Genomic DNA, 72,089 nt, shown 5'->3' on the forward strand with positions numbered 1-72,089 from the left:
TTCTTTCAGAGACTTAATCTAGAGAAGAATATTCCAGTCTACGATATTGGATAAAGAAATAGAAATCTGTGATAATTACACAAATAATGAGATGACATATATAAATGGTAGCATAATGTATCAGTTAGCTTTTGCTGTATAACAAACCATCCTAAAATTTGGTGGCTTCAAATAAGAATACTTTACTTTTTCTCAAGATTCTGTGGGTTAACTGGGCAGTTATTTTGATCTGGACCTATTGGTTGCTCAGCTAGGATTGGCTGGTCTAGGACGGCCTTACTCACATATCTGATTGTTGACTTGAAGTCACCTGGAGTGATGGAGATGTGCAGTCTATCTAGACTCATTCACATATTGATGGCCTCAGGCTTCCCAAGGGCAGCCAGAGAAGGACAAGTACCAACAATGAGCAAGTGTTTTTCAAGCCTTTGCTTATGTCATTTGTTAATGTCCCATTGGCCAAAGCAAGTTACAAGACCAAGTTTACCCAGAGTCAACGTGGGATGGTACAACCAAAGAGACAGTGGGAGAGGACTAATGTGTGGCCATTTTTGCAATCTTTAACACATAAGTTTAGAGGAGAATTAGTATGAATGTTTTTGTATTTGTTCATTTGAATGCCCGAGGAAAATTGCACAAAGCCAAAAGAAACATAAAGCAAAAAATTAAGTGGAGATGTAAAGTAAGTTTAGTTGGTACTTAAAGTGGGTCTGCACAAATGTGGTAGTTTATTTTTCAAGTGTAGGCAAGTTCTTGTGACCTATGAAAATAACTTACATTTCGATTATTTTCTCGCTGAATGTGTTTTATTCATTAACACATTTGATGTGTTTCTCTCTGGCCTTAGGAAAATAACGTAGCACTTGGGAGCAAAGATGCAGCCTAATAGCCCCACACTGGAGGCCAAGATAGAGCAGACATCCATGGCCACCATGACCTTGCCCTTGGTGCTGTGGTAGATGGGGAGGAAGGTGACCCAGACACTGCAGAACACCAGCATGCTGAACGTCAGGAACTTGGCTTCATTAAAGGTGTCAGGCAGGTTCCGTGCCAGGAAAGCCACAATGAAGCTGCCCAGGGCCAAGGAGCCCAGGTATCCCAGGACACAGTAGAAAGCAGTGACCGAGCCCTTGTTGCACACGATGAAGATGTGGCCGTGTTGAGAGTGTGCATCTGTGTCAATGAAGGGAGGAGAGGTTCCCAGCCAGATTCCACAGAGACTCAGCTGGATAAAGGAGCAGATGGGAAAGATGAAGTTAGGTTCCTCTGACACCAACCACTGCCTCATCCTTCTCCTTGGTGCAGTGACCTTGAAGGACACAGCCACAGTCATAGTTTTGGCCAAGACACTGAAAACTGCCACAGTAAATACAACTCCAAATGTGATTTGTTGAAGACTGCAGGTGGCTGTGTTGGGACGACCAATGAAGTGTAAGGAGCAGAGGAAGCAGAGGGTGAGGGAGATGAGCAAGATGTAGCTGAGAGTCTGATTATTGGCCTTGACTATGGGAGTGTCTTGGTGCTTCACAAAGACCCCCAGCACCACAGCTGTGAGGAGAGAAAAGCACAGAGCTGTGCACCAGGGCCATCCCTAAGGAGTCCTCCTAAGCCAGAAAAGTCACAGCTTTTTTTGAGGCAGCAATCTCACCCTCTGTTGGCATACTGATGATCTGGACACTTCACACACTGATCCATGTCTGGGGAGAGATGCAAAGTGTCCTCAGCCCAGGTTCAGTCATTCTCTCTCATTCGCATGCCCCCAAAGAAGGCATGGAGTAAGCTTAGCCAATTGTCTTCCTTTGTTGCTCCAGGCACCAAATAACAGAATGCTCTGCAGAGAACCATTCCCAGTTAATACTGCCCATCTTATTTATGGTTAAGTAAAGCTATTATCCATCTCAGTATTTATCTTGCATATTCATGAAAGCACATTTTTCTCAGCAGAAAACCAAACGTCCTCCCTGTCTCTCTGAGCTATACCCCTGTAAACTATGGCCTAGATTTACTCATTCAATGAGCAAGCAGTTATTGGAAAACCTCCATGAGGCAGATAATATGCTACATACTAGGGAAACAGAGATGACCAAGTCATAGACCTCACTCCTCGGGAGTTTCAAAATGAGACCATTTCTACCATCTAAAATGATCTACAAAACATTTCATCTTAATTTCACTTCCACCACTTCTGTTAAGATTTTAGTCACTTCTCTCCTACGTTATCATAAGATCCTTTTACTCTGGTTCCCTGCCCTTGTCCTGCATCACAAGTGATACGTCTACATGTAAGTGGGATCATGTTTATCCTCCATTAAAAAATCCGACAAAATCGTAGGAAGACCAAAAAGACTGTATAACCTTGGTCATGCCTACCTCTACTACCTCTGCTCTGATTTTTAAGATTCCCAAATCTTCATGTGGTTCTGAAAGTGTTCCGTGCCCACTCATCCCTGCAGGTATGAATACATGCTTTTTCCTTCTACAGGGGCATTGCTCCTTCCTCTTTACGTCCTCTTAAATTCTCTCACTTTTCACGTTTAGAAGTACAATCTGCCTGATAACGTTTTCTGTGGATGGTGTGAGTTAGGGTTGGTGAGTCATTGCCTTCTCCATGAAGACAGCCAATTTACCCAACATGGTTTATTGAAAAGGCTTTCATTTTCCCACTCCTCTTCAGTGTTTCCTTGTAAATCAGACGTCTATACGTGAGTCCCTATATGAGCAGCTTTTATCTGAACTCACCATTTGGTTCCGTTGATTTTCTTGTTTATCCTCTTGATGAACCTCCTCTATTGTGATGCTATAATACTTTATGTCAGGTAGAGTAAGTCCTCCCACTCTATTCATTGTTTGCAAGATTTTCTGAGCTAAGTTTTTCCTTTATCATTTCCATAAGAATTGTATCAATTGTAATTTCCACAGAACAGGTCAGCATTTTAGCTGCAATTTTGTGGAAGCTGTAGATTAATTTGGAGAGTTTTGATATCTGTAGAATTTTGAGTCTGTTCAGTCACGAATTTGATTTATCCCTCCAGTTCTTTCAGTTTTCCTCCATTTATCTAAATGCTGTTCTATAAATTAATGGACAGAAATCTTTTGAAAGTCTCATTAAAGTTATTTCTAGGTACTTCATACTTTAAGATGTTGTAAATGTCATTTTTTTAAATTTAAATTTTGAATGCTTATGACGGGTAGATGGAAGCAAAACTTTCTATATTAACCTTGTATTCAGCCACCAATAAACTCAGTTAATACCTTAATTTATATGGATTTTACATTTATACCATAATATCATCTGAAGATAACATCAATTTTACTTCTTCCTTTGAAGTAAATTATTCCTTTTATTTCTTTTCCTGCCAATATTTTATCAAGCAAGACCTCCAGCATAACGGCTTATAGAGGCAGTGATGTTGAACATTCTTCTCTTATCCTTGCTTTCATCAGTGTAAGATAAAGTTCCATTCTGTGAATACTGTGTATGGGAGTAAGAGAGTTTCGTTCTGTTCCTGATTTGGTAAGTGTTTTTTCTGTTGTTGTTGTTTGTTTTAAAATATGAATAGGTGTTTAATTTTACTAGTTTTTCTTACAGTTATTGAGATTATTATTTCTCTTTTTTCAGAGATTAGTGTACTGAATTACATTGCATGAACCTAACTTGGTCATGATATGTTCTTCTTATAAAATATAGCTAGATTTGGAACCTTGATTTGATTTGATTTTTTTTTTTAGGATAAATGAATTTAACCCAACAAAGAAGGTGGCCTGTAATTTCCTTTCCTGCAATGATTTTGTTAGATTTTGGTACCAATGTTAATCTAGTCTCTCAAAGTGAGTCAAAAAGTTTTCAGTTTTTCCTATTCTCTGGAAGAGTTTGAGTAGATGTATATTATTTTTTTCTTGAATATTTTGGCAGATTCATCAGCTTTGTACCAAATAAATAGCTTACAATAAAATTTTGTAGAAATGTTTTAAAGGATGGTCTCAATTTCTGTAATAGGTCTGGCAATATTCAGATTTTTCATTTTTTCTTGAGGCAGTTTGGTAACTTTTATTTGCCAGAAATTCGTGAATTTCCTCTAAATTTTCATTGTATCAACATGATGTTATGTTTTCTTCATGTTAAATATTTTCCATGTGATCTGCACAGATTACTCCCTTTTCAACCTTGGTATTATTTTGTTGCAATTTTTCTTTTTTTGAACACTAGTACTAGGATTTTATTGAGCATATTTGTCATTTATTAGAATCTAATTAGTTTTATTTATCCTTTTGATGTTTGTCTTTTATTTTGTTAACACTTCCTCTAATATTTATCACTTTGTGTTTTCTCTTTTCCTTGTGTTTACATTTCTGCTCTTTTTCTAGTTTGTGATGAATGCTTAGAACTTAGAAATTCAACCTTTCTTTATTTAAATATACACAATAATATATAAATATATATAATCTAGGATTATACATTTCTCTTTAAGGATAGATTTAACTCCACCCCATAAGATTTGATGAATAATATTTTTAATTGGAAATACATTCTAATTTCCATCATAGTTTACTCATTAATCATCGGTTGTTTACAAGTGTATTTATTAATATCCAAGCATGTAGGAATTGAAGCTAGTGGACGTAGTGTTCTTTAGATGTGCATATGGAACATATACCCAAACTCACCACATGCCAAATGTGCACGTGGAAGCTTTATCCAAATTGACGATATGCCAGACTATGTCATCAATCTCAGTACATTTCAAATAAATTGAAATTATACAAAAGATGTTGTGAAATTAAGCTTCATATCAATCACAAAAATAAAATTAGATAATGCCACCATTGAGGTTATTTCAACATTGCACCGTTTAATATCATAAATCTGAGTAATTCCAAGATGTTAATTATTGTATGAAAAATCTTCAGTGTTGGTTTTCTGTCCCTCTTCTATTTCATGACCCAGCTCCCAAACCCACATTATCTGTGTTCTAGTCATGTTGAACCTTTTCTCAGCTCCCTAGAATATTAAATGCAGGGCTAATTTGCCAGTTTCTGCCATTTCTAAGAATTCCACCAAGAATTTAATCTGCTTACATTAGTCTGATATAATACTAATGCTACTGCCTCTATGAAAAAGTCCATGACACTTCCCTCCCCACAAACATATATGCTATCACTTATTTCATCCCATGGGTCTCTGCATACCTATATTGCAGCCCTATGTCACCACCTTGAATTTGCATCACTGCATACTGTCTCCCCTACTCACCTGTGAACTCGAGGAGATCAGAAACCAAGCAGTTCCATAAGCTCATTGTACACCATAGAAATACTTACTTCTTAAATCAAACACAACCTTCTGAGCTCCTGTTCTGTGCCAAGAACAGCACCAGACACTGGAAAAATAAGGATTTCTTCAATGTGATCTAAATGTAGCTTTAAAGATGATGAAAAGTAAGGACTTACAATACCATGTGTTAGATTCCATGAGAGAGATTTAAGTTAGTTACTGTGGAGTGGTCATAAAGGGTTTCCTTGAGATCATAATGCCTGCAATGATGCTAAAATGAGACAAGTAAGCTAGTTCAAGGTAGAGAGAGAGGGTATCATTTTGGGAGGAAATATTATTGGCTATAAAAGTTAAATTACTAAATGGAGGAAGGCAACATTTTGACCCTGCAGTCCTCATCAGAGTTTTTCCATTTCTTTGGGAGAACGGTGCATACAAAAGAGAGGTGGAGAGCCAGCCCTGATAGCCTAGTGGTGAAAGTTCAGTGCTCACCACTTCGGTGGCCCATGTTGGTTTCCTGGTCATGGATCCACACCATCTCTCTGTGAATTGCCATGCTGTGGTGGTGGCTCACATAGAAGAACCAGAGTGATTTACAACTAGGATATAAAACTATGTACTACAGTTTTGGGGACAATAATAAAAGAGCAAGATTGGCAACAGATATTAGATAGCTCAGGACAAATATTTCCCTTCAAAAAAAAAATAGAAGTGGAGAATGTCGCTGCAAGGCATATACTCACCTATTTCATTGGAAATCACATTCTCTGGGCTGGGAATGCAAGCAAAACAACAGGCAGCCTTGCTCTCTTGAGGGCTCTTCCTGAATCCCGGACTGCAACTCTCACTGCATACAGAATGTGGAGTCTGGAGAAAATCAGATAACACTTGGTAACAGCTGTGACTTTTACCTAATTTTCAAGTAGCTAGAGTGTTTAGAGTATTGGGCCTTAACAAACTTAATCTTGAAATATCTAAATCCAATTCATTGGTTGGACGCCATGCTTATTGTATGATATAAAACACTGGTACACCTCAGAAATACTGTGGGTTTGTTTCCAGAGCACCGCAATAAATCAAATATTGCAATAAAGTGAGTCACACCAATTTTTTGATTTCCTAGTGTATAAAGAAGTTATGTTTACACTATACTGTAGTGTACTAAGTGTGCAATAACATTATCTCTAAAAATCATGTACATAACTTAATTTTTTTTTAAAAATTATTCCTGAAAATTACTAACCACCTTCTGAACCTTCAGCAACTTGCAATCTTTTGCTTATGAAGGTCTTGCTTCCATCTTGGATTGTTGGTAAATGAAAAAATTACTTCCCTTGGAAGTGAATTGTTAAATTCCCATATGTGGCCCTTTATGAAGCTCTGAGGGGGCACAAAACCCAACAAGATTTTGGTTATTCATGTGTAGTGTAAGTAATTGTGATTGGGTTCAACCCACCTCAGTAATTCCCGTGTCCCACTCAATCACCTCCTCAGATAAAGACAATTCTTGACCACGTGGAGCATGTTGGGAATATTCTCCTACTTTCACCTTAAGTCCAAGACCTTCGGGAAAATTCCAAAAGTTGAGAATGGTTTACTCTGAATCTGATTTTCCTTCATCAGCCAAATTCACTGAGTCACCAGCAGGATTGTTAAATTCTATGTTCCTCAGAAAAGGGTGCAGCTAAAAGAGACACATCATCCTGAGGTGAAGTGGGCCCGGGTGTTAAAGAGAAAAACCCTGAATTGGGGACAGCCTTTCATTGTCTGTAATCTTTGCTTCATAGTGTACCTTTATTACAAGTATCCAATGAAGTAAAGCAAATGAAATCATATGGAGAACTAAAATATCATAATGTTTCTAAAATATCAGTTAGTTTCGAGAGAAAATGACTAAAGACAAGAATATCAAGATGATCAGTGGTGATAGGATTCAGACAAATCTCGAGTACAAGGTACAATCTAGCCATCCTCATGCACTCTCTGAATTTTCCCAGACCATCAATCTGCAAAATGATGTTAGCAATACCTAAAGTTGTTACAGAATTAAATGAGATCATTTATGTAAAGTATTCACTATGATGTTCAGCACCAGATAGGCACATAAAGGACAAGTTCTCTTCTTGTCATTGAGGAGCTTCATGGGAGAAGACAGGATATTCCCTATTGAAACGTTAGGCAGGCAGGATGTTGGGATCCTTTGTAACACAAAGCATTGATATTGACTCATAGCTCACTTCCTCGTTGCCACTAGAACCTTCTTGTAGATGACTTACTACTCAGGACTAGATATACCTCCTAGAGAGTGAAACAAGTATAGAAACTCTTGTGCTTTTCTTGGAGAAAGAGTCCTAACTGCTTGGTTTGAGCACCTGTGGAACCATAAGAAAGTCACTTTTGCGAGTATACATTCTGTTAAGTCGAAGAGACTTTACCTGCCAGGGACAAAACACCAGACCTTCCCACTTCGCATTGGCTGCATTTCTGCATGTTGAAGAAGCAGCTTGTGAAGGTTCCAGGCCACAGCATACACAACATTTTACATACTGTAACTCCATTCAGTCGTGCTTGTGTCAAACATCTGCCAAGGCAGCCATCCTAAGGAGGCATTAGGTGGACAATTCTCCAGTGTTTTACAGTAAGACTCAGAAATCGTGAAAGGAATAAAGGGAAACCACAACATAGTGAAGTAAATGTCTTCTGGATATTTGGAAGGGTTAACTATCTGGATAAAATTTTCAAAGCCAGGGACCTCACTATGGTGGTGTGAAAAAATGAGAGTCCCATGGAATGAGTCAAGGATGAAATCTCTCTCACTGTGGATAAAATCCCACTCTGATGTCGTGACCCAGACTTTCCATATCACTAAATACTCCCAAGTAGAAAAGCTCAAGCTTATGAGAGAGTTGGCATCACCAGAAATGATAACCACATTCCCTTCTGTTTCCTCTACTTGCAAATCATATGGCCATGTCCTTGAGTAATATGACCTTTCAGTCACAGGAATCTTTTCCACACAGGCTGCACAGATTCCATTCCTGTCCATCTCTCCTCTCAAGTCTGAGAGAAACACAACACCTTTCTTGTCTTCTGAGATGACCAGCCCCACTCAGCTCCAACTCAAATGAAGCAGCAAAGAGTCCATGCCAATGGCTAGAGATGTGTCCCTGGGGGCCATCTAATAGAGAGATGGAAACTGCTTATCATCATTCAGGGTAAGATCAAAAGGACCATAGGTAAGCTAAAAGGAAAAGACAACTGGAAGTAATATTAGGAAGGGGATTGGCAAAAATCACACTCTCAGTCCTGAAGGCTGTTCAGCAACACCTGGAGTGGTAGAAGAGGACAATTGCTCATTTCATTTTCTAATCATTTTGCACTCCCTGAAAGCTTTCTATAAAATAAGATCAGCCAGAGTTTCAGGAAACTGCTTTGTCTCCTTCCCCCTCAAACTTCTCTCTACTCCAAAGAAAGGAAATGTCATTCTCCATCGAGGTCCTGTACACGGATCCTTTGAGATCATATCCTTTGAGAGATGCACAAACCCAGTCTCCTCCTCTCTTCCTTTTTAGGCCCCTGAGAATGGCACCAAAGGAGACGTGGTTTCATCTCTCCCCATCCCATGCAGTCTTACCTGTGGAAATTTGTACAGTTCTAGCAGTGTTCCAATCTGGGCAGAAATTGCCCAGGTGGTTCCTGTAAGGACCGCTAGAGACTTACTCTCTCTCCTGCAGTCGTAATTAGGGATGTCCTTTCCCAACCCTGAGAGCCAAATCAGGGAACTCTCCAATGTCCTCCTTTCACTGGGTAGGGCATTATAGAGAGCAAATCCCAGAGACATGTTGGGCAATATATGAGGGTCCCTGTTGATTTCCTCAATGGCAAAAACCAAGGACAGAACATACTAGTAGTTCTTGTACTGAAACCTGCATAGAGGGATAAGGATCCTTAGGGAAAATACTCAAAATGATTTCCTTCAAATGCAATACAATGACTTTATTAAAATGAATTTGCTATTGACTCGAATGTCTGTGGCAACAGATGACACTCTTGAAGCCTTAGAATTTATAACTAAAGAAAATAACATGACTCCAGCTGTGGAACGTCCTTACTGAATTCCACACTCATGAAAGAAACTGGTTAAATACACAGAAGAAAGTACAATGAATGGAAAAACAGATCACATTCAGAGTAGACTTGTAAATGGCTCTTTGGTTCAGGATCCAAAATGCTTGTTTATATGAGCACACCATTAAATCCTTCCTAGAAGAGCAACAATATTAGCATGAGATTGGAGAAAGCCCTGGGGAGGAAGAGTAATTGCAACTGGAAGATACGTGACAAGCATAGACGCATGACATGTGCACGTTGAGAATGGTGCAACAGAAGGCTGTCAATCAAATTGCCTAAACCTCTGTCCCCTCAAACCTGTGCGTCTGCCACCATCAAAACCAGGAAACTAAGGTGAACTTCAGAGATCCAATGAAGGAGGAATTATCAACAGGCAGGAACAATTGAAAGAATCAAGAAGGACTGAAGGGACTAGAAACACTTAGGAATCTAAGAGAGAAAGCATTGTAAAGTTTAAAAAGCTTCTCATCCATTTCTTATTTTAAAAATATAAAATTAAAATTAATCATTAACATCTTTAACGGTATCTATTCCTGATAGCCCATATTGTCTTCATCTTTCCTACAGACTTTCTGCACACAAATAACACCTAAGCCAAAGAAAATTCTCTGCATTTCTATTGCCTGGGATTTGTAATAGCATCAAGAATAAAATAGAGCAGTCTCTTATACTTATTTCAAGTGTTCTATTATTTGAGGATTGATTAGTACCCTAGTTCATGCTCACTGCTTATTAATGTTCCCCATGTCCCTGTGAAGAATAGGTGTTCTTCACTTGTTGGGTATAGGGTTCGATGTGTATCCATTAAATCAAACTTGCTAATTTGTTTTTCAAATACTCTATTATTAGATATGTTATTCTTTGTCTCAGAGGAAAGTTGAAATTCTTCACTATGATGATATATTATGTCTACCTCTCCTCTTCCTCTGCCTCCTTCTCTTGTACTTCCTCCTCCTCCTCCTCCGACTTTTTCTTCTTGTCTTCTCCTTCTTCTCCTTCTCCTCCACTTCCTTCTCCTCCTTCCTTTCCTAGTTGAGGCTATATTATCTTCACAGGACATCGTGTGTAGTATAACAACTATATCTTCATGATAAGTTGAACTTATATACCATTGGGGATTAACCACTTAATTCCTAATGATGCTTTGTTCCGCATCTGTTTTATCTCATATTATTATAGCTACCCTGGGTTGATTTTTGATTGATTTTGTCCTAGCATACCTTTATATCTTCTCTTCTGTTTTGAATTTCTAGTTTTCCATGTTTTTTAGTTTTCACAAGTCTTGTAAACAAGATATAGCTAAATTTATCATTGTCGCATCAAATTTAACAATCTGTATTTAACTGGAGAATTTATTGCATTTACATTTGTTTTATTTATATCCTTCTTTTGCTCCCACTATCTATATGTTTTCCTTCTATTTTTTCCACAAGTTTTATTATGTTATTTCCCTTTAAAATTTATTGATTTATACTTGTTTTCCATATTCTATTGTATCTCCTCTATTTGGGTGAGAGTTATAGTCTCTACTTCTATTTTACCACCAGCCCACATTGCCTGAAGTGGATATAGTTTCTCATCTCCTGAGAAATTTATAGACCCTTTAACTTTCAGTTTTACCCTCATGACTCACTTGTTTTTGTTGTACAGTACTTTATTTCTCTTTGTCTTTACTCTCTCTCATCATCTCCATATCTAAATTATCTTTCATGGTTTTTAGTTCCTTGTCTTTCTATGCTGCATTCTATTTCCTTCAGAATTCAAATTTGGTTTTCTATTCTCTCTTCTGTTGTAGAACCCATCTATGAAGTTTTAAAACTCAACAGTTATGTATTTTTCATCTCTTAAAGTTCTATAAGGCCCTTTGCCAAATATGTCATATCATTTCTAGAGTCTCCTGCTTGATTTTGTTATTCCATTTTTTGTCGTTCCATTTTTTATACACAGTTATTTTATATCTTGAAGTTGGTAAGTCTAATAGTGAAGGTTTTGGTGTTTAAATCTATTGCTTTATTTTTAATTTTCTTATGTCTTATGACTCTTATCGACAATGGCATGTATTCCTTATTTGTTTGGAGAACTTTGATTATGAGCTCATATTTGTCTGATTTTAATGTGTACAGAATGTAAGGCTTTAGTTTAGATTCTTTCCTCCAGAGAAGAATGTCACTGGTTTCTGCTCACAGTCATGTGGCATGACACCAAGCTAAGTGCCTTTTTTGTGTGACTCACAACTAATCTGTGAGTCCCAGATTCATTCCCTCAAATCACTGGTGACTCAAAGACAAATCCTTTCATTAGAGGATCATACTGGCCTTTGACCACTGGGTGAATCCAAATTTGTCTAGTGCTTACAATTTCCTTCTTCTGTCCTTTGAGACTTGGCTTACATCTTGTGAACTCAAGAATGCAATAACATTATATTTTATGGAAGATAGCGTTATGTGGAGGGAAACTCCTTTGAGGTATCTAGTCCTCCATACTCCTAGTATTTCATTCTTTTGGATACTTCTTTGCATTTCTTTCTTTTAATAAAAATTCTTTCTTTAACTTGAAAAGAAAATAAATTTTAAAATCAAATGTGTGAGCTTGGGAGTATAGAAATAATTTACACGCTATTCAACAAAATAAGTTTAAGATATAGATAATTTTCCAGTAATGTATGTATGGATTAGGTACATTTAAGTGACACTAAGAACCTCTATTTAGAACATATTTAATCAAGTTTTAGGAGAAGAATCATTGAGATGCACACTCCAGGAACATTCTGTTTCTGTGAGGTGCACACATACTACACATATACCTGATCGTCATGTGACAAGCCATGATATGGCCAACTTTAGTTCAACTTAGTTCAGGTGTGATGTGATCAATTAAACTTGAAGAAGGGAGAGTGTCCAGAATGTCCAGAAGCCCCATGTGTTTCCAATGTTAGAGCATTAAATACTGAGAACAAGGAAGAATGGTGCAGGTGTTGTATAAATAAATTACAATGTCTAAAGAACAGAGAACAGCATCCACATTAAACTTATTGCTGATTGTGCCACATTTCTGAAAATAAAGCACACCTTTCAGAGGAAAAATGAAGAACGTTTTTGTGTCAGTTGGGGCCTCAAAATGCTGAGGTGGAGTTAGGAGTACAAGAAGATTATTGTGGCATAACACCTGTGAAGAATCAAAGGCTTGGGTAGGAACAGCCCGCACACTCAGATACGGATTTTACTCCCTCTGAAATGAAAAAAAATAAGGAATGTTAGGCAGAGGAGCTTTGAATCACAATGTGGAGATGCTAGTCTCCACCCGAGACCTACTGAATCAGAATGTTTGGGGTGGGGTACAGCAAACCTTCTGTGTTTTAACAAGCCTTCCAGATAATTCAGATCCATAATCAAGTTTGAGGTTGACTGGTTTCAAAAAAAAGCACCATACCAAAGAAGTGAACACTGAAAAATTAAAACAATTGTCTCAGTACTTTGTGTTAATGTGATTTTTAAAAAATGCAAAACACAAACTACTTTAAAGAATGTGCATAAAATTTAAAACCATCCTGAACCAAGAGCTTAATCTATACCTAGAGACACTGGATTTGGAGAAAAAGAAAAGAAGTAGAATACTAATTAATTTTTCACCTAACATTGAGGAGGCAGTGAGGCAAGACTTCAGATTCTGGGTTCTTCTTATTTCTCAAATTAAAAATATTGTAAAATAGGGGCCAGCCTGGTGGCATAGTGGTTAAGTTTGCACGCTCTGCTTTGGTGGTCTAGGGTGCGTGGGTTCGGATCCCGGGTGCGGACCTCTGCACCACTCATCAAGCCATGCTGTGGTGGTGTCGCATATAAAGTAGAGGAAGATGGTCATGGATGTTAGCCCAGGGCCAGTTTTCCTCAGCAGAAAAAATAATTCTAAAATAGAATGTGAAAAAGATGTATATATCCAACATGGTGAAGAAAAGTTTAATAAGGAAAATTACTTTAAATGGTGCAAAACAAGGAAAAAAGAAAAAAAGCAAAGTACAAAATTTAAAAATAAAACCACAGAGATAATGCTACATATAGCAGTTATACTATACTGAAGTTACTTAAATCACTTTTTCAATATTGAATGTTACTCTACATTCCACAAAGACATAGGAAACTAACATTGAACATAGATGCTGAAAGAAAGGGGATTGTCAGTGATATTCCATACACGTGCTCACAAAAGTAAAGCCACAACTAATATGAAACTTTTATATATGAATGTGTATAATGGTACACATATCTGAAGGCAAAATATTTAGGGGCTAAAAGGTGGTTAGCAGTCAAAATGTATATGTTCAATTATAGTATCATATATTTAAAAAAGGATTTAATAATAGGAAGTAAAGTGAACCTAACTACAACCAAAGTAAGAGTATTCAATTAACTTCTCAGTATTTGTCCAAAAAAAGTCAATATAGCAATCATATATATTGTTAATCTTGATTTATCATTAAATATGTTTGGAGCATACACACACACGTGCCTGCATATAAATATCAAACATCCTACCTCAAAACAAAGAAAGCATATTATTATAAAATTAGGTCTATCCTTGTCCAGCAAGCAATTTCGACATAGCAATCAATTCCTGAAGCCGCCAGAAGAGAGATACATGGCTAACCATAGATATTCTGACTCAGTAGCTCATCAGAGGAACGGGCAGAATTGAAATCCAGTTCCTTAACCAACTTGCAGGCAAAAATGCTCATTAACTGCCAACATATCTTAAACAAATCAGACAATTTATAAGCCAATAAACACTCTCATGCATAACTGTTTGGTCAAACAGGAAATCAAACCAATGATTAGAAAGGAGTGGTGATGGTTTGCAATTGGTATTTGAGTGGTGAACACGATGTAATCTATGCAGAAATAGAAGCATAATGATATAAACCTAAAATTTATACAGTGTTATAAACCAATGTTACTGCAATAAACAAAAATTAAAAATAAATAAATAAATAAATGAAGGAGTAGCAAGGAGCCCTGGAGAGAGAGGAGAGAGAAAGGAAGAAGAAAAGAAAACTGTCTGTTCTGAGAGAAAATATCTCAGCAAGGGAGGGGGAGAGGGGAATCACCTCCCCCAAACCTGGAGGAGGAGAGAGAGGGGGAGGAAAGGGAGAGAGAGAATCCCCCTCTGACCGTTCCCTGCAGGATCTTAGGGCTGGCCAAATCCTTAACAAGACAGGTTGGCTGGAGAAAATCAGACCCAGCTGAAGAACATGTGTCCATGGGAGAAACCTGGGAAACTGAGTTTCTCCACACAGGGCAGAGATTCTCATCTTGCATCCTCTCCTGAGCTAATGACAAAGGTGTATGTCTTGGGTGGGCCTGGGGGATGGGAGAGGGGGAGAAGGCCATTGTCATGCAGAGGGACATGGAAAGGCTTGTCTGAACCCTTTCCCCTGCACTGGGGTCAGGTCCAGAAGGGCCAGCACGGAGGTGACCAGGAACAGGCCTGTCTGTGGTGTGGCTGGCCCCAGGGCAGGCATGGGGGTGGTGGGTGGAAGTGGGATGGCGTGTGAGTTGGCTCCAGCCAGCGGTGGAGGCAGCGACTCAGAGGTCAGGGGTCTCTCTCTCTCTCCCTCTCTCTCTCTCTCCCCGCCTCGGGGACCTGAGGAGAGTAAGGTGCTGCGCCCTGCCCACCTCGCCTACCTCTCCCATGGGCCCTTCTTTCTCTGACCGCTCCAGGAGCCCTGCGGGCTTGGGTTCAACCCTCCACACCCCCGTACAGGCCAAGGGCGTGTGCGCGATCGGCGGGGCCTAGGGCTGGCCTCGGGGGTCCTCAGTGAAGGCCCCGCCCACCCGCCAGGCTCTGACCGGCTGGCGCCACCCAGCTGCAGCGGTTTCATCGCCGCCCTTCTGGACTTGGCTTCAGCTGCTGTCTCCCTCCCCTGCCCCACTCCCACTCAGCTTGAAGGCCGCTTCCCTGCCTTGAAAGCATTGCTCTGGCTCTGATGGCCAGAGGCGTACCGGGCTTCAAGCTCAAGGCTCTGCCTGGCCAGCTGCTTCGTCCCCTGGCTCATTTCTTCCTGGAAAGACAAAGCTATTGCTTCACCCCACACCTCCACTTTGCGACTGCAGCCAGGCCAGGTGTAGGAAAGGCTCTTGAAGTCAGAAGTGCCGAGACAGGCGTATGGCACTGCAGGGCTAGGGAGCCAGGGCCCTACTGGCCCTACTGGCCCTACTGGGCAATCCCTTCCCACAACAGCTCCCAGCCTCCTCTCTGGAGTCGGGAAGGTCTGGCCTTCCTAGTCCTTGGCCATGGCTCTAGGGAGAAATCCTTGCCAGAGTGTGGCATGAGGCCCTCTGACTAAGGGTGCATGTGCCACACCCAGGGCGACATGAAGGCTGGCGCAGATCGCGTGCTCTTTCCAAAGGAGGCTTGCCTATTGGCTCATCCACCTGCGCCGGGCCCCTTTCCTTGTGGGATCATGTCCGGTGGAAAGAGCCTTGGTGCCTGCTGCCAATTTTTTGGGGTGTGTTCTTGCCCCCTTCTGCGAAGGGAACCACTTGACAACTGCTGTGCCACACCTCGGGTCTTTTAGCCTCCCTCAGCTGTATCCCCGCCATGCCCATTCCTACCTCCATGGAGGGACTACTAAGGTCTTGGCACTTGCCAAGTGGAAATAGTCATTAGAGACTTAACTTGGTGTTGTAGTAAAAGAGCATAACATAACAGCATTGAGCTTGGGCTCTGCCATTTATGAGCTGTGTAACCTGGATGAGTTTTCTAGCAACTGCACCCAGTCTCTTCATCTATATAATTGTGAAAAGACCAACATCTACTACGTCGGGATATTTTGAGGATTATGTGTGTTAATGTATCTTCAAGCACAGAATTAACATTCAGAGTGTAGTGCCTGGCTCAGTAGAAGTGTTTGCTGCTGTTATTATAATTATCATTATTTCATGTCCTTCACTTCCTCGTGAGTTCCCTGTCAAACCAACCATGGTCCATGGTGTCAACAGTTTTATTCCAGGCTCCTGCTTAATGGCCTGCAGAGGGATCCTCCCGCTCATAACCTCTTATTTTTATCCCAGTCTCTGGAACTCTTTCTTCTTGGCACTGAGGCACTGAATGGGGTCCCACACCCAACCCTGCATGTACTCCTTTTAATATCCCATGCTTTTGAAATACTGTTTAGTGTTTACTTGGTGGAATATACTCCCTGAAATGAACAACACACGGGAGATAGGATTTAGGAAACATTGTTCCATGTAGGGCTCTGATTTTATCATAACACAGAGTACAGATGATCAAGGGCCAAGGTAGAGTTCCTTATTGCAAAAATCTTCAGAGATGAGGGTGTTCTAATGTGACACCACCTGAAAATAAAGCCAGCACATAAAAGCAGTTGTAGTTTTAAAAGGAAAAGCACACAACTGAAAGAATTGATCCCATTAAATACACTATTCTATTTGTTTATGTATCAAATTACTGATAGGTAATAAGCAGGTGTACAGATAGTAGAATTATCAATTTCACAGAGAATTCTTTTAACAGTTGTTCATATCTTGTGTTTTACATCATTTATTAAGGTAATATTTTCATCTTTACTTTTCCTTGTGTCTCTATCTTTCTCAACTTTTCCAAGAGATATATTTATATTATCTTCTCAAATTTTAGGGAAAGTTAAAAAAAGTTATGAAACATTTGAAGTTGTTGATTTTGTATATTGGAGGAGGACTAGATTGCAAGTGAATTAGTGATAATTAGAGTTTTAGTTTGGTAAAAGATGGTAGCTGGAATTGATACCAGGATGTTTGTAAGCTAATTTTTACTTCATTATTTGATATAGTTTCTAAAATGCCAGAACCGGTAATTTTAAATTTAACAACTTGTCTCATTTTAAAATATGTGTTCTTGGAGAGGGTGACTGAGGTAAGTAGACAATAATTTACTGTAGTGACTTGTTTTTCTCCTATTAATCTGTTATAAACCCAACAGGCATATAGCATTCTTTTGTCCAAATGACCTGATGGCACTTTCTTAACTTTTCTTGCTGTGATTCTAGCAATCTAGGGTCACACCACCTTCTCTCTCCTAGTCATGATTTCAGTTGTAAGAGTCACATTGTCAATAATATGGTGACAAATTTGCACACAGTCTACAATTTACTAAAATATATATATCAATTGCAAGCTTTGATAACATGATTGTTAAGGAATGAACAATTTGCAGTGCACTTAACAGCTGATTGCTACACATTATTGTGTAAGGACATCATGGTTAAAACCATTATTTGCAACATGGGGCCCCTTTCAATTTTATTTTAATGGAAAGTGTTCAATGACATTTTTCTTTTGAAGAAGAAAGACTTGCATTTCCATCTTAGAAAATTATGAACTTGTTTTTAGCCCTTTTTCTTGTCTTCAGCTCTTCTTTATATTGATTACTAATTCACATGTCCAGTTACTTCAGATTCATGGTGCTATCTCCTCTGCCTTTTTCATGGCTCTCACATTAATTTTTCCATAATCCATTCTGTGAAAGAGGTTTATCTCCACCTTCATATATTGAGGAAGGAACCGACCCTCCTTTATGTGAACTTGGAAAGAAAGGCCAAGGTGATGCCACGGTGTCCTTCCCCACCATTGAGCTGCAGAATGGCTGCAGAGTCCTGTGAATCTTTTGCTCACCTCCTGGCTCCCTACATACTTGGCATTGTCTGCGCGGAGAACCCCAGCTTGTTACAAGTGAATTTTTGAAGTCTTTAGAAGCTGGCTGAAGGATAAGACTGGCTAGAAAGGACATCAGCAAGCAGTGTACTCCAAAAGTTGGTGGCAGAAACATTAAGAAGAAGAAAACCTTTCCGTTTATCTTGTTTTCTCTTTATCTTCTCTCTTTTCATTTTCCTTTACTTATATGGTATAAACCCTATCCACCACCCATGGTGGTTTTTTTTTTTTTTCCCTCAAAACCCCAGTACATTGCTATATATCTTAGTTGTAGGTCAACCCATGGAGGTTCTTTTTCTTGGAGTCCCATGGCATTTTATTCATATCTCTTTCTATCAAATTATTTCCATAGCGTAATTTATCTGTTTATACATATCTGTCTTCCTTGCAGACCCCCAACATTTCAAGACCTTTGGGCACATAATATATACATAAGTATTTGAGTGAATCAATGAAGATCTTTTGTTGAATAAGATCTAAATAAATACAATACCTACTCAGCACATGAATGCAAGCATTTGAGAGAGAGTTTTGTGTCTGCTGAAGCAAGCTGTGGACCAGTTTAGGGGCTCAGTGCCAAGGTTACTCAATAGATTGAGACAAAATGAAATAGATAATTAACTTTAGTTTTAAAATTCATGGAGAACAGGAGCAGGATATCTAGGTGTGAATCAGCACTTGATCATTCATGTTGCATGTTTGGAAAATCCAGTCCTTTATTTTTCTATGAAAATGTGACAGGCTAAGAGAGTGAACAGAGGACTGGTTTTTAGAAAGGCAATTTTGTTGCAGGAAATCGTGGAGGAAAATATATGGAAGGAGAGCTGGTAGAAACATGGCAGAAACTTTTTGTGTAGAAATCCTAAAAATTGAGTTTACATGCTGGCTGAAAGATTTGTAACTCAACATTTCTCCAATATAGGTTAGAGCAAATTTTAAATATCTAGGTATACAAAAGGAATACAAAGGAACATAGATCAAACTGAAAGCAGTTGAGGATAGAACAAAGAAATGAAGCTAAGGTAAACCAGCACACTAAAATGTGTTTCAGAAGGACCTGCAGTTTTTAAAGGTAGTTGGAAATTTATCACTCAGGTTTAAAGTAGAAAGGGAAATGGGAACAATTCTCTATCATTTCATGTCCATGAGATTAAAAGCTACAGTCTGTCAGAGAAGCAAAACTTGTATGCCCTCTAATGTCCAAAAAAGTGTTTTGAATCATGCCTAATGAAAGATAGTCTGTGTGATGTAATGCAAATACAGTATCATCAACTCATTTCCAAGTTTATTACAAACACTTTAGCATAAGTTTAATTGAGGTAATGCAGAATTCTATAAGGGGCCAAGGAAGAGGCTGATAGCATTCTCTCTTTCAGCTTCTCACTTGACCAAGGGAGAAAATGTTCTTGAACAGATTGACCACGTCTCCTAAAGACAGTGCTCATTTTCAATTTTTCTTTTTATAAACTCATCCTGCATTTCCCCTTACATATGCAAGCAAAAGCGTGTGTGTAGACATCCTTCATTGGCAATGAGGAGCAGATCCATACTATTAAATAATCAAATAAGCAGAACATACGGTTGGTGCCTTTTAGGAAACCTACAAGTTTAAGCCCACCCTCATTGGTGGAAGAACATGGTATACCCGAATTAAAATATCTACCATTTATTATGCAGCTAATCATGTCATGCTATTTAAATGAAACTTAATGAATTCTTCTTCTATAAAATTAATTTTATTTTAGTCAAACTGATGTATAATTTTATATAAGTGCATTTTTACTTAAAATGTAAAACTCTTTAGAGTCTGCTTCTTTCAGTTTTAGAGGCATATTTTGTATATATATTTTTTTAAGATTTTATTTATTTATTTTTTCCCCCAAAGCCCCAGCAGATAGTTGTATGTCATAGCTGCACATCCTTCTAGTTGCTGTATGTGGGACGCGGCCTCAGCATGGCCGGAGAAGCGGTGCGTCGGTGCACGCCCGGGATCTGAACCCGGGCCGCCAGCAGCGGAAAGCGTGCACTTAACCGCTAAGCCACAGGGCCGGCCCATATTTTGTATATTTTGGTGTGATTTTATTTATTATCCTTCATAGCAGAGAGGCACATCCTACTCTTTTTCTTGCTGTCCTCTCTCTACAAGTTAAAACTCATCCAAGTTTATTTTGCTTTATAAGGCATAGGCTTACTTTGTGATGAAAAAGAGATCATTTCTGAAACATGTTTGGAACTGTAGGGAGCCCAGAATTTTAGACTATGCTCAGAATTTTGTGAGGTAACTTCAAAAAAGATGGAACATTTAACGTTTGCCAGGAGAGTTTTCTGCTACTTTGCTTAACAGTAGGGTTTTTTTTTTTTTTGGTTTCTTAATTCTTTGAAAGGATGAGTGAAGGAGTTGGCAGGTTTAAATTTACCCTTGATAGAGCTCCCTCTGGGTTACTCTTTCAAAACAACCATCCCAGTTGATGAATATTTAATGGGGATTCTGTCAGTCCCAGAGCTGAGAGAGGCAGTTCTCAAAGCTCCAGCAGGTCCTGGGAGAGGAGAGCGCTGGTAGCCAGTGTTGTTTGAGTTTGGATGAGGCATGGTCTTTCTCAGGATGTTAGAACTGAGTGGAGTTCTCAGATGCAGCCCAGTGACTCTAGAACTGAGCCCTGCTCAGAAACCAGTTGACTTTTCATTCGCTCTGAGCCTGGTGTCTGCCCTCTGCTCGTGCCCCTTTCTGCCATTTCTCATGCTTCTCCTGACTCTCTCTCTTTCCTACACCTTCTTTCTTCTTTTTTCTCTTTTTCTTACTTTTACTCTCTATTATATTCCTTCTCCTTATCATTTTTCTCAGTCTCTTATTGTTCTCATTCATTTTCTTTTTATTTTGTAGTACAGTTACTCTGTACATCACATTCACCTTAAAATCTTGATCCTCTACAACTCCTATACTTCAGCTAGCTATGTTTTTTAAAGATTTTATCTATTTTTTATTTTTCCCCCCCAAAGCCCCAGTAGATAGTTGTATATCACAGCTGCACATCCTTCCAGTTGCTGCACGTGGGACGCGGCCCCAGCATGACCAGTGAAGCAGTGCGTTGGTGCGCGCCCGGGATCCGAACCCAGGCCAACAGCAGCGGAGCACGCGCACTTAACCGCTAAGCCACGGGGCCGGCCCTCAGCTCGCTATTTTGAAGAGAGTATTTTGATAAATTTCTCTTAGATGTTATAACATGCTGATTCAAGGAAATAAAAACTATCACAAATGGGATGGGGATGAAGAGTGAATTCAGTTCAGGTAGCCATGGAATTAGACAGAGGGAAACTGAGAGCTTAAGTGTAGGTGTTCAAAATATTTCCTGATACATCTTCGTAGTTCATTGTTGTGGTAAACTGCACAGAGTCTTATTTACTGCTGGAGCCCAGATGTTTGCTCCTTGGGGCAGCTCATCAGACCTTGGCCTATAGAAAAGAAGCTAGGAAACATTACATGCATTTCTAATGTGAAGAACTGTTAGTGTTCCACCAGGAGACACCTTGGGATCTTCCCTGCACTATCTGAATAGAAAAAGAGGAAGAGAAGCTTTTCTCCATCTGCACAAAACCAAGACCTTATCTTGAGTTTGAGAGGATTGGAGGTGACTGAAAACAAAAGTTTTCCCGAGTTTGGATTTGCTTTAACAAGAACTATTTGCTGGCTTTGATGTTAAAGGTCTTTATTCAAAATTGACTACCTCTAATGCTAAGTTCAGAGTGGAGATGTGTCAGTATAAGAGAGAAGAATCGCTTTTTGATTATATCACTGAAATACAGTATTTGGGAGAATGGTTATATTTGAAGGTCACTTGTTCATATTCTGTTGCCACAGTGACATCTGTTGGTAAGTGACTACTTCATGCTATTCTCAATGATTTCTGTTTGAAAGACATACTGAGCTTGATAAATAAATGGCAAGCAATAGGATATAATGGAACACATGAGGAAGCCATTTGGGGTAAAGCTAATTCAGTCTGAATTTGTTTTTCCAAAAGGGTCTGTCGCCTGCACTGTGTATCTGCTTTGCCATGTCCCAAAGAGAAGAGTAAATGCCCTTAAGATAAGAATGTAACTTCCCCCTCATTGGCATTTCCTTAAGGATAAGCATTTCTCCCTAGGCTAGGATTTGATTGTTGCAGTCATCCTGTGATCACCCAGCTCCAGACAACAGACGTGACACCAGCCATGCCCATTGAGACAACAGATCTGCTCCCCGCTGTGTCCATCAATAGCTGTTCTGGCAGGGCAATCTGGCAGGGCTGATCTCGTGGCTATTGTAAAAGGGACATTGCAATCACTTGCAATACATGCTCTTTGATGGTATATAACCGCTCTGTACACCCCACTTCTTCGGTGACCTTCCTTCCTTAGGGAAGGAAGGCCACAGGTCATGGTCCTCAAAAGTTGGCTCATAATAAACTCACCCCAATTTTGATTTATAGATTGATTATGGATTATTTACGTCGACAAGCTGAGGTGTAGGAAGCAGTAAAGGCACAGTGGTACTCGTGTTGCCCGATATAAAATCTTTCCTCCCTCTTTCCCTTCCCAGGATACCCACTCTTCATGGTGGCACCGACTTCCATGGTGTGATCATTCTTCTGATCACTACTTTCATTCCCTCTTACAATTACTCAACAAATATTTAAACACCTACTGTATGCCAGGCTTGGGATACACTAAGGAAAAATTTTTCTACAAAATCTCTGTCTTCACAGAACTTGTTTTTGTTGGCTAAGTGAGATAATGGATAAGTAGGCAGACAAGTGAATTACATAGTCTATCGTGTGATGATCTGTGTCAAGAAGAAAGTAAGCGACAGGCAATGGGGAGAGCTAGAGAGTGAGTGGGTTGCTACTTTAATTAGAGAGCACAGGGAGGCTGGAGCAAGGCCCAGAGGGAAGGGACAGAGCAGGAGGACATGCATATATCCCAGGGCTGCAGAGATGCTGTGGAGGAATTGTGACTCGGATGTTGTTGGGCAGCAAGAAGCCAGTGTGGCTGGAGCACAGTGAGCAAGAGGGGAAAGGCAGAGAAGGTTTGAGATGCCAGGGAGGGTGAGCAGATGAAAGAAGGCCCCTGGGCCCATCAAAATTGTGCTGTAAGTGAAATGAAAACTTTCAATGTCATTTAACTATACGTTATACAATTTAAGTAGTAAATACCTTTTGTTTTTCTATAGTCTTGTCAAGCACATCAACTAAAATGCTGCTAAATTGGGAATGTCTAAATTATCCCCAGGAGTGACTGCTGTATCTTGTCAGGCGTCTGGTCTGCACAGCAGTCGGGGGTGGGAGTGATGTGACAGTCAGGAGAGGAACTCTACTCTTCAGGTTGTCACCAACTGTTTGTGTTATGTTTCATCTGTAAAATGCGGAGGACGGAAAAGATGAGTGGTTTTCAGACTCCGATCCATGGAGCGCTGGATATTCCTGAAGGCTCTTGGTTTTTGTTTGTTTGTTTTTGTGAGGAAGATCGGTCCTGAGCTAACATCTATCACTCCTCCTCTTTTTGCTGAGAAAGACTGGCCCTGGGTTAACATCCATGCACATCTTCCTCCACTTTATATGGGATGTCACCACACCATGGCCTGACAAGCGGTGCGTCGGTGCGCGCCCAGGATCCGAACCGGTGAACCCTGGGCCGCTGCAGCAGAGCGCGCGCACTTAACCGCTTGCCCCACCCAGCTGGCCCTGAAGGTTCTTTGTTTTTTTTCTTATGTTTATAAACTTCGATGCAAGCTTCACGTAGAAGAGAGTGTCCCCTAGCTTTAAAAAGATTCCTGGACTTGGTCCTCACTTAGGTTTTCCAATATGAAGAATTTGCTGTCTCACAGACTCCCAAAGGACAGACAAAAGGAGCAAGATCCCTTTTTTCCGAGTGTCTCTTGTGACAGTGCTCATTGTCTCTCATTCAAACCAGAAGGTGATTTGTCAATAGTGAGATATAGCATTTGAGACCCCATCCTTCAAGATGGCTGAGTTGTCGTCCATCATTTTACAGACTTATTCTAAGTGAATAATATAAAAAGTGAATGTCTCAGCAGGTAGTCTCTGACACAAAATAGAAACTAGGAATTGAGAAAAGTAATTATGATTGATGTCTGTCAATAAGGGCATAGGGCTAGTCTAATTCAAAAGTAATTAAAGGCATGAGTGTTAGTCACTGTACATATTAAATATATTGAAAAGTATTCATGTTCTCATAACACAGAATTATAACTGGAAGATAAACTGGATGTTTTTGGTACTTATGGTTAAAGATATATTTTATTTAATTTTGTTTTCCGATTGAGGAAATGAGAAAATTTATTTTTTAATATATTGACTATCTTCTTCCTTTCCAACTTAGAATCTCAATCTGCTATTTTGGAAACTCTGAAAAATATGTTCAGATGCTGTTCAACATGTAAGAAAATCTTGTTAGGATGTCAAATCCTTTTCTCTCTTATTTATCATAAAATTGTGACAGACTCTCATTTACCTTCCTGTCTGCCCATCTGACTAGGCCACCTTGTTTCTCTAAGCCTGCAGGGGAATCCAGTCAGGTGGAAGGGGATGTTTTCTTCCACTTCCACTTTGCAGAGAAAATCAGCCTTGAAGTGGAACTGAGGACATGCTTTTCAGAAGCTGCATCATTCTCTACCCAGCCAGAACATTGGGCCTGACAACAGCTGGATCGAGTAGAAAACTGGACACTCTAGGAGATGTCATGTGGAGATGTGCCTGGCTGGACTAATAGTCACATGGATATGAGTTTTAAAAAAATCTCTCAGAGCTTTTCCAAAATCCAATAATATTATTAAGTTGCTGTAGTAGATGAAACATTAGTTAGTGTCTTTTTAATTTCAACAGAAGCTTTTTTTTGGGTTACTAAAGAAGCCAAATTTCATGTTTTTTTTCTTGTTACCAAAGTGGACTTACTATTAAAAACAAGAAATCTTCAAGAAAGGAAACACTCATATGGAATAGAAATTGTGGGTAGCAATTGCTACTTTTTTTATATAAAATCATCTGTTTTATTTATTTACACTTTCTCCCAACTGCGCTTTTGAAAATACCTTAGTATTAGAAATTACCAGTAAGAAGAGGGTGTGCGCCCTTGAGTGTGGTCCAGTAGAAGTCAGGTGACTCAGACCTGAGTTCTAGGCCCAGGTCTGTTTCTGGTTAGTGTGTGACAACGTACTTAGGCTCTCTGGAATGTAGTATTCATTTCTGTAAAATTAAAGAATTTGATGATTTTTGAGAACTTTCCCAAATATTAAATGACTTCTCTTTTAAAAAGTAGAAAGATCCTTCTCAAACTTATAAATTATCAAAAATTTTTTGTGACCTTTCACTTACCAAGAACAACTGATGTCCCTTCAATTGTATTGATTGAAAATAAAGATCATAAAAGTATATATTTGGTAATCTAATAAATGAATTAGCATAAAAATGAGCCAGGAATAATTCCTGATCAATCAAGATAGTACATTATGAAACTATTACTCTTTGTTACAGTATACAAAATTATGACTGTAAAATAGTATCTTTTTGCTGTCTGTAAGTTTATATTGTTACTCATATATCACCATTAACCCTATTATGTTTTACAAGTAATAAAATGTCTTGAAAGGAAAAAACAATAAACCAACAGCCCTGCATTACACATGAAAATTGTGCTCCCCCTGGAAGGAAAATGAGGATACAACATTGGTCGAGTACTTCATTTTGTAATCCACTGGCGCCTTTCAAAAATATAGCTATTATTGTAAGAGTAAAGATATTCTTAAGAATAGTGCCACAAAACAGGTTTTCCAGCTTCTTTTTGTCAGAGCTGAGACCTACATCAGGCTGGGGCACTTGAAGAGGCATGGGGGACTCAGCTGGGGGTGGTTTAATTACTGTGAGATGATTAGCCAATAACAAATAAGACGGAGAAAGATTAAAAAGAGGTGAAGGGAAATAAAGTTGGAAATAATTAAGAAAAATAGTGCCTTCAAAATATCCTCTCATTATTTTTATAGCTTTTTATTTATTTTACTTTTTTTTTTGAGGCATGACTAGGATAGTATGTTAGATTTTTCTAAACCCTTATCTCCAGGGCATATATTACTGAGTTCTTCGTTATAAATGATAATGCCAAAGAAAACCTGGACAAAAGTATTCTGTACTATCCACAAGGACAAAACATGTACAACATTGCTCTATATATTAAGAGTCGAGCTGTAATAGTCAAGATATATATTCATGTGTGTAAAATTATAATGATTTTCTAATTTTCTCGGGCTGTGAACCGTGGTAAATTATACAGGAATAAGCAGGAAACCTGAAAAACAAGGTGATTTAAAACACCTAATATTACAGCTGGACCATCCAAGGGTGAAATCAATTTAAATTTCACACCTTCTCCTTTCCTCGTAGCCAGTGATTTGTCTGGAAGACAGAAAACACATAAAATTAATTGAGAGTTAACAGTATTTGGAGGCAGTTGAGGTTAAGCACTCAACAATGATGTCCCTTACTTCAGGAGCCATTGACTTTTTGTCATACGTTTACTTTATACATGGGTTCTCTTCTTAGATTATTTCTGTATGTTTCTTAGAAGAGAGACAGGGAAGGAGAATTAACTATCAATCTACTGTGCGCCAGTTCCTTTACTGTATTCCCTTATGCAATTCTTACAGTAATCCTTTAAAGTAACTGTTATAATTCATATTTGATAAAGAAAACCATGTTTACAAAATTGATCAAGGGTAAGAGGGAAGATCTGAACATAAGTCTGTTGGGCTTATGCCTCATATTCTCTCCACTGTGATAAAAATGGTGCTTCAACATGGGTACTCGCCATCTGGCTATTTAATACCGGATCCTGCAAACAACATTGGATGAGATGAGATGAGAAGTTATTTCCAAAGATATTCTATTATATTTAAACTGTACTATTTATGAGTCAGATGTCAAGACATGTTTTAGAGGCATAGAGAGCAACTGATTAGTTCACCTACACATTATTAGTGTTTACTATAACTTTCGTGTGCCACATCGTGTCAACTTTGTGTCAACTTTACCAACTTTAGTGCTTCACTGTTCTTTTTGAAAAAACTCAGAATGTCACTTTTCGTGTCAAACACCTTGCTGTTTTCTTCTTATTCACTAGATGACAGTTCTGTATCTCTGTAAATTACCACTGCAGCAGGAAACGAGAGGTCTTAAGCCAGTTTGCTCTGCACAAATGATGGACATAGGAGGACTTCTGCTCCATCAAGGCTGCCTGTGTTATTCCGTGGCTGTAACGGGGATGTCCAGGACTGCTTAGTCAGAGGCACGAAGCAGAGTCAGAAAGCATCCTCTAAATTCTTCTTCAGATGTGAGTTCAGGCGTCTGTCCTCTCTCCTGAGCACACTGGAGTTTATTGACTGTGTTCTGACTCTTACTCTCTCCCTGTAGTTAATAAGTCTGGGAGCTCCATACCCCTAGAAAAAACATATGACACATAAAGCCTTTTCTCAACTAAACGGAGTTGAGAGCTATGGTGTTGCCCGAGAGTCTGATGCTTAAAGAAAATACAGCTGGGGCTCATGTGAAGGGAAAGAGCGTCAGCCACTCCCGGAGGGCTTTTATTGATGCTCCCATGGAATGAGCAAGTTTAAAGTAAAACCACATTGCTTAAACCTCACTAACTGATTGTTTTATTTTCAAGTAATATGCTCTGAAATCTGCTATGTCTAAAAAACCATTTCAGGCCTGCCCCATGGCTTAGCGGTTAAGTGCACGCGCTCTGCTGCTGGCGGCCCGGGTTCAGATCCCGGGATCACACTGACGCACCACTTCTCCGGCCATGCTGAGGCCGCGTCCCATGTACAGCAACTAGAAGGATGTGGACCTATGACAGACAACTATCTACTGGGGCTTTGGGGGAAAAATAAATAAATATCTTTAAAAAAATCAATAAAAAGATAAAAAACCATTTCATAAAGCTTAACCTTCTGTTTTTCATTCTCTGGTATTTGAAATTATTATTAAGACTGTAAATCCTTTAACATTCTACAATATACAAATAGGCAAATATCAATTATATTCTCTAAAATGGTTTGCTCCCATGTTAAAGATTAATATATGGTAGTAAAACTGGTTACCATCCAGTTTTTAACTCATTTTTTGCTTTTGAAATTACATATAAAATTTGTGTTTTGAAGTATTTTCCTAAAACTCAACAACTTTCTGATATAAATCGACTAGATGGAAGGTAACTAAAATGAAATTTGATCTTTAAAACTCGAGCTTTGTGTAAGAATTTATAATATCAGGCAGCTGAAAGTCGGGTCTCTCCACATTATGATATTTATTAATTGTGAATAGCCACATCTATTACAAAGCGCTGAAAAATAAAAAGAAATTGAACAATATCAACACTCTCTTTCCCCACATGTTGTACAGTTTATATGCAAATAAATTCTCAAAGGTCAGAAAAATGTTTACGATTTCAGATAACTGTTAAAATACTATCTCATTCCAGTTTTAACCTCATTTGAAATGGACTGAAAACTCTTCTCTTAGGATTTTGCTCTGATCAGTGCCCCTAGGTCCCCTCAATGCCTCATTTGATTGTAAACTTATCTGAGGAATTGAATATTCTTTTTCATTTGTTCTCTTTAAGGTATCTGTGATAGTGCTTTTTATGCAACGACCACTTGGTACAATTTATTATTAGTTTCAGAAACATGCTTATTTAGGAACAAATCAAGAAAACAAATGTGAGGGATGTGGGGTCGCCTAGCTGATGGTGTTCTAGGGATTCCTCATGTGAGTCTTGGCATAGAAACGTTCAAAGGGTAAAGCAGCATTTGTCAGGTAAAAAGTGTGGGGTGAACATAATTCTGAAGGAATAATGATGGAGACGTAAAAACAAGAAACCCCTTGAATTGTGTTGGAAGTTATTAGACACATCAAAGAGCTGGGAAAAAACATTGTTCAATGTAAGTTCTTTCTAAACTCTAAGGCAAAAAGTAACATGAATTTACATGGTAATTATAAACCACAAAACAACAATTCACAAGACAAGTAAACAACTAAAGTAGAAACCAGAGTGAGAAAAATAGAGGTTAAAGGAGAGATGGAAAGAGATGGTTGGGGTCAGAAAATATGGCTTAGTCATCCTTGAGGTCTCCCTCAGACTCTGATCATTCCTAGTGCTCAGTAAACAATTTGACCCCATGAGCCTGGGGAAGAGCAAAGTGACACGTGGTTGGGAGGGGAGATAATGCAAAGATACCCTTGTGGAGGCACTGACATTGAAAATCAGTTACATTTTGCAAAGGTGTTTACCATAATATATTAAGGATTATTCTGGAAAGATAAGGATTTTTCTGGAATGTACGTTTTCATTTTATGGAAACTCCAACAAGCCCAGTGAAAGATTTAGACATTTCAGCTTTAGAAATAAAGAGAGGGGCCATCCCCATGGTGCAGCAGTTAAGTGAACACACTCTGGTGTGGTGGCCTCAGGTTCACAGGTTCGGATCCCGGGCACGCACAGACACACCGCTTGTCAAGCCATGTTGTGGTGGCATCCCATATAAAGTAGAGGAAGATGGGCACAGTTGTTAGCCCAGGGCTAATCTTCCTCAGCAAAAAAGGAGGATTGGCATCAAAAGTTACCTCAGGGCTGATCTTCCTCACACAAAAAAAGAAAGAAACAAAGCCAGAATGGGAAATTTTTAATGTCAGTTTTACAATGAAAACCAGTTAGCATTTGGAAATCGGTTGCAATTTGAGATGAGAATGTGAAGAAAGAATTAGATGTCACATGTTGTTTTTCCTTTTCTCTGAGGCAGTAAGGCTTGCAGGGGGAATGAAATTCCATCTTTGCTCTATTGAGTTTGAGAAGGTGTAAAATTCATTTGTGCTGGGCAACACTGTTGACCTGTGGAGAAAAACAAATGGTTTAAGCAGCTGATCTAAAGGAATAACTGAGCTCATAAAAGTTCTTAGCTTATAAAGGTTGCTTCTACTTTGCTCAACTTTACTGGACATCCATTGACCTATATGTGTAAGGTATTTGTGGTAGGTATTGAAGGAAATACAAAGAATTATAGGGTTCCAAGCTCCTCCACATACATGACATGGTTTGCAAGATGTAATTTGACTCTGCCAAGGTATTTAGTGTATGTTGCATTACAGAACCTAAAAAAAATGGCAATGTTATTGAGAAATTGTAATTAAAGACAGCTTCTTAGGAGAGATGGACTAGATCAAGTCCTCAAAGGGACCACTTTTGGACAGGTGGTGGGAAGAAAGAGTGAGGATTTCAGATGGGGGAAGGGAGGAAAGGTACAGAAGTGGAAAGAAACATGGCATTTGGGCATGGGGGTGGGGAGGCCATGACAGGCACAGTCTTCTCGTGACTGAGAGGCAGCTCAGTTTCCTCCTGCAGGAGCCCAGCACTGCTTGCCACCTCCTGGCCTCCTCCACCTGCAGACCCCACGCCTGAGCCAAGGCCTATCTTATCTGGATCGCTGCCTAGTCTCCCAACAGGTCCCTTTACTTTCAGTCTTAATTTCTTCTAATCTTTCCTCCACCTTGCCTGCAGAGTTACATTCTAGAATCCAAATTTGCTTAAATCTGATATCTGCTTCGACTCCATCAATGACTGTTCAGAGTAGCCTAGAGAACATTCAGACTCCTGAGCTGGACACGCAGGCTTTCCCTTGTTGTCCTCATCTTTACCCTCATCACCCACTCTGTCCTACATGTTTGCTTTGTTCCAGCCTTAAAAATACCACCCATTTTCGGAAAGATTTAGCATCCTTTATATCTGTCTTTTTATATGTGCTTCTTCTGTCCTCCTACCCAGTTTGTTAATCAACTTAATTCCTATTTCTTAATCTAAACTCATGTCAAATGTTCCTTTCTCTTGGAGACTTTTCCTGAGAGGTCTCCACCTAGAGACCCATTTTGATGTCCCCACCCTGGGACCATATACTTATCTACTTTTCCATAACTGTTGTTTTATTCATGTCTCATAGACAGCGAGCTCCTTAAAGCTGAGACTATCCTTCTTCTTGATAAATAAATGACCAGCAATAGGATACATTGGAGCATATGAGGAAGCCATTTGGTGTAAAACTAAGTGGGCCTGAAATTGTTTTTTTTTCCCCAAAAGGGGCCTGTAGCCTCTGTTCATCCATTGTATATCTGCCCTAAGCAATTAACATGTCCCAAAGACAAAAGCAATGCCCTTAAGTTGTAAATGCAACTTCCCCCACATTGGCATTTCCTTAAGTATAATCATTTCTCCCTAGGCTAGAATTTGATTGCTGCACTCAACCTGTGACCACCCAACTCCAGACAACAGCCACGCCCATGGAGACAGCAGACCTGATACCCACTGTGTCCATCAATGGAGGTGCTGACAGGTCAAGGTTGCGACTATTGTAAAAGGGACATTGCAATCACATGTGGTACATGCTCTTTGATGGTATATAACCACGCTGTACACCCCACTTCTTTGGAGTGCTCCATTTCTTTGTGAAAGGACTCTCCCGGACCATATGGTCCTCAAAGGTTGGCTCATAGTAAACTCATCCCAAGTTGATTTTATAGATTTTTTATGGATTATTTGTGTCGACATTCTATTTGTCCCTCCAGTGTCTGAACACAGTACCTGACACCTTGGGGGCACTCAGAAAATGTTTGATGAGTGAATAAGTATGTGGGAGACCACACTGGCTGGAGCAGAAGGGGCGTTTTGGGGAGTGGTAGAAAATTCACTCACGTTCCTACCATAGTGGTTGAAGCTGTGGGCTTTGGACCAGTTTGTCTCGGCACCAATCCCAGTTATCCCACTTTTAACTGGAGAACCTGTGCAAAGTATTTAGGCTCTGTGCCTTAGTTTCCTCATCTATAAAATGGGGCTACTGAGAACTCCTGTCTCATAGGGTTTTAGTGAGATTTAAATGCATTAACTTATGTAAAGTGTTTAGAAGAGCTCCTGGCGCATAGTAGGCATTAACATGTTAGCTGTGGGGTTATCATTATTGCTCTTATATCTAAACGATACTCTGGTTTTGAAAAGATGTTTTCATAATATAGTTGATCCTCATTATTTGTGGATTCCGTGTCTGCACACTTGCCTACTAGCTAAAATGTACTGGCAGCCCCCAAGTCAACACTCACAGGGCTTTCATGTCCATTTGCAGATAAGCGCAAAGTGGTGAAAATTTTGATTCACTCGAAGTGCACGTTCCCAGCTGAGGGGAACAAGGTGACGCTCTGCCCTGTTGTTTCAGCCCATGCTGTAAACAAGTGTCCTTCTTGCAGTCTATTTAGTGCCTCATTTATTATCTTTTTGTGCCTTGTGTTGGTGACTGGGCTGTTTAATATGTCCCCCATGTGTAGTGCTGCAGTGCTGCCTGGTGTTCCTCAGGGCAAGAGGCTGTGACGTGCCTTTACAGAGAAAGTATGTGTGTTTGACAAGCTTCTTTCAGACACGAGGTACAGTGCTGTTAGTCTAAGTTCAATGTTAATATATCAACAATATATATTAAATAAGGTGACTTTAAAGAGAAACACACAGAGAAAAAGGTTATGTATTGATCAGTTGAAGAAAATGTGACTAAGGTTTGCAGGAACCTAACCCTGCATTTCCTGTAGGAACAGTGGGTCATATTCACTGATTCATTGTTCACAGTGACTTTGTAGAATGTCACACTGTGCATAACGAGAACTGACTGTATCTTATGTAATCTTCACATACTCCTTTATAACAGGTAGGGTAGGGAACAGGGTGTCCACATTCTACGGGCTATTACAGACCTTATGAGCCAAGTAGAGAATTTAAAAAGTCTTGTGTTCAGCATAAGAGCCATGAGATTTTGAGCAAAGAAGATCTATGATAAACTGATGTTTAAGGAAAAATTACCTGGCAAGAGACTGTAGTTTTGAGAGGAAGAGGGAGAACTGAGCCAGAAAGAAGGACCAGTTCTTAAACTCTCCAAGTATTCCCATTGCTTGGTGAGGAGATTCGGAACTAAGGTGCTGATGTGATAAAGGAAAAGTAGCAGCCAAGGGATAAAATAATGGATTTGGTAACCATATATAGGGTGTAAGTTAGGCTGTGGTTCTCAAAGTGGGGGTCCCTGGACCAGCAGCATCAGCATCACCTGGGAACTGGGAAGAAACGCAAATTGTCAGGTGCTGCTGCAGACCTGCAGAACTGGAAATTCTGGAGTGGGGCCTGGCAATCTGGGTTTCAACAAGGCCTCCAGGTGCTTCTGGTGCCCATCAAGTTTAAGAGCCAATGAAATAGAAAAATGATCCCAACACGTCACCATGCTCAGGTAAGCCACAGGGCAGGGAGGTGGTATTTGTTTGGAGGATAAGACACATTTTAAATTTTAGGAAACAGTAATTCAGTGTCTGTTTCATCATGAGGATTCCAGAGATGCCATTTTATCTCTCTGCATGTGAAGCTCTTTTTTCCACAATATGTTCTCCTTTAGAGAGCCCTTGGTAAGTTATTTACCAATTACCGCATGTTCTGAGAGTCCCTTATTTCTTGAAATCCCCTTTCAGACGTCAAAATATACTTTAATTTTGTGCACAATCTCCTCTATTTAAAATCTGGAATTCTCTTCCTATAGGATCATGTATCGCACATGCAGCCTTACTGTCAATTTGGAATGCCATTGGTTTCTTCCAAAAGCTTAAAATGTTTTAGAATTTAGAACCTGATGAATAGAGAATTTATATGCTTCTGTGTAGGTTTCATATTTTTCAGATGTCCAGAGGTATCCCAACTTGCCAGTAATGTGGCCTTAAGATTTAGCAGAACTTGAAAATCTGAATATAGTAGAAAATGAATTCCATCTGTAATGTTAACATTTACAAAATAAATGATCACATTGTTAACGTAGCAATAAACACTTTCTATATTCTAGGCTCTGAAAGTATCTTGCTTACACAGTAAACCTGATAAAGTTTCAAAGATGATCCAATTAACTTTTCAGCAAAAGCTTTGCTTGAGTGTATCTTGGCTTCCTTTTTGACAGTTTTAGCCTTAAAGTCACAGTAATGTTTTCTTTTTCTGGGAATCAGATAATCTTCTATTTGGTGAACACTTTAATTTTTAATGGTCACCTGTATTTTGTGATATGCACGTGTTCAAATAATCTATAAGAACTAACCATTACCACCCACATATAAGATTATACAGGAATGGAAGAGTTTTGGCTGACTTACTGTATATAATTGTTCAGCCAAAGCAGATGGTAGACTCTACCACATACAATGATTTAGGGGTTTGAAGCAGTATCTTTAAATACAAATAATCTCAAAAATGCTAATATGTAAAGTATATTACTTACAGTGTTAACTAACCAAAATAGTTAAATTTGTTATCTTTCCTCCCTTTATAAGGATGCACCCATTATATGGATTCTGTACAAATCTGCAAAGATCACTTTTTTCCTTTTCAAAATTTATTTATTTTAATTTTTAATAGTGAGAACTTTAGTGTTGGGTAAATTGCTGCACAATTACTGGAAATGCTGAGAGTCTTTTGAAAAAGTGTAGAAGTCTAAAGATAATGAAAAGTACATTTCTACAATGTCAAGTCCTTTGAGCTTCTGTCTAGTTGTACTCTGAAGAGATGGAAGATTAAGTACCAGCACAAGACACAAGGGAACAGGCTGCTAACTTGAGGGTTTCCCATGGACAACAGAGTGCCTGGCAGACACATGGAGGTTGAATCTGGGCTTCCTCCATGGCTGGGCCCTGAGAGGAGGATTTTGCTTAAATGATCAGAGAATAGACCACCTTTTTTCTTGTTAATAAGTAATATTTACCATGTAAATTTCTTTATAAATCTCTGAATAAAATAAAATTATAACCAGTATAGAAATGAACTCTTACTGACATGCCCCACAGCCTTCTTTAGAGAGCTCAACAGAAAATGTCTGAGCTGACTGTGAATTGGTCTTCTCTGAAAGCCAGCCAGCCCTTCATTGATAGCCCTGGATAAGGAAGGCCAGATACAACTCTTTGAAGATGTTGAGCTGAAATCAGAACCAAAAATCCTACCTCCAGTTGGCTCCTCTGTGAGAATGGATGGCCGGCCTTATTTCACAGGCTGGGCAGTTAAGGTTTCAGATGAGCTTAATTGCTCTGTTACACAGGGATGGAAAAGGAGGAATGTGACATTGATTCAGTGCTCAGATTTTGCAGGTAAAGATAGGGTCAGAGAAGGGAATAAAGATTTCAGCAAATTGGTTTTTTGTTCTCTACAGTGGAAGTAATTTAAGAAACAGATAGTCTCTCACTCCAACTTCTCTTCCCTGTTATCTATCTGTAATATCGCTGTAAAAATTCTTTCTTTAAAGATTTCAGTCTTGGGCCAGTCCCGTGGCTTAGTGGTTAAGTGCGTGCGGTCCGCTATTGACGGCCCGGGTTCGGATCCCAGGTGCACACGGATGCACTGCTTCTCCGGCCATGCTGAGGCCGCGTCCCACATGCAGCAACTAGAAGGATGTGCAAATATGACATACAACTATCTATTGGGGCTTTGAGGAAAAAAAGGAAGAAGATTGGCAATAGATCTTAACTCAGAGCCAGTCTTCCTCAGCAAAAAGAGGAGGATTAGCACAGATGTTAGCTCAAGGCTGATCTTCCTGACACACACACGCACACACAAATTTCAGTCTTTTTTCTTTGCAGTCTGTTTTTTATCATCTTTATGAGTGCTTTGATTTCACCATCTTCTTGGCACCACAACGGTAGCCATTGAGATGTTATTATAGATTCAGTTTTGAAATTTTATCATCTTATCTCTATTTCCTCTGCCATTTCTCAGTTTTAGTTCTTATTGCATCTTATGCTTGAAAATATTTGAAGCTTATAGTGTGTATCAGTTCTTATTTTCTCAACTTTTTATTATCTAAGTGCCCTCAACTATCGCTTTCTTAAAAAAAGAAGTGAAATACATAACAGAACAATACACTGTAATAAATTGACCAATTATAAAATTAAGTTCAACCTGAAATCCCTCCCCACTTAACAGAGACCATTTTTCATAATTCATCATGCTTTAGTTTGGGCAGGGTCAGTTTATCAATGATTTTTGGATGTTTTAAACCACACGAGATGAATACAATATGGTAAAATTGTTAATCTTGCAGAAGTTGTAGAATTTCCTGATGGTTAGAGAAGTTGATGGTGGAGAACCTGAATCATATGAAAAGTAGTTGATTAATTAGCACCTGACAGAGTTTGTTAATTTGTTAAAGACGATGATAAGACATACATGTTGAAAAGATAACTTTGCATATCAGAACATTGTCAGAGACCACTGGGAAAATTCATAGTGTTCTCAAATACTACAAAAAATGACCATTTTTTCATAAAAGATGTCATACGTGATGGCATCGAATACTTATGTCAGAAAATTTGCAATGAAGAAAATTAACATTTGAGTCATTTTAATTCTAACAATTTGTTCATGCTTACTATTAGGTTAAAAACAATTTTTAGAAATAAAGTGATAAATGATGTACTTGCTTAATTTTTAATTATTTTAGGAAAAGACTTTTCCACATTTAAAAAAATGTTTATTTGTATTTATTTTATGCTGAATTTATTCCTAGGTCCAAAGACTTTTTTTAAATTAACTAACACCAATTCTTTTCAAACTCTTTAAAAAAGTTGAAGAGGATAGAATACTTCTAAAGTCATCATATGGGGTTAGTACTACCCTGATATCAAAGCCAAAGACACTAAGAGAAAGGAAAACTACAGGTGAATACCTTTCATGAATATTGATACAAAAATCCTCAATAAAATAGTAACAAAGCAAATTCAGCAGCATATTAAAAGGATTATACATCATTTTTAAGAGGGATTTATTCCTGGAATACAAGGATGTTTCAATATATGAAAAGGAATCAATGTAATTAACCACATTAACAGAATGAAGGAAAAAAAGTGATCATCTCAATGGATGCAGAAAAGGCGTTTGACAAAACTAAACATGCTTTCATGTTAAAAACACTAAAAAACCCTCAGAGTAAAGGGAAGCTACTTCAACATAGTAAAAGCCATATACAGAAATCCACAGAGAACATCGTATTCAAGGATGAAAGACTGAAATCTTTTTATCTAAGATCAGGAGAAAGGTAAGAAGGCCCACTTTCACCACTTCTATTCAACATGGTATTAGAAGTTCTAGCCAAAGCAATTAGATAAGAAAAAGAAAGAAATAGCATTCAAATTGGAAAGGAAGAAGTAATATTATATTAGTTTACACATAATATTTTATATGTTGAAACCCCTAAAAATTCCACAAAAAAATTTTAGAACTAATAAATTATGCTAAGTAGTGGGACACAAAATTAACCTGCAAAAATTAGTTGTTCTCCTATACATTAATAACAAGTAATCTGAAAAAGAAATTTAAAAACTTTACATTTTTATTTACAATAGCATCAAAAAGAGTAAAATACTTAAGAATCAACTTACTCATGGAGGTAAAAATTCCAATGATTTTTTTGCAAAAATAGAAAAATCTATCCTAAAATTCCTATGGACTCCCAAGGGACCCTGAATAGCCATAACAATATAGAAAAAGAAGAACAAAGTTAGAGAACACACACTTCCTGATTTCAAAACTTACTACCAAGTAATCAAAACAGTGTGGTACTGGCATAAATACACACAATATACTTATGAAATATTATAGAGAGCCCTGAAATAAACCTTTGCATATATGGTCAAATGATTTTTGACAAGGGTGCAAAGATCATTCATTGGAGAAAGGATAAGTTTTTCAACAAACGGTGCTGGAAAACTGGATACCCACATACAATAGAATGATGTTGGACCCTTACCTTACACCATATACAAAAATTAACTCAAAATGGATCCAAGATATAAATGTTAGAGTTGAAGCTATAAAATCCTTAGAAGAAAACACAAGGTAAAAGCTGCATGTCATTGGGTCCAAATGCCATTGCCAACAATGATTTCTTTACTATGACACCAAAGACATAAGCAACAAAAAAAATAACAAATTGCACTTCATCAAAATGAAACGTTTTCTGTATCACAAGATACTAGCAACAGAGTAAAAAGGCAATGGTTGAAAAGATTTGCAAATCACATATCTGATAAAGGGTTAATATCTAGCATATATAAAGAACTCCTACAACTCAACAATAAAAAAACAACCCAATTTAAAAATGCACAAAGGACTTGAATAGACATTTCTCCAAACAAAATATAAAATGGCCAGTAAACACATGAAAAGATGTTCAACATCACTAACTATCAGGAAAATGCAAAATAAAACCACAATGAGATACATGTTCACACCCATTAGCATAGTTACTATCACAAAATCAGAAAATAACAAGTGTTGGCATGGATGTTGAGAAATTAGACCGCTTGTGCAATGAAGGTGCGAACATAAAATTGGAAAACAGTATGGCAGTTCCTTCAAAAATTAAAACTAGAATTCACCACATGATCTAGCAATTCCACTTATGGGTTCTGAAATAATAGAAAATACATTTATCAGTCTCTGCCTCCAGTTCCTGGCACAAAGCTCCTAAAACTTTGTAATTTCCTAAATGATAAGAACACTAGGAGCAACTCTTATTCTAATATTTGTCTTTGACACCATCCCTGACACAGAGACCCTAAAACCCTTGTAATTTCCTTTTTTTTTTTTTTTGGAAGATCAGCCCTGAGCTAACATCCGTGATAATCCTCCTCTTTTTGCTGAGGAAGACCGGCTCTGAGCTAACATCTATTGCCAATCCTCCTCCTTTTTTCTCCCCAAAGCCACAGTAGATAGTTGTATGTCATACTTGCAGATCATTCTAGTTGCTGTATGTGGGATGTGGCCTTAGCATGGCCGGAGAAGCGGTGCATCATTGCACGCCCGGGATCCGAACCTGGGCTGCCAGTAGCGGAGCATGTGCACTTAACTGCTAAGCCACGGGGCTGACCTCCTTGTAATTTTCTAATTGATAAGAACACTAGGAGAAGCTTTTGTTCTATTGAGGCAACTCTGGATGGGCTTCTGGATGGCTCCTGGATGGGGGCTGGTCACCAGGAAGACCAAGCCCTGATTAGAAGATTCGAATTTTTAGCCCTACCCCTTATCTTGCAGAGAGGGGAGGGGGGCTGGAAACTGAGTTAATAATTAATCATGCTTACGTGACAGAGTCTCCATTAAAATCCCAATAGAAGGAGGTTCAGAAAGCTTCCAGGTTGGCAATGACAAGGAGTGCTTGGAGAGTGGTGCACTTGGATATGGCATGAAAGCTCTGTGCCCCTTCTCACATACCTTTCCCTATGCACCACTTCCATTGGCTGTTCTTGAGTCATATCCTCTTATAATAAACTGGTGATGTAGTAAATGTTTCTCTGAGTTTTGTGAGCCACTCTAGTAAATTAATCAAACCCAATGAGGAGGTTGTGGGAACCTCTGGTTTATAGCCAGTCAGTCAGAAGTACAGGTAACAGCCTGGGCTTGTAACTGGCATCTGAAGTTGAGGTGAGGTAGGGTGGGTGTGCAGTCTTATAGGACTAAGCCCTCAACCTGTGGAGTCTGATGTATCTCTGGGTTGACAGCATCAAATTGAGTTGAATTATCTGACGACTAGTTGGCATTCCAAGAATTGCTTGTTGGAGGTGTGGGGAACCCTCCCACGTGTGAAAAAATGAATCTCAGAAAACCATTTATGGGCATACACCCAAAGTGATTGAATGCAGAGGTATAAAGACATAAATAAACACCCGTGTTCTTAACAGCATTATTCAAAATAGCCAGAAGCTGGAAGCAAACCAGGTGTCCATCAACAGATGAAATAACAAAAAAAATGTGGTGTATACACAGAGTGGAATACCATTCACCCTTAAAAAGGAAGAAATTCTGACACATTTTATGACAAGGAGGAATCTTGAGGACTTTATGCTAAGTGAAATAAAGCCATCCACAAAAGGAAAAATACTGTATGATTCCACTCATATAAGGTACTTAAAGTACTCAAATTCATAGGAATAGAAAGGAGAATGGTGTTTCCCAAGGGCAAGAGGGAAGGATAACAGGGAGTTGTTGCTTAATGAGCACAGAGTTTCAGTGCAAGGTGAAAATAGTTCTGTGGATGGTTGGAGGTTATGGCTACACAACAATGTGAATGTACTGCATGTCACTGAACTGTACACTTAAAAATGTTTAAAATCGTCAATTTTAGGTTATGCATATTTTATGACCATTTAAAAAAATTAATTATTTTCAACAAATGAACAAACACTAACTACATGCAATAACATAGATGAATATCACAACCAAAATGCTGCATAAAAGAAATTATATTCAAAAGGCTATAGATTTTTTAATTCCATTTATATAAAATCTAAAAAAGAAACAAAACCAAGGTCTGGCTTCCAGTAATGGTGGAGTGGCTTGTTGAACTAACACTCTCACATATAACAATGATAAAATCTGAATACATATTATATGTATTTATATAGAATCATGTATTTATATGTAATATACATATAATAAATGTGTATATGTGTGTATGTATAAATGTCTTCCGAAAGCAAGCAGAACTGACAGGGAGCCTTCCCTTAAATGATGGGAATTGTACCAGGAGGTATTTGCAAGCTTGAGTCTTTTGCCTCAAAGCATTCCAAAATCTGTACATGGCCGAGACAGGGGAAAAACTACAGTCTTACTTGTAAAGTTAGAGGATGTATTTTGGGGCTGACAGAGTAGCTGGAAAGTTAAGGGAGAAATTCTGGAAGGGAGGGAGACACACAGAGGAAAATCTCAAAATATGTACGTAAGTCTCCCCCCCACACACACCAAATTGGCAGATCTTTGAACAACACACATGCAGGGTAGACCCCAGAGGGCTTAGTGTAAAAACAGCAATTGGTAGATGAAAGAACTGAATGAGGATTTCAGCTATGCTCACGGTAAAGGAGAGAAGATTGGAGTTTCAGTCCAGCCAAGTTAACTCCCTGCTAGAAAAATAACAACACTCTTCAAAGGAATACAATAGAATCCAGAGTCTCTATAACTATCATTCATGGTTTCCAGTACACAGTTTAATTTTTTTTTTATTTATTTTTCCCCCAAAGCCCCAGTAGATAGTTGTGTGTTATAGCTGCACGTCCTTCTAGTTGCTGTATGTGGGACGTGGCCTCAGCATGGCCGGAGAAGCAGTGACTCGGTGCGCGCCCGGGATCTGAACCCAGGCCGCCAGTAGCAGAGCATGCACACTTAACTGCTAAGCCATGGGGCCGGCCCTCCAGTACACAGTTTAAAAATTCATGAGATTTGAAGAGATGGGAAAATGTAATCCATATATGACCAAAAGCAGGGAGGAGAAACTCTCCCCATGGTGTTGCAATTAGCTGACAAGGATAAGACAGCAGCTATTATACAGATGATCATGGTGGTATGAAAAATATTCTCATAATGAATGAACATATCTGGAAACTCAGCAGAGAAGTGGAAATTACAAAAAAGAACCAAATAGGAAAATTAAATAAAAAAAATACTTTTGAGTTTACATGTACATTAGAAACAGTAGAAGAGTGCAGGCCTTGGGGCTTAGCAGTTAAGTGTGCGGGCTCCACTGCTGGCGGCCCCGGGTTCGGATCTTGGGCTCGCACGGATGCACTGCTTCTCTGGCCATACTGAGGCTGCGTTCCACATACAGCAAATAGAAGGATGTGCAGCTATGACACAGAACTATCTACTGGGGCTTTGGGGCAAAAAATAAATAAGTAAATAAAATTAAAAATAAAAAGGAACAGTAGAAGAAACATGAAGATAGAGCAATAGAAATTATCCAGTCTGAACAAAAGAATGTAAAAATTTTGAAGAAAAATGAAGAGAGCCTTACCTGTGAGATGATTGAGTCCCCAGCAGAGAGGGGAGAGACAGAAAAATTAAATGAGGCAGAAAGACAAACCAATAAGTAATAGCATAAAACTTCCAAAATTTGGTAGAAAATCTAAAATTTTAGATCCAAGGAAGTCAGCAAACCCAGAAAATAAAATACAAAATAAAACCATACCTGGGCATATGATAGTCAAGCTGCTAAAATCCAAAGATAAAAACAAAATCTTGAAAGCAGTCAGGGAAATACATATATACAGGGGAAGACATTACATACAGGGAGAAATAATGTCATTGATGGATGATATATTATCAAAAACAAAAGAGACAAATCAACAACAAAATGACATCATTCAAGTGCAGAAACAAAACCCAAAAGTCAACACGAGATACTATATTTAGCAGATTTCACTTTCAAAAAGGAGGCAGAAGCCACAATAATATTCCGCACACCCATTAGGTGGCTGAAATAAAAAATAAAATTGCAAATATCAAGTCCTGGTGAGGACAAGGAGCAACTAGTACTGGGAATGCAACATGATAGTTGCATTCGGATAACGATTTAGCAGGTTCTTATAAAGTTAAACATACACTTATTATATGACTCAGATATCCCTCTCCTAGGGATTTACTCAAGCAAATTGAAAACTAATGTTTAAACAAAATCTTTGGGTGAATATCCATAACCATGTTATTCATAATTGCCACAAGCTGAAAACAAACTAAATGTCCTTCATCAGGTGAATGGAGAAAGAAATTGTGGTGAATTGGGACATTAGAATACTACTTGGCAATAAAAAGGATAAACTCTTGATTCACACAACAACATGGATGAATCTTGGCTGCATTTCTCTAAGTGAAGGAAGCCCGATTCAAAAGGCTGTACAGTATGTGGTTTCATTTGTATGACTTTCTAGAAAAGTCAGCATTACAGAGATGAAAAATGATCAGTGGTTGCCAAGGGATGGAATGGGGGAAGGGGTTGATTACACAGGGACAGTATGAGAGAATTTTGGGGAGTGAAAAAAACAGCTCTGTATGCTACTGTGGAGGTGGATACATGACCATAAAGTTGTCAAAACCCACAGAACTGTACACTACAAAGAGTGAATTTTACTCTGCAAATTTTAAAAATCAATCAGGATGCTGGGGAACTCAGATGAAATGCAGTGACAAATGAATCTCACTGTATTACAAGCATGTGACATAGCCACACATAATGGGTGGGGATGAAAGGTCCTGACCTAAGTTACATTGGAAGACAGTATTTTGATGGGATACTGTAAAACTAAAGTAATGTACACAAACACTCTACTCTAGGTGGTAAGTTTGTTTTTCATAAGGGTATGGATTAGCAATTCTGAAACTAGTTGACACATTAGGAAATATATTGTAGCTAACTGGAGTTAAATTTCTCACTGTTGGTCAAAGAAGTTAAAAATAAACAAAAGGAGAATGCTAGAATAAACTCTGTGGTGCTGGATAGGAGTTGGAAGTATCAGTATGAATCCATGTCACTTCTAATATATCTATCCAGATAGATGGATAGATTGATAGATGAATAGATAGATGTGTATACCTGTGTTTATATTCCTACATACATTTCCAGGCTCTGCTGAGAGGGTCCAGAAGCACTGACACCCTAGTATCAATGAGCACACTTACCTCCCAGATCTTGGTTTCTAAATATCATTCTCCAATAAAAAGAACCAGGTTTTCTTGGAGAAATGGCTAATTCTAGGGTGGAGATGGAAAATACAATATGAACCTGGACCATCTTGTAGTGTCAGAAGTAGGAAAGTGCTTTAAATAAAACACAGCAAATGATGAGATGTGTCAAAAGGAATCAATCTGAAAGACTTCTCAATGGCTCAAGCTGGAAAACTGTGAGCAACATAATAAATAATGGTAGCATTGGATTATTACACAGAGAATAAAATAAATATCCATGAGTCTATACTGACATAAAATAGATTAAATAAGAAAGGAAGAAAGAAAGAGGAATAAAAAAGAATAAGATAAAGAAAGGAAGAAGGACGGGAGAAGGAGGGAGGGAATCTTCCTCACAGAATTCCAAATAATAAATGTGGCTGGATAGCATGAAATAGAGAATCACCACTAGAACACCACAGTAATAATTATTGTGGGTAAGGCTGACTGATGAATGCAAAAACTGTGGGTGAAATTAAAAAAAAAGAATACATTTGCAGAGCCTCAAATCATCTGCCTCAAAATATATAACTTTTTAATGTTAATTACTTTAAAAGACCTAGGACTATTGAAAGCAAAAATTATAACACTGTATTGTGGGATTTATAACATGAGAAGATGTAAAATTTATGATAACAATAGCACAAAGGACAGACAGAGGTAAATGGAACTGTTCTGTAGCAAGTTTTCCATATTTTACATTGATTAAACTGGTGAACTATTAAGTCTAGGTAGGCTGTGATATGTTAAAGATGCATATTGTAATCTGGACCAACCACTAAAAAATGCAAAGGTGTGTCACTTAAATGCTAATAAAGGAATTAAACAGCATACCAAAAAACGTTTGTACAAGACTGTTCACAGGAGATGACCTGCACGTCCCCAGGAGGAGATGAGCCCACTGGGGCGCATCCACAGAGCAGAACGCCCTCAGCCGTGCCGAGGAGCAAACGCTGACACACACATGCTGGGAGAGACTCATCAACCTCGTGCCGAGGGAAGCAAGCTGGACAGAAAACAACACACGTGGGATGATTTCAGCCAAGATGAACCTATGCTGAAAAAACCAGAACAGCGGTTGCCTCGGGGGAAGGATGAAATTGCCTAGGAAGGAACAGGAAGGGGTTTTCTGGGGGTGATGGAAATATCCTGTTCTTAAAGGGGTGAAGGTTATATGGGCATGTTTATTTGCCAAAAATGTAAGGTTGAGATTTGTGCCTTTCAGTGTGCGTACTTCTTACCCGCCCACACACACAAAGGACTAAAAGAATAATAAAGTGATGTGGGAGTGGGATGGAGTGTGGAAGAAACAAAAATGGCAGATGATTAGTAGTTGTTGAAGCTGGGTGACGAGGCTACTATGCTGTTTTGTATATTGTGTATATTGTTTAAATTGTTCTGTAATAAAACACTTGTATAAGAAGACAAACTCGATATATAGTGTTCGCTGGTAAGATGTCAGCTACCTTTGGGGAGGAAGGAGGGAGAAAGGGATTGTCGGGGCCTGAGTGAAGCTGGTGCTAGTTCTTGGTCACACAAGTGTGTTCACTTTGTAATAATTCTTTGAGGTTTACATGGATGACATCTGCGTATATTTCTATACGCATGTTATACATCAATAAACATTTTAAATCCGGCATATTTGCAAAAAGATCCTAACTCAATATCTCAGAATAACAGCAGTGTTTTGTTTTAAAGTGGAACACGTTCACTCATGATATCATCAGATGGATTTTAATACTCCCAAGTATCTAGTAATGCCCTCACCCTTGAGTGGTCCCCCTGGGTGGTTCCATTTTTGCCTCAATTTGGCAAGTGGCATGGCTTTGAGTTTTTATGATGGGTATGGGCCCTTAAGGTGGGTGGGTTCCAAGGGGAGGATCTCTGCAGCGACCCTGATCACGAGGTCCAGAGGGAGGAACATGGCAGGCTGGATGGATGGAAGGGATGGTAGGACAGATGGCCTTGAAAAGGCAAATTCCAGGATCCCATGCACCTGGTATTTCCATTTTAGATATTGAATTTACATTTCAAATACTGGCCAGGGAGCTTCCACCAGGGCTGCAAGCAACCTCAGCAATAGCCAGGCTGGTGAGCCCCACCCCTACCTGAGTACTGGCCTCAAAGGATGCAGCCCAACCACACTGCACAACTCTGGGGGATTGGCAAGGCATGGAGAGATGACATTGTATAGAGAAGAGGCGGAGTAGAAGGTGGGGTGTAGAAGCAGAGGGGCGTGGGCCAGGGGTGGAGGGACAGGTGGGAGTGGGGTCCCCTAGCTGTGTATGCTTGGTGCTTTTGTCTCTTAACCATTCCCTGCTGGGAGCTTGCAGGACAGCAGGACTACAACTCCCAAGATGCTCTGGGCACGGGGCGGTGTCTAGCCCTGGGGGGAGGAGCAGGGCTGTGAAGGCTTGCCTGAGGGCCAAACCGCCATTGACTCAGGACTCTGGTCCTGCACCCGCTCCAACTGGACTGAGTCCCGGAGGGATGTGACGGGACGAGAGGGACCAGGGAGTTAGGAGGGTGTGGCAGCTGCATGGGCAGCTGCGGGCCTGCAGTGTGCAACTGCTTTTGTCCAAAATTGAAGCTGAACTCATGCCTCTTCCCCATCGCCTCCCTCCGTTGCTTGATTCCTCCTCCCCCCTGTGTGCCTGTGGGTCTTTCCACAGCCTCCTACCTAGTCCAAGGCCAGGTGCTTCTCTAAAGTGCTTATGGGAACTGGTTTGACATCCCAGAAACTTTCCACTTTGCCTGCTGCCCTCTGCGTTCTCCAGCCAAAGTGCCATCATTTCATCAGCTTTTGGGAGACATTCGCCCTTGTGGCCTCTCTTGCAAGCCCAACTGAAGAATTTGCAGGGTGGTAACATTGGCTGTTGCTTGCCTTTTTCGCAGATGTGGAAGTTGAGGCATCTGTGAGGTTACTCACTGGTTTCCCCACAATCCACTAAGAGCAGAGGAGAACAAATCAATTCCCAGGCAAGTATCTAGTAGACCGTTTTCACCAACCCATTCCAGTGCAGAGGCCTCCGAAACAACATCCTTAAGATGAGAATAGCTTAAGTATTTTGCCCTTTAGATTGACCACCTAATCTCAGCTCAGGCCTGAGTGGCCAGTCTCTCAGGGACATGGGTGGTGATTCTGGTCCCTCAGGAAGAGACCGGTGGTCCAGCTTTGCGAGAGGGATGTTCGTGGTAGACAGCACCTGGGCAGCATTTGAAACCTGTCAGCTTTAACATCTCTGTTTTGGATTCAGGCAAGTTTCCCAGATAAACACACCTTGGGATAGTCAGATGTACCGTATTCTTTAAAAATTGATTACATCAGTGAAAAGAACAGAACATAAAATATCCTGCTCATTTGCAAAAGATAAAATGCAAGCAAGACTTTCTTGTTAATTTTTTTCTGCTCATTCTCTTGGCTGTACTGTACGCTTGAATGCAGAAACAAAAAACTTGAATTGCCGTATTCTCTTTTCCTGAGATTAGTAAATTAACTTAAAAGTCTTATTGAAACCTGTGGAGGAATGATTAGCGGTTTTTCTGATTTATGTCATCCTTACAAGTCTGGGCGTTGATTTAAATGAAAACAAGTCCTTGTTTATATCAAACACCCCAATAGATTACATTTCCGATTCCTGAATGTGTAATATTATCAAAACAACTGGAAAAGCTGGTCATCGAAACTAGACCCTGTCACTTTGTCAAGAATTTGCCTCTTTATGAATTAATGACACATGAATTCTTCAACATTTTTGTAAAGAAAGGATGAGAATCTCTGCAGTGTCTCTGAATGTGGCAAGACGGGGAATTCTCGTTAGACCGCAACCTCGGGTTCTTCTCTCGTGTTCAACAGGCCCAGGTGGTAGTCCGTGTGGTCAGGTGTAGCACCGCTCCCCAGCCCCCAGTGTTCCATCCTACTCTGGCCTGTGACCTCTTCAGGGGGTTCTGATGACACTCGTCCACAAGTGTTGGAAGGAGACATTGTAACGTGAGGATATTCCTCATCTTGAAACAAGAATTAATTGAGAGGAAAGTCTCTGGGTCTGTGTGCTCCGATGCACTGCTGTTGGGGTGTGGCTGCAGTGACCACTGTGCTCCCAGCAGTCCCCACAATGGCTGCCTCAGACATTTGATCTCCTGGTGCAACCACAGCAGCTGGTGACAGAGCTGGGCGCTCACCATGGTTAAGTGTCTTCCATCAATTTTGTGGCTCTGACCCTCCTCTGATCAGCCCCTTCCCATTCCTAACTGCTGCATTGATTGCTTTGTAGTTGTTTCCTAGGAGCCACTGTGTGTAACTGGATTTCACAGTGTCTTTAGGGACCCACCTTCACTACACGAGTCACTGTACAACAGCCACTTATCCTGGTGTAGCCCATGTTCGTCCTCTAAAGTGGAGCTGTGAAGAACCCTCTTACTCGGAGCTCCTCTCATTCTCATGCTGCTGGGGCTGCTTATGAAGCTGGGCATCTCGTCTTTGGTCTCATCACATTATTCTTTTCATCGATTATTCTGAAGTCGGATACGACTTTGTTAATAATGTGACACTGGCTGTCACAGGCACTTCTATGTATCTTCCTCAACAGCTCTGTGAAGTATGCCTGTGATTCCCATTTTACAGGGGGGACACTGAGGCTCAGAGAGGTCGAGTAGCTTCCTTCACACAGTTTCTTGGTGCATTTTGAGTCTCCGCCTGGAACTCCACCTCTCAGGTGTGTGCACTTAGCTGGTGTTCCACTTTGTCCCTCTCTGCCAGCCTCACCAAAGGCACACGGTCCATCCTGAGTCCATTGTCTGCTAGTTGGCAGTCACCCTGCACAAACAGGCCCTGGATGGGGAGTGGACTAGCAGGGCGTGGTCGTCCGGCCTACCCTGGGCAGATTCTAGGTTTATTGCAAGAGCTGGAGCAGTGGAAAATACTGACCATCACTCACCTGCAAGGTTTCTTATGTAGAAATACTCCACTGACTTTTTAGAGGTGTCATGTCTTTTTGTCTTCATTGCTCCTCTGGGCTTTCTCCTACAGTCCGTGCTGTGCAGTAACATACAGTACAGAGACTGGTGAACATCATACTGTTGCCCTGCACCAAACGGTCACATCATTCATTTTTCTAATTATGAAAGAATTACATACTTTGTAAAAAAAGGCAAATTACACAGATCTATGTAGAGTAAAGTGAAACCTTCCCCTTCCATCCCCTTCCCTGCACACTCACTCCCCTACTCAGAAGGAACTATTGTTAAGAGGTGGCAGCTTATTCTTCTGGACATTTCCTATGAATTTATAAATACACATAAAGATTTTTTTAACATAAATAAATTACATAACTACATCGTTTTGCAGCTTGCTGTTTCCCAAAACATATATCATAGACGTCTCTCCTTATCAGTGCACGTCCCTCTAACTTAGCTTTTTAGAAGTTTTAGAGCTACTCCAAAGAACAGGAATACCACGATCTGTTTATTTCTTCTTTGATAGAGATGGGGTTATTTCCAGTTTCACTATTATACATAATGCTGCAGTAAGATCCTTGTATGGAATTTATTACACTGCTATTCAACTGCTCAATTTGCTTTGTTCCCTTTTAGTCAGAGACTATGATATATTTTTAACAATTTTATGGGAATTATTTTATAGGGAAATTAATTTTATCTCTGAATCAAGACATTTATGGGGAAACTGGACTTCAAGGTCATCCATCTCAGTATTGTGGAGAAAAATCATGAAACTTAGAAGATATTATGCTAGCTGCATCACATTCTAACAAGTCACGTTAAGAATTTAAAGTTGAATGTTTGGGCTGGCCCGGTGGCGCAAGCGGTTAAGTGCGCGTGCTCCGCTGCGGCGGCCCGGGGTTCGCGGCGGCCCCAGGTTCGCGGGTTCGGATCCCGGGCACTCACCGACGCACTGCTTGTCAGGGCACTCACCGACGCACTGCTTGTCAAGCCATGCTGTGGCGACGTCCCATATAAATTGGAGGAAGATGGGCATGGATGTTAGCCCACGGCCAGTCTTCCTCGGCAAAAAGAGGAGGATTGGCAGATGTTAGCTCAGGCCCGATCTTCCTCACAAAGCAAAAATAAAAAACAAAATAAATAAAATTGAATGTTAGTATAGCCTCTACAGTCTTTGTTCAGAAGAAGGATGACATTTTCTTGTCTTGAAAACTTCTGACTCCAGGGGCTCTCAGTTGGGCTTCAGAGAGGATAAGATGTTGGTGTTGTATCTGTTTCTTTTCAGCTGTAGGCTGCATCTTCTAAAGATCATAGAATTGAACATGGTCCAATCTATATATATGATTTGGGTCAAAAATTCAAAGTAATGAACCCAAGATAGGAATCTATAACTTTGGTTCATTTTTAAAGTTTTTTTTTTATTTATTTATTTTTTCCCCAAAATCCCCAGTAGATAGTTGTATGTTATAGCTGCACATCCTTCTAGTTGCTGTATGTGGGACGCGACCTCAGCACGGCCGGAGAAGCGGTGCGTCGGTGCGCACCCGGGATCCGAATCCGGGCTGCCAGCAGTGGAGTGCGCGCACTTAACTGCTAAGCCACTGGGCCGGCCCTATAACTTTGGTTCTTAATGAAGAATTTCCTTTGATATCCTCAAGTCTCTGTGATTACTAGTAAAAACTCACCTGTGGATGAAGAGATGTGGTTCTGCTGGCAATGTCTGGCTTGAACATCTATAGTTAAGGCTGCCACATCCCTAGGTAGATTAGACTTGACCTCTCCATGACCTCTGCCCTTGTTCTTTGACGTGGGAAAAATAAGAATTTAAAAAAACTGTTGTTACTAGCACTGAATGCTAGAAATGCCCATTAAAGAGTGAGTTTGATTTGGTAAACCAAAGGGAGTATAAGCAGAAGAGAATCTTTAATATCTATGAAATTTCAAGAAGTTCTAAATTTTTTAAATGTAACTCTATTTTTGCAACAATGCAAAATGTATATATATGAATGAAATATCCCTCTGTCCATTTCTTAACTTGTTTCCATTGATTTGATGGATTTATCTTCTAATCAGGATTCCAAGTGTGAAAGAACATCTTGGTATTTCAAAGAAAAGAAGCCATTGATATTTGATTTGCTTTTAGCTCGGCATCCTACAGGTTTGAGGAATAAATTATCATGTAATGATACAATGATTCTGAAATCTAATTGTTAATTAGAGGAGTGTAAGGGATGATTGAATGGTGGTTCATCCCCATGGTCAGGGGTATTGTAGACATGGACATGTAAACACGAATCAGGAAGCTGCTTCAGCCCCGTGACATCGCTGAGAACCACAGTGCAGGAGGATCTAGGGGCACAGCCCTTTGCCTCGATCTCCTGGGTTACATGTAGATCCAGAGGTCTTGACAGTGGCTTCAGAGCAGCTAACTTTTGTCTATTTCTCCCCTTCCTTCTCTCCAGCTTATCTCAAACAGTCCTGACTACCATGTTTTAAAGTAAGGCCAATTATAGTTATTTACATGAGCTTCTTGTTCATTATTGAAGAGTAATAATCAGGCATAACATTAAATATCATTTAATCTACCTAAATAAATTTGTTGTACCTTTTAATTGATTAGAACACTAAAGTTGGTTCAGAGTTTGATATTCACCAAGTGCGTTAATCTGCTTACAACTGCCATGTGCCTCACTCCTCTTAGAAGTGTATCATTGGCCCATCACAAGATTTTAATGACTCAAATCATCGTAAATTAAGATAATGCACTCTCTTTTTGATGACCGGGAAGCACATGGGTCCATTTTGGAAATATGCCCATCTGTCTTTTCTCCCCATGGGAAGTTTCTTGTCACTAGGTCTCCAGGTGGCTTGCACAAGCCCTAGGTCTGTAATAGCTTGGTGCCTCTCCTTCTACTTGGGGTAGAAATAAAAGAGGTCAGAGAGACTTATTAAAGTTTTGGTTGCATGAAGTCTTCTATGAAGACCATCCATACATATTGTTCTGGATAGCTCTCTGTTCCTAAGACTACTAGTTATTTTAAGGGCTTGTCAGAAACCGTGAAAGATCTGATGTTTTACCTTACCTGCAAACCAATAAGTTAGCCTACAATGGTCTTACAGATGCTGGCAAAAGTCAAGAGACCCATGGGTCAGAGACAAAGGACTTAATGACACAACAATAGCGGTGGCCAGAGTATCAGCATTTGCACCAGTTCAATAAATCTCACTTCCTACAGGGTGATACACAGTGGGCCAGGTGACATGCAGAGAGATGCAAGATCTCAGAGCCTAAGGAACTCAAATCTTTGATAACGGGCAGGATGTCTGCTAACCTTTGCCCTGGGGGCGGGGGGTGTTATTTTTATTATACTGGGCAGTAAGCAAGGCTGCCCTTTGCTCCAAAGGAGGCCACTATTTCTATCTTCCAAGGCTGACAGCTCTACACACATCCTTGAAAAGACAGCCTGGTTTTACTGGCTTTCAAAGATAAGCTTGAATGAGACTTGATCATCATTCAGTTCTTCTGTTTCCTGTATTGAGATTGTGCAAATATGTTCTTTTCTCTGTAAAGTTCACTAACTTTATTCATACATAAGAGATGCTTTTGGTTCTATTTATTAAGTTGAAATTTTCTTATTAGAGAAAATGATGAAACTATTATGGGTTGGATGTGAAAGTATGTTTTTTCAGGAAAAATGTGAAAGTAGATCGGTGCTCGCAGAACTTTGCCACAAGGAGCTGATAGCAACTTAAATGATTTTAATTTGAATACTGTTTTGTACAACTTTCTTCCATCTTACATCATCCTCTCAGCTTCCTGTAATTCCCATATTGGAATGGGGCAGTTTCAGGGATTCACTGAACTCATATACAGTATTCAAATGGTTTTGTCTGTCGTGGTTTTTTAATTGAGATAAAGTTGACATACAACATTAAATTAGTTTCAGCGGTACGACATAATGATTCAATGTTTGTATATATGTTGAAATGATCACCACAATAAGTCCAGTTAACATCCGTCCCCATATAGAGTTACAAATTTTTTCTCTTGTGATGAGGACATGGCATATTTCAAGGTGCAGAAGAATCAACGATGATGTCATACTTTTCCATATACAGCTTGATGAATTTGGACTTAAGCATACACCCTTGAGACTGTCACCACCATCAAGGCCACAAACATATCCATCATCTCCCAAAGTTTTCTCTCACCTCCTTTATTACTATTATTCTGTTGTAAGAACTCTTAATATCTACTCTATTAGCAAATGTAACGTATACAATACAGTTTTGTTAGCTGTAGGCACTATGTCGTATCCTAGATTTCCAGAACTTATTTATCTTGATAACTGAAACTTTGTATCTTTGAACATCAGCTCCCCATTTCTCCATCTCCCCAGCCCCTGGCAACCACCATTCTAACCTCTGCTTGTGTGAGTTTGACTATTTTAGCTTCCACAAATAAGGGAATATTTGCCTTTCTCTGTCTGCCTTATTTCACTTAGCACAATGTCTTTTAGGTGCATTCATGTTATCAAATATAGCAACAATTCCTTCTTTTTTCAATGTTGAAGAATATGCCATTTCTTTATCCCTTCATCCATCAGTGACGTTTAGGTTACTTCCATATCTTGGCTATTGTGAATTTGCTGCAATGAACATTAGAGGGCAGATATCTCTTTGAGACCCTGATTTCAATTCCTGTGGGTGTCTACCAGAAGTGGGATTGCTGGATCATAAGCTAGTTTTCACTTTTGGAGGAAATTCCATACTGTTTTCCATAATGGCTGTACTAGTTTACATTCCCACGAGGGTTCCTTTTCTCCACATCCTCACCAACATTTGTCATCTTTAGTTTTTTTGATAATCGCCATCATAACAGGTGTGAAATGATAGCTCATTGTGGTTTTGATTTGCATTCCCTGATTTGTGATGCTGAACAACTTTTCATACACCTTCTGGCCACCTGTATGTCTTCACTGGAAAAATTTTACTCTGGTCCCTTGCCCATTCTTTAAATTGATTTGTCTTTTTGTTTTTGAGCCAAACAAAAAAAGAGAACAAAATTTCCAGGCATTATGGGTGCTTCCCAGTTGATGCAGATGGCTTTGTATTTACAGTGGTACAAAAAGATCGTGTTTCGTGCTTTTTCTTCAGCTTGTCATAAGACCAGCAGTAGCTGCGGCACGGCAGATAATCGGGATCTTCTGGGTTTGGAGGTTAACAAAATAAATGAGTGGTAAGGAATTTTTTATTTTTCCAAGGAAATTATTGTGATCATAGTCCATGGAATCCAGGATTGATAGGTGTAGGAGGAAATTAAGGTGAGAATCGTTGATCTGGCATTACTACTGATCTTGAGGGACAGGTACCTACTGTATGAATGTTTGAATAAAAATATTAGAGATCAGGCATCTGTGATGGGTGAATATGTTTTCTGAGTTATTTACTTTTGAACATAACCATTTGGATTATGTGAACATCTAGGATATGGGAGTAAGTTGTTAACGGGGTGGTTGATAACATCACTATTGATTTAACCTCTATGAACACAAAGTGGTCAATGGATTAAGCAAATGAGTAGACAGAAAACACAGAAATGGTAAGATTTGGGATTTAGTAAAGGACTGGGGGCCGACTGTCCTGAGAGGGAATGCCAGGACCTGTGCGGTTGAGAGTGACAAGGAAAAGAAGAGAATAGACTAACACTCAAACAAGGAGGGCGTGTTAACAGGATGGAGGGGGAACTGATCTGGAGGAGCCTTGAGTTTTGACCTTGAGCTTTCTGTTCTTGATGCAAGTCTGCCTGATGACATCCCAGGACACAGGTCAGATATATCCCGAGTGCGTAGAGGGAGGGTGGAAGTACAAAACAGCCAGGATAATTGTCCTAAAAAGGCAGGCCTCTTTTATCATTTGACCCAGTTTCATGGTTTGTTCTTATAGGGTAAGAGGAAAAGAAGGATGATAAGTCACGTCTTCACAGAAGAAGCAGCGTAACTGTGGGAACCAGTCCAAACCAAAGCCTGGTTTAAGCATTTCCATTCTTTTGAGGTTGTCCAGTGACATATTCAAGAGGCCAGTTACTAGAATCCCATCCCATCCTGGCAATTTCTGGTCTCTGAGAGGACAACTTGGACCAGCCCCACCAGATCTGCTGGCCCGAGAGACCGCAAGGACTCCAGGCCTGCAGCAGTGCATGACAACGCGTAAGTCCTTTCAATCTTGCCAAAACGTTGTAAAAACTTGCACCTAGTCACACAGGTGAATCCCTGCCAGGTGTGCTCGCAGGTGGTCTGCATTCCAGGTCCCATTCCCACTCCTGCTGGTCTTCAGATTTGGCAGAGATGATTCCAGGAACTGATCTGTGCATTCCACAGCTCCACTGTGGAGGTATCAGGAAGGAGGAAAGGGCAGTGAAGAGCACAGGAGCGAGACTGGTGATAGCACTGATGGCGGACACACTTGCTAGCAAGGCAGAGAAAGTGAGGGTCTAAGAAGGCCATCCTGACAGCAGATGAAATGGAGCAGGCACCTCAGTGAGGTCTCTTGGCAGCGTCCCTAATGTTTCCTTGCTTTGAGCTCTTGAAACTTTAAAATATATTGATACTTTTCTTTTATTAAACTCTGCTTCGAGACATAGAAAATATAGACAACAGTTTCTTTCTGAGGTGAGAGGTTGAGTTTCAGGTGAGGAGAGAAAGATCTTCCTTTTTCATGCTGTTCTCTCATTTTCCTTTACTATGTATATTATTTATTTGTACTTTAAAGTCAGCAGCGAATTATCAATGTCACGGGATGATTCAGTTTTTCCCCTCACAGTCACAGTAAAACCTACTAAAAATGGATTATTCTTTTTGTATAATATTCCAATAGACTCCAAAATATTATTTCAAACGCACTTTTGTGTCTATGTTCTCAAATTAGATATTTACTTCTTGGTCTCCATTTTTCTGTTCTCTGTTGCATGCCAATTCAGAGTTGCATCTAAGGAAATACCAGATTTCCCTCAGTTTTTTAGATCCATATGTGTTGGAAATTTGATTCATGGAGATGAACATGGCAGTTGGGGGATCGTGCGATTATCAAAAGAGATCTTTTCAGCATCAATAATGCGGAAAGAACCCACTGCTTGTTGTGATTTAATTGTCTATTTGAGGGATCAAGCTTTCACTGTTGGCTCTTCTCTTTCTCTTTGGAGGGAAAGTACAGCCTTCCCAGTCTTTCCGTTACCAAATCACTTTCCTGGGTGGCTGTGCCATGTCAGGAAGGGCTTGGGATGCTGGGAACCAGAATTCATTTTCAGCTTCTGGTTGTCCTGAGAAGGCTTCCCTGGCAGAGTGCAGCCTGTGTGTCTGGGTGACACTTGCAGCCATCAGAAATGAGGGGATAACTCACAAATGCCAAGCGATTCATCTGGTCCTTGTCTTACAGGGTGTTCCCAAGGGATGAGGTTCAAAATGCCACTTGGTAACCATTTGAAAGCTCCTAGTCATGGGGTGGGTTCTCGGTGCGAGCTCAGAGCAGTGTCTGTTCACCACCAGATGGGAAGCATTTCAGTATTTTAATTGGTAAGGCTGTGTTCATGCACGTCCATGGACCATCAGTTCAGTGGCATTCCCTGCTGTAGCCCCCCACACCTCTGTCGTGCGTCATCTTTGAAAGCTCCAAACAGTGTTCACACCCCAGCAGGTGGTGGTAATGTAACCACAGCACAGGACTGGGGACAAAAACACAAAAACCCAGGGGCAACACATTTTATGGGCTCAGGCCCAATTGCCCCATTTGGACGAGTTGGTAACACCAACACTTAGTGTGTAAACTGGAGGATTGTCCAAGACCATGGACCTCAGAATGACACGGGCTCAGAAGTCACCTTGGACAGCAAGGGACAGTGTGAGGTCACTCACTGACAAGGATTATGGTCCCTTATACTGGCAAAGTAGAGCTCACCCGGGATCCATCGAGGGAGGAGGCTTGGGGCCTTCTGGGGAATTTCTGCCCTAAAGGGAATTGCATAAGGAAGGCAGCGGTGCTGAAAATCCTAGTTCACAGGGAGCAGTCATGTTTATGGAACGAGACCCAGCAGTAGCCTTAAAAGCTGCGTCACAAATCTTTCCGCCTGGATACAAAACAAGCAGGAGAAGGAATTCAGAGTCCTGGACAAGGATCCCAGCAGGATTCAAATCCACGTCAGGGGTGAACAGGGAGCCCCTAGAGGGGCCTCAGGAGCGAGGTCCTGCCTGCCTTTAGTCCATTTGCAAATGAGCTTCCTTGGGCCTTGTCCTCTCAACGTGCACGTTTTGATCTTTTTACATTGTTTTCATCACTTAGAGCTGATGCAATTCCAGAGATTGAACTAGAAAACTACAAGTTCCTAAAATTTAGTCAAAAGAAATCTCAAAAAGAGAAGCAGAAAAAGTTCCCTGTTCCTCGAGAATGGAGAAAGGCAGCCCCTGCCTGTGGCACAACGTTGTCCTGGGTAGTGCTGTTTTAAAGACACCCACATTTCAGTGGTTGTTGCTCTGCCTGTGAAAGTACCTTCAACCTTAAAATCCCAAGAGAAAGGGCGGGGGCCATGTCTGCTCCTGGAGGAGCTGAATGATACTGAAATGAACTGATCTTTGGAATTATGGGGACTTGGGAGTGTCCCCACTAACCAGGGAAGGGGCTGGCCCTTCTCCCTTCGCCCACAGACAATAAGCTGACGAGCCAGAAGAGTTCGTGATTCAAGGAGAAATGTGAGATTCAGTGTCTCACTTACATGCCTACAGAAAGCGACAGAACCACACCACAACTCCCAGCTCTAAAGGGAACAGGACTTTAATATAATATTCAAATATGGCATTTATTATTTACAACAAATAACTACTGTCCCTCCCCAATGGGTGAATAGGTGCTGGGGTAGAGACATCAGGGTGCTGGGGTGGGGTCGTCCCCTCTCTCTTGGGTTTCAGGGGACCTCAGAGATCAGCTTACAATGCTCCCCTTCCCGTCAGGTGGGAGGAGCTGGCCCAGTGCATCGAAAGCCTCTCAGCTGTGTCCCCGCTGCTGAGGATGGGGCTGTGATCGGCCACTGGTACAGGGCTCGGTGTTGGGACCTGGGGACTGAGTAGAAGAGTCGGGTTATCCTGGGGGGCCTCCTTCAGAATCATGGCCCCCACCCTGTCCCCACTGCACTGAGTGCTCCAGACTCTGTGCTCAGTGCTGTCAGCCACCAGTACCCCATTTGTCCCTGCCACGCAAGAGATCATTTGGTATCACCTATTACACAGAGGAGGAAATGGAGTCTCAGGAAGCTGAAGAGAGTCACCCCAGTCACAGGACTGCTCAGTAGTGGAGCTGGGATCCCAGTGCCAGCTGTCCAACTCCCCAAGGGCACGTTTAGCCCGAAGCTTTACTGAACCCCTGGGAGTCAGTCACCACGGCCCAGACACTCACTCACCCCTGACCTTAATGATGGCGGGTTCTTCTTATCCTTGAGTATTCTGCTGGCCAACTAGGTCTGGGGGGTCCAGCTGGCAGGACAGGCTGTAGCTCCAGGACAGAAAGGCACCTGTAAGCCTACCAGGAGACACACCTCAGGTGTCCCCCCACTGCCTGCCCAGCAGCTGGAGTCTAGGAGTCCCAGAGGTCGCCATGCAATAAGACCTGGGGCTGAGTGGGGGGCCACGGAGACAGGCTCTCTGGACTGGCCAACAGGGAGCGTCCACCCCTGCCCTCACCCAACTCCTGCCCGGCCTCACCTATCATTCTCGTTGAGCAGCTCCATGTCCTAGAACCAGGCCCCAAATCGCTCCTCGGGCTCTAGGTTGTAATTCTTTGCGGCCACCTGGAGCAGAAGGATCGCCCTCATGACTGGGTATTCCTGGGACCAGAGGGAAGGAGAGGATGCAGATAGGGCCTGGGTGGGGGATGCTTCATGGACCTTGTGGGTGGTGAGGAGTGGGGCAGGGGACCATCCTGGGAGCCCTCCTTCCCTCCAGTTCCATCCAGGCTCTACCTGTTCACAGAATGGGAATAATCAGCCCCTCCTCCAGGAAGTTTTCCTTGATGCCATCCTCCCCTCAACCCACCCGCCAATTGGTTGGGTCTCCCACTTCTCTGTTATCAAACTCTTCCACTAAATGTAAGATACAGGGGGTGGAGCCAGGGACTGTTCTGCCCAGAGGGTCTCTGATTTCCTCCTCCTTCCCCTCCCCTGCAGGGAGTGCGGCAGCTGTTCACTTCAGTCCTCTTCTCAGGTTGATCTCATTCCCCTGGAAGGCAGAGAGCCAGAGTCCATCAGACAGAGCCCTCTAGCCTGACTAGAGCCCTAGGCCCACCCCTTCTCATGTTGCACTATTGCCAGGTCCCCAGAGGGGGCCGGGCATGCACAGAAAACAGGACTTGGACCTAGGCCAGGATCTGGGCTCCAGAGAAGCAGGACATGGGGGAGAGGCTAAGGGACCTGGCAGCACAACCCTCTCTGATGACAGACTTGGAGGCTGAGGCCTCAGGCAGAGGGGACTGCTCAGCCACCTATGTGCTGCCTGACTTGGAGGGGTCTGACATCTCTCTCCCTCCATGGGCAGCGTGGGAGGGAGAGGCTGCGTTCAGCTCAGATAAAACCTCAAGCAGCTGTGCCGTCAGGCAGCTCTGAGCTTCCCCAGCCTGAGGAACCGGAATGGGTGTCTCAGGTGGAGCCTCTGTTCACTCATCCCTAAGATGGGCCTCATGCCCCAGCTCCCAGGGGTGGCTGAGAGGCTCTTATGACAGGAGATGTGCCAAGTGCTGAGAGCTCAGAGCTCAGTTCGGGGGCTCCCCATCCCAAGGCTCAGGATCCTGGTCCTCCCTGCCTGGTCCTCAGGTGCGCCCATCTCGAGATTATCACCCATCAACAGGTGCAGCATCAGCAGGTGACCAAGGAAAGTGCCAAGATATGGGACGACACTTTGTGACATCGGGGTGTGGGTGGGATGAGTCCTTGCTCTCAAGTCGGCCCCCTGCAGACCCTCCCCTGAAAAGTCCTCACCCTCAGCCTCCTGGCCCACCTCAGGGTTCCCACGGGAAGCAGCCAAGACCCTTAGCAGCCTCCCCTCAACTCCTCCTCCTTTCACAGCCCAAGAAAACCACACTCCTCCTCCTCAATTCCCAGGGCCAGCTTCTGGCAAATCACAGGGTGTGCGGTCCCTGGCCCTCCCCACAACAAACCCATCCTGCACCAGCTCTTCCAGGCCCTCCTCCCGGTCACTTCTACTGGGGGATTCAGGCACTGTGGCACCAAGAGGAAGGGGCCTCCTCTCTTGATTTCAGGGCCTCCAGCTGGGAGGGTAGAGCCCCTCCCCCACAGGCACACTCACCTGCTGCTGCTGCTGCTTCTCCTGCACTCTCTGGGGGCTGATCTGTGGGGGGGCAAACGTGGAGGGCCTCTGCTGCCAGGGTCGATGTGAGTGTCAGTAAGGCCATAGTCCCCTCACCCCATTTCTCTCCAACACCACTCTCCTCTGACCGTGGACATCTGACTCCAGGCATCTGGTACCAATAGCACTCCATCCTCCAAGGTGTTGTGATCCTAGAACAAGCCAAGCTCCAACTCTCACTCTGGATGTGAGCTTGGGCTTTGGGCCAGGCCTCCCCGAGCCTGTTTCCTCATCTGGAATGTGTGAGAATTCCAGCTACCTCACAGGTTCTCCTGAGGACTCAGTGTCACATGACACTGTTCTCGCCCTCACCTTTCCAGGTGGATCAGGCAGAAAGCTCCCACAGTCCTTTCTTCCCTCTTACCTAATCACCCCCCTGTGTGGCCTGCAACTGAGGCTCAACTTAGGGAGGACTGGCCCCCAAGTTCACTCTCAGCTTTCAGGGTTCAGTTTGGACTGAGAGCCTGAGTTTCTTTCTGTCTGTTGGCCTGGGCAATCTCGTGCTTCTCTCCTCTCTAGGAGTCCACATTGGGCAGCCCAAAAACACTGGTATTTGATTCCTCAGTTACAGGGATTCGACAGAGTGAGAGAGAGAGAGAGAGAGGCAGAGATGGAACATGAAAGAGGGAGTAAGAGGAAGTGAGAGACTTTTTTAGTTAAAATTTAGACAAGACATCCCATCACTTTGGCTGTTATTATGTTAAGAAGCCAGTTACTAACTACTTAGTGGTTCCACTGGGATGGCTATACCATGGGTGGGTCTTACTGGGTACCACTGTGGAGATTGCCCACCTCGTAGGCGAAGATGAGACACTTGGGTCACATTCTCCATTAAACAGGAAACAATTGAATGGTTTTATGCCACAGGATGGCAGTATCTAAATTTCCATTAGTTTCAACCCCCTCATGATGCTGACCTGGAAATGAGGCCAAGTTGGAAGCGACTGTTCCAATATCACATTGCTAGAACCCAGGCCTGTTTTGAGTAGTGTTCTGTGCTACCTGTCACCCCTTCTTGTTATTCTTCCATCTCTAAGTTTGTGCCTTACGTACATGTGACACCAGCCCACAGGGGTAATAGATATTATGTCATATACACCGGGTGACATCCCTAGGAAGTAGATTCTAGCCTGATCCCCATGGTGCAGGTTTAGAGACTGAGGAGGACCTGAGAGGTACAGGGACTTTCTCAGGATGAAGAACTGGTAAGAAAAAGGAGGTCTGCATTCGTCTCTGTCTCCTCAAAGCTAAGACCCGACTTAGGTTTCCAGGGACCTGTGGCTAGGGCTGTGTAGGCTCCTTGTGTACAGTTCAGGAGATGACATGGGGGAGGAGGGTTAGCAGCCAGGGCACAGGGGGCAGCTCTGGACAAGTCTGATTGAGGGAAGGGGCCCAGGTAAAGGAATCTTGAAAAATGACCTCACTTCCTTGGTCATAAACCTCAACAGATCTTAGAACTCTGGTAACCAGGCACTCACAGCCCCCCATCCAGCTCACTTGACTGGAGACAGTCAACAGGAAAAAATATTTTGTTGTTGTATCCCAACTTTTGGAGGATCTAGGCTCAAAAAAAACCCAGAAAGAGAAACTTTTTGGTCGTTGCCGACGTTGGCTCAGCCCTCATCCCCGACGCCTCTGGACATCTGGCAGGAGGCAGTGAAGGGTAACACGGGGCAGCCCAGGAAACGCTAGTGCAGGCCAGGACACAACTGTGATCCCACCTGATCAGCCCCACACCCCTTACACTTCATCGTGTGTGTGTGTGTCTGTGTGTGTTTGTGTGGAGGGGAGAAGGCAGGGTATGAGGGGTAGGCCATTCTTGGGCAGGAGCTGGTTGTTAGGTGTCGGAAGCATGGTGGGCCTGTCATGTTCATAGCCCAGGTCATGGCTGGCAGCATGAGAAGGTGAGCTCCTCTACTCTTAAGTTACTGAGCCATAGAGGTTTCATCTCTTTTCCTGCCTGACCACAGTTCTTTGCAGGGATGTCCCTCTGTGCCTGAACTGAGGAGCAGACTTTCTCTTGGGGGTTGACCCCAGTGGCAGTGTGCAGGCAGCCCCTGATTCCTTCTGGCCCAGCTCCAGAGCAGTCATTGCAGAACTCCAATCAGAAGGTCATCGAGGAGCTGCCCAATGGTTTCAATTTCACCAACTCACTAGGCAAGGGGAAGGTGCCTGAGGCCACAAACACCATCCAGTGCTGCTCTGAGATGAGAGCAGGAGCAGAGGGTCTCCACACTCAGGACCTTGAGATAACCAGGTTGGAGCAGAACTAGGGCATGACCAGACTGGGGCTGTCCCTTTTTCAAGCTAAAGGGGATGTACATGCAGGTAACCTTGCCTGGTTCGGAGCTGAGCTACCATGACCCTCTTACCTTTGCCTGGTGTGAGCTTCTGGAGGTCACTGAGGCAGAGGCAGAGGGTAAGGGGGACTGCAGGCTGCATATTCCTGGAAGGGAAGTGGGATCTTTCCTGTGTTTAGAGGGACACATGGACAGTCAGCTATGTGGGTGAATCTTTCTCTTTATCCCACTGTAGCGCCAGCTGCAGAGCTCTAGCCAGTGGCAGAAGCAGAGCAGTGGACAGTGGTGGAGGTAGAGCTGGCTACAGCTCCGTTGACATCACCCATTCTAGCGTTGGAGCCAGCGTCCCCTCCATCAGCAGTGTTGGAGCTGGAGCAAGGGCCAACATCGGCTCCAGCAGGAGTGGGAGCTGCTGAGCTGGAGTCACCTGGACCATCATTTCTAGTGGGAAGTCTGTCTCCACCTGTGGCTGTTAAGGAGCGTGAGAAGAAGCCCAACCTCACGGCCTTCTCTCCTAAGCAGGTGGTAGAGCGGTTGACCGTGATGGATGCGGTGAGCAGCTGGGCTCTCAGGGCGGGGTGGAACAGGCCTTCCCTCTGCCATCGTTGTCCCAGACCTGATCCAGACTCCCATGATCTGGGCCCAAATCCCAGCTCCACCCCTTACCAACCATATGACCTGGGCAACTTCCGGAACCCCCAAGCCTTTGCTGTCCACCTGCAGATCGTACAGGTGGACACTAACAGGACCTGCTGCACAGAGTGGCTGTGCCGGCTCCATGAGGTAGAAGAGATGGAAAGCTGGACAGGGCCTGGCCCATCAGTGGTGGAGGGGAACTCACTGTGTGCAGCCAGGTCTACGGTGGCCCTGCCGTCTCCTCAGGAGGCTCAACAGCCTCAGGACTTGACACCTGATGTGTGCTTCACTACAAGGGAGACAGACAAGGCCAGTGGTTGTAGCTGCCACGGGGGAATGTGCATCAGAATGGGGAGTGGGATCAGAGCGGAGATCAAGGTGGTGGAAGATGCCTCCTTGACATGAGCAGAGTTGAGCCACCATCTGGAGGTTGGAGTTAGCCAGGACGGGCTGGGTGCAAATGCCCCTCTCCCTTCCCTGCCGGGATTGGGTCCTGGGTCATCCTGTGCTGGGCACCCTCGGTGGACAGAGAAGAAAACCCAGGGACTCTCACAAGGCTCAGGACACATCCTGAGCTTCCTGAGCTCCAGCTCTAAACTGTGACACCTGTGTCGGACTTTAGGGGCTGTGGACACAGAGGTGACCTGTGGCAGGGCTGGATGACATTCCCCCTGTTCCCCAGGAGCTCTTCTGGAAGGTGGTGCCCTCTCAGTGCCTGGGATCCACCTGGCACAAGAAGAACAAGCCTGGCAGTGAGCACTAGACACCCACCATCCAGGCCACCATCGACCAGTTCAGAAGGGTGGCCAGCCTCGTCATCACCACCTGCCTCAGGGACGCGAGCATGACAGCCCAGGACAGGGCGAGAGTGGTAGATCACTGGGTCCAGGTGGCCCAGGCGTGCCGTGGGAGGCCCAGTGGAGCCCCTCTCTGGAGACTTGGGAACTGCCTCTCCACCTTTATCAGCTCCCAGGATTGCAGTGTGTGGTCTAAGCTCCTGCAAGTCCCTAGGCGCTTCCTGCCAGGGGCCCACTGACCTTGACTCCAGGTCCTAGTGGGAGGATGCTCACTTCCTACCTGTCTAATTCCCTGGGTTGAGCTAAACTCCTCCTCCTTGTGAGTGTTACTCTCTGAGTCCTAAATGTCCTTCTGGGGCTCCCTGAGCATCTGTCTCATCCAGGAGGGGAGATTTAAATAGAAGGGGACTGAAGCTAGAGCAAGCGGGGCTCCAGTGCCCAACCTCACACCTCATTCTTTTCCCTTCCCCAGGAGTGCGAGATCTGGAAGAACTTCTCCTCGCCCTGCACTGTCATCTCTGCTCTGCAGAAAACTTCCACAAGCCACCTGAAGAACACATCGGGGGAAGTTTCCCCGTGGGTAAGCCTCTCTCCATAGGAGGACCAGGATGGATCTCCTGTATGACTGCCATTGGCGCCTCAGTCAGCTGGGAACTCCTGGGAGGCAGCAAATGCTGGGGACAGGGCCTGGGCGTCGGCAGTTGGTCTCTAAGTCTCCTGGTGTCCTTAGTGAACCAGTTCTGCTTCAGGACTCAGTTTCCCTAAATGTCAGGTACTGGGTTGAGCCACATTGGAGATTTTCAAGTGTTTATAGCAACAGAACTCTATGGTCAGTTGAAACTCATAGTGGTCAAAACAGAGCTGCTCTGTAGAGCTGGGGAGTGGAGACCCCAGTGACCAACAGGAGAGTCCCCTCCCAGTCCCATGAGACCTTAGCGCTCAGAGGAGCCCAGTGAGAACACTCCTCCAGGCAGGTTGAATCTCTTGGGTTGTCAAAGAAAAGGGATTTGCACTCAGACCCCTCACATTATCCCTAAATTTATCCTTCCCTCTTTCCCCTCCCCTCGGGTAAAGCTCTGAAAAACTTAAGGAGCTCTATAGCCAAGACGAGTCCTTGAGCAGAGAACTGATGACCAAGACAGAGTGGAGGCTGTGGGTCTGGAAAGAGAGGAGGGGAGTGTGGGGCAGGGGACTGAGTGGGCTGTGGTTTTGATAGTTTCTCACTTGAGCATTCTCTGAAACATTCCCATCTATCTTGTCCAGGTTAACAAGCAGAGGGATCTGTTCAGCCCATGGGCAGCAGGGTGCCATTTTTGGGCAGGAGACCCTGGTCATGGGACACAGTGGTGTTGGCTGGGCTGTTCCAGGAGGAGTTGCCGAGCTGGTGCCATCAGCAGGTCTCTGGCTTCCGTGCTCGTCTATCCTGCTGGATGTAGCTTCTTCCAGGCAGTTGCGGTGGGTTTAGCCCTCAGCCTAAACCTGTCCTCAGGAAGCCAGGCCCCTGCTGCTCCTTCTGTGTTCACCAAGTCTGCGAAGACGTGACTATCATCCTTCTTATCATCTTTCTTTTCCTCTTACCCTAGATAAACCAATCATGAAAGTGGGTCAAATGATAAAGGAAGCCTGCCTTTTTAGGACAATTATCCTGGCTGTTTTGTACTTCCACCCTCCCTCGATCCCCTGGGGATAGATCTGACCTGTGTCCCAGGATGTCATCAGGCAGATTTGCATCAAGAACAGAAAGCTCAAGGTCAAAACTCAAAGCTACTCCAGATAATTTCTCCCCCTCCATCCTGTTAACACCCCCTCCTTGTTTGAGTGTGATTCTATTCTCTTCTTGTCCTTGTCACTCTCAACCGCACAAGTCCTGGCACTCCCACTCAGGACAGTCAGTCCCCAGTCCTTTACTAAATCCCAATTTTTACCATTTCTGTGTTTTCTGTCTACTCATTTGCTTAATCCATTGACCACTTGGTGTTCATAGAGGTTAAATCAATAGTGATATTATCAACCACCCCCTGCTAACGACTTACTCCCATATCCCAGATGTTCACATAATCCAAGTGGTTGTGTTCAAAAGTAAATAATTCAGAAAACATATTCACCCACCACAAATTCCTGATCTCTAATATTTTTATTCAAACACTCATGCAGTAAATACCTGTCCCTCAAGATCAGAAGTAATGCCAGATCACCATTCCTGACCTTAATTTTCTCCTCCACCTATCTAATCCTGGATTCCATGGACAATGATCACAATAACTTCCTTGGAAAAATAAAAAATCCTTACCACTCATTTATTTTGTAAACCTCCAAACCCAGAAGATCCCGATTATCTGCCATGCTGCAGCTACTGCGGGTCTTATAACAAGCCGAAGAAAAAACACGAAACATGATCTTTTGGTACCACTGTAAACACAAAACCATCTGCATCAACTGGGAAGCATCCATAATGCCTGGAAATTTTGTTCTCCTTTTTTTGTGTTGGCTCAATAACAAAAAGACAAATCAATTTATAAAATAGGCAAGGGACCACAATAGACTTTTTCCAATGAAGACATACAAGTGGCCAATAGGTCTATGAAAAGGTGTTTGGCATCGCTAATCATCAGGGAATACGAATCAAAACCACAATGAGCTATCACTTCACACCTGTTAAGATGGCGATTATCAGAAAAACTAAAAATGACGAATATTGGTGAAGATGTAAATAAAAGGAACCCTTATGGGAATGTAAACTAGTACAGCCATTATGAAAAACAGTATGGAGGTTCCTCCAAAAAAGAAAACTAGCATATGATCCAGCAATCCCACTTCTGGTATATACACACAGGAATTGAAATCAGGGTCTCAAAAAGATACCTGTACTCTAATGTTCCTTGCAGCTAATTCACAATAGCGAAGATATGGAAGTAACCTAAACGTCACTGATGATGAATGGATAAAGAAATGGAATATTCTTCAACCTTGAAAAAAGAAGGAATTCCTGCCATTTTTGACAACATGAGGGACCTAGAAGATATTATGCTAAGTGAAATAAGGCAGACAGAGAAAGACAAATACTTATATGTGGAATCTAAAATTGTGAAATTCATACAAGCAGAGGTTAGAATGGTGGTTGACAGGGGCTGGGGAGATGGAGAAATGGGGAGCTGATTGTCAAAGGATACAAAGTTTCAGTTATCAAGATAAATAAGTTCTGGAGATGTAGGATATGGCGTAGTGCCTTCAGCTAACAAAACTCTATTGCATACGTCACATTTGCTACTAGAGTAGATACTAAGAGTTCTTACCACAGAATGATAGTAATAAAGGAGGTGAGAGAAAACTTTGGAAGGTGATGGAAATGTTTGTGGCCTTGATGGTGGTGACAGTCTCAAGGGTGTATACTTATGTCCAAATTCATCAAGCTGTATATAGAAAAGTATGACACCATCGTTGAGTCTTCTGCACCTTGAAATATGCCATGTCCTCATCACAAGACAAAAACATTTGTAACTATGTATGGGGACGGATGTTAACTGGACTCATTGTGGTGATCATTTCAATATATACTCAAACATTGAATCATTACGTTGTACCCCTGAAACTGATATAATATTGTATGTCAACTTTACCTCAATAAAAAAAACACAACAAACAAAACCATTTGAATATTGTAAATGAGTTCAGTGAATCCCTGTAAGTGCCCCATTCCCATATGAGAGTTACAGGAAGCAGAGAGGATGAAGTAAATGGAAGAAAGATGTACAAAACACTATTCAAATTAAAATAATTTAAGTTGCTATCAGCTCCTTGTGGCAAAGTTCTGTGAGCACTGATCTTCTTTCACATTTTTCCTGGAAAAGCATACTTTCAGATCCAACCCATAACAGTTTCATCATTTCCTCTAATAAGACAATTTCAACTTAACAAATAAAACCAAAAGCATCCCTTATGTATGAATAAAGTTAATGAACTTTACAGAGAAAAGAGCATATTTGCACAATCTCAATAAAGGAAACAGAAGAACTGAATGATGATCAAGTCTCATTCAAGCTTATCTTTGAAAGCCAGTAAGACCAGCTTATCTTTTCAAGGATGTGTGTAGAGCTGGGAGGCTTGGAAGATAGAAATAGTGGCCTCCTTTGGAGCAAAGGGTAGCCTTGCTTACTGCCCAGTATAATAAAAATAACACCCCCCAGGGCAAAGGTTAGCAGACATCCTGCCCGTTATCAAAGATTTGAATTCCTTAGGCTCTGAGATCCTGCAACCCTCTGCATGTCACCTGGCCCACTGTGTATCAGCCTGTAGGAAGTGGGATTTAGTGAACCAGTGCCAATGCTGATACTCTGGCCACTGCTATTGCTGTGTCATTAAGTCCTTTGTCTCTGACCCATGGGTCTCCTGTCTTTTGCCAGCATCTGTAAAACCATTGTAGGCTGACTTATTAGCTTGCAGGAAAGGTAAAATATCAGACCTTTCACAGTTCCCGACAAGCCCTTTAAGTAACTAGTAGTCTTAGGAACAGAGAGCTATCCAGAACACTATGCATGGATGGTCTTCATAGAAGACTTCATGCAACCAAAACTTTAATAAGTCTCTCTGATCTCTTTTATTTCTACCCCAATTAGAAAGAGAGGCACCAAGCTATTACAGACCTAGGGCTTGTGCAAGCCACCTGGAGACCTAGTAACCAGCAACTTCCCATGGGCAACAAAGACAGATGGGCATATTTCCAAAATGGACCCATATGTCTCCCTATCATCCAAAAGACAGTACATTATCTTAATTTATGATGATTTGAGTCATTAAAATCTTGTGATGGGCCAAAGATACACTTCTACGAGGAGTCAGGCACATAGCAGTTGTAAGCAGATTAACACACTTGGTGAATATCAAACGCTCAACTAAATGTAGTGTTCTAATCAATTATAAGGTACAACAAATTTAATTAGGTCAATTAAATGATATTTGATGGTATCCTTGATTATCACTCTCTAATAATAAACAAGAATCTCACATAGATAACTATAATTGGTCTTACTTTAAAATATGGTAGTCAGGAGTGTTTGAGGTAAACTGGAGATAAGGAAGGGGAGAAATAGATAAAAGTTAGCTTCTCTGAAGCCACTGTCAAGACACCTGGATCTACATGTAACCCAGGAGATCGAGGCAGTCGGCTTTGTGCCTAGATCCCCCTGCACTGTAGTTCTCAGTGATGTCACGGTGCTGAAGCAGCTTCCTGAATCGTGTTTACATGTCCATGTGTACAATACCCTTGACCATGGTGATGAACCACCATTCGGTCATCTCTTACACCCCTCTAATTAACAATTAGATTTCAAAATCATTGTATCATTACATGATCATTTATTCCTCAAACCTTTGGGATGCCGAGCTAAAGGAAAATTAAATCTCAATGGTTTCTTTTTTTTGAAGGACCAAGATGTCCTTTCACACTTGGAATCCGGGTTTGAAGATAAATCCATCAAATCAATGGAAATAACTTAAGAAATGGACAGAGGGATACGTCATTCATATATACACAGTTTGCACTGTGGCAAAAACAGAGTTATATTTTTAAAAATTAGAATTTTTTGAAATTTTATAGATATTAATGACTTTGTTCTGCTTATACTCCCTTTGGTTTACCAAACCAAACTCACTCTTTAATGGGCGTTTCTAGCATTGAGTGCTAATAACAGCAGCTTTTTTAAATTCTTATTTTTCCCAGGTCAAAGACCAAGGGCAGAGGTCATCAAGAGGTCAAGTGTAACCTACCTACAGATGTGGCAGGCTTAACTATGGATGTTCAAGCCAGACATTGTCAGCAGAACCACATCTCTTCACCCATAGGTGAGTTTTTACTAGTAATGACAGAGACATAAGGATATCAAAGGAAATTCTTTATTAAGAACAAAAGATATAGATTCCTATGTTGAGTTCATTACTTTGAATTTTTGAACCAAATCACATATATCGATTGGACCATGATCAATTCTATGATCTTTAGAAGACGCAGCCTACAGCTGAAGAGAAATAGATACAACACCAATATCTTACCCTCTCTGAAACCCAACTGAGAGCTCTTGGAGTCAGAAGTTTTCAAGACAAGAAAAAGTCATCGTTCATCTGAACAGAGAAAGTAGAGGCTATTCAAAGATTCAACTCACATTGTTAACATGACTTGTTAGAATGTGATGGAGCAAGCATAATACCTTCTAAATTTCATTATTTTTCTCCAGAATACTGACATGGATGACCTTGAAGTCCAGCTTCCGCATAAATGTCGTTATTCAGTGATAAAATTAATTTCCCTATAAAATAATTCCCGTAAAAGTGTTAAAAATATATCATAGTCTCTGACTAAAAGGAAACAAAGCATATTGAGCAGTTGAAAGCAGTGTAATAAATTCCATACAAGGATCTTATAGCAGCATTATGTATAATAGTGAAACTGGATGTAATCCCTTTGCTATCAAAGAAGATATAAACAGATCATGGTATGCCTATTCTTTGGAATACCTCTAAAACTTCTAAAAAGGTAAGTTAGAGTGATGTGCACTGATAAGGAGAGAGGTCTATGATATATGGTTTAGGAAACAGCAAATTGCAAACGATGTAGTTATGTAATTTATGTTTAAAAAAAATTTTGCGTATTTATAAATTCATAAGAAATTTCCAGAAGAATAAGTCACAACCTCTTAACAATAGTTTCTTCTGAGTAGGAGAGTGAGTTTGCAGGGAAGGGGATGAAAGGGGAATGTTTCACTTTACTCTACATAGATCAGTGCAATTTGACTTTTTTACAGTGTGTATTTGTTTCATAATTAGAAAAATGAGTGATGTGACCATTTGGTGCATGGCAACAGTATTATGTTCACCAGTCTCTGTACTCTATGTTACTGCACAGCATGGACTGTAGGAGAATGCCCAGAGGAGCAATGAAGACAAAGAAGACATGACACCTGCAAAAAGTCAGTGGAGTATTTCTACATAACAAACCTTCCAGGTGAGTGACGGTCAGTATCTTCCACTGCTCCAGCTCTCGCCATGAACCTAGTACCTGCCCAGAGTAAGCCGGAGGACCACGCCCCGCTAGTCCAATCCCTGCCCGGAGACTGTTTGTGCAGGGTGACTGCCATCAAGCAGACAATGGACTCAGGATGGGGCGTGTGCCTTTGGGGAGACTGGCAGAGAGGCATAAAGTGGAACACCACCTAAGTGCACTCACCTGAGAAGCGGAGCTCCAGGTGGAGACACAAAATATACCGAGAAATTGTGTGACGTGAAGGAAGCTACTCCATCTCTCTGAGCTTCAGTGTCCCCCCCTATAAAATGGGGATCACAGGACTACTTCACAGAGCTGTTGGGGAAGTTACATAAAAGATCCTGTGACAGCAAGTGTCCACATTATTAACAAAGTCATATCCGACTTCAAAATAATCGATGAAAACAATAATGGCAATGAGACCAAAGACGGGATGCTCAACTTCATAAGCAGCCCCAGCAGCATGAGAATGAGACAGGGTACTAGTAAGCAGGGTTCTTCACAGCTCCACTGGAGATGATGAACACGGGCTACACCAGGATAAGTCACTGTTGTACAGTGACTCGTGTAGTGAAGGTGGGTCTCTAAAGACACTGTGAAATCCAGTTACACACAGTGGCTCCTAGGAAACAACTACAAAGCAATCAACTCAGCAGATAGGAATGGGAAGGGGGTGAGCATAGGAGGGTCAGAGCCACAAAATCTGACGGAAGACACTGAACCACGAGCGCTCAGCTCTGTCAACAGCTGCTGTGGTTGCACCAAGAGATCAAATGTCTGAGACAGCCATTGTGGGGACTGCTGGGAGCACAGTGGTCACTGAAGCCACACCCCAACAGCAGTTGCATCGGAGCACACAGAACCCGAGACTTTCCTCTCCATTAATCGTTGTTTTAAGATGATGAATATCCTCATGTTACAATGTCTCCTTCCAACCCTTGTGGATGAGTGTCATCAGAACCCCCTGAAGAGGTCACAGGCCAGAGTAGGATGGAACACTGGGGGCTGGGGGAGCGGCGCTGCACCTGACCACACGGACTATCACCCGGGTCTATTGAACACGAGAGAAGAACTCGAGGATGTGGTCTAAGGAGAATTCCCCGTCTTGCCACATTCAGAGACACTGCAGAGTTTCTCGTCCGTTCTTTACAAAAATGTTAAAGAATTCGAGTCATTAATTCATAAAGAGGTAAATTCTTCACATAGTGACAGGGTCCAGTTTCCATGA

Source organism: Diceros bicornis, chromosome 31 (assembly GCF_020826845.1).
Source record: "Diceros bicornis minor isolate mBicDic1 chromosome 31, mDicBic1.mat.cur, whole genome shotgun sequence".
Classification (NCBI taxonomy): domain Eukaryota; kingdom Metazoa; phylum Chordata; class Mammalia; order Perissodactyla; family Rhinocerotidae; genus Diceros; species Diceros bicornis.